A 72,089-nucleotide genomic window follows, 5' to 3' on the forward strand; every position below is an offset into this window, starting at 1 on the left:
ACCTCGTCTTTCAGTAGATAGCATAAAGACTTGTCTTGCTGTTAGATCCATTCAGTGCTATACCACACCAACGTCATCATATTTCAATAACGCTTAGAAATAATCGGACTGACATTGCAACCTTTCACGATAGGTAGTCTAGGCCTATCTAGGTTGAGCGCAGCCCACAACCGGTCTACTAAAACAAAGACTTAGACTTTGTTATGTTCACTTATACATTTAAATATGCAATAAACATCTATTAAATGTAAAACATAACAACATTACGACAAAAATAATCTGTTGCATTTATTGGAAAATAATAATTAGAGTTTTACAGTATTCAATCACTCGAAAGGTGATTTCTAGATACAAACCCTAACACTCTTGGTTCTTGCTTTGTGATACTTCCGCTCTATGTGTTTGCTTGCTTTGTGAGCTCTTGGTTCTTTCGAATTTGCCACAGCACCAGAATTGTCACAATAAACGGTGATGCTCTTGGGCAGATTCGTAACCATACCTAAATCCATAAGGAAGTTCTTGAACCATACTACCTCTTTTGCAGCCTCCGAAGCGACCACATACTCGGCTTCCATGGTCTAGTCCGCGATGCATCTCTGCTTCACACTCTTCCAAATTACGGCTCCACCTCCTAAAGTGAACACATATCCTGAAGTAGATTTTCTCGAGTCCTGACCTGCTTGAAAGTCTGAGTCAGTATATCCCAAAGGACAGAGCTCGACTGCATTGTAAACTAGAGCATAGTCCTTAGTCCGTTTAAGGTACTTGAGTATGTTCTTTACGGCAGTCCAATATCCTTGGGCCGGATTCGACTGATATCTTGCCACCATGCCAACATCAAAGCAAATATAAGGCCTCGTACAAAGCATAGCATACATGAGACTTCCAACTGCCGAAGCATATGGAATCCTTCTCATTACTTGTATCTCAGACGGCATTTTTGGGCACATCTCTTGAGATAGATGGATGCCATTTCTAAAAGGTAAGAAACCTTTCTTGTCGTCCTGTATGCTAAAACGACTAAGTACTGTGTTGATGTAAGGTTCTTGAGATAAGTACAACATCTTATTTTCTCGATTCCGAAGAACCTTGATCCCGAGGATGTGTCCAGCGTCTCCCATATCCTTCATCTCGAACTGGTTTGACAACCAAGTTCGCACTAATGGCAACATCTTTTTATTGTTTCCAATTAGAAGAATGTCATCTACATACAAAACTAAGAACACTACATTCCCCTTCTCAACTTTCTTATATACGCAGCTTTCATTTGGGCACTTTTCGGATCCAAACTTGCGAACAGTTTGATCGAAACACTGGTTCCACGATCTAGATGCTTGCTTAAGGCCATAAATGACCTTCTTAAGCTTCCAAACCATGTGTTCTTTGCCTTTTATGGCATATCCTTCGGGTTGTTCCATGTAGATGGTCTCCTCAAGACCGCCGTTTAGAAACGCAGTCTTGACGTCCATCTTCCATACATCCCAATCCATATAAGCTGCTATAGACAACAATATCCGGATCGATTTGAGCATGGCCACTGGGGAGAAAGTCTCGTCGTAATCGACACCTTCCTTTCGGGTATACCCTTTAGCCACTAGTCTTGCCTTGAAGACTTTAGCTCGTCCATCGGGTCCACGTTTACGTTTATATATCCACTTTCTCCCAATGGCAGTACAGCCTCCGGGTAAGACGGACAAATCGTAGACGTACTTGTCTATCATAGATTGTAGTTCCGAATCCATTGCTTTCACCCATTCGCAATGATCGACATCTGCCAGTGCTTCCGCAAAGTTCTAGAGATCTAATACATTGCTGTCCGAGGAGTGATCCATGGATTCCCCCAAACCAATTTATCTGTCGGGCTCATGCGAGACCCTCCCACTGCGGCGCGGCTCTACAATGCTTGGTGTAGAAGTTGAAGTTTCGGGAATTGTTTGTACACTTGGTACTTGTTCTTGGTTAATGGAACTTGTGACAGGAGTTAGCTCTTCAAGAGCCACTTCACTGCTGGGTTTATGATTCATTACATAGTCTTCCTCTAAGAATGTGGCGTGAGTGCTCACAACAACTTTCTTATCTCGGACACTAAAGAATTCATAACCTTTCGTCCCTTTGGGGTACCCTATAAACATACATACCTCCGTCCTAGATCCTAGCTTAGTTGGATCCTTTTCCAATACATGAGCCGGGCAACCCCAAATCTTGAGATGTGCTAGATTGGGCTTGTGCCCCGTCCACAACTCATAAGGAGTAGTAGGTACGGATTTTGACGGTAAATTGTCTAATATATAGCTTGCCGACAGCAAGGCATATCCCCAAAATGAAGTAGGTAGCCGTGCATAACTCATCATCGATCGGACCATGTTTAATAAGGTCCTGTTCCTTCTTTCAGCCACGCCATTCTGCTGGGGCGTGCCCGGTGCAGTCAGTTGGGATTAAATTCCCGACTCCGATAAGTAGTTCAAAAACTCAGCACTGAGGTATTCGCATCCACGATCAGATCGCAGGCATTTGATACTCTTGCCATGATACTTCTCCACTTGAGCCTTAAAGTCCTTGAACTTGTCAAAAGACTCTGACTTGTGGGTCATCAAATAGACGTATCCAATTTTCGAGAAGTCATCAATGAAAGTGATGAAGTATCGAAAACCACCTCTTGCTACAGTAGACATTGGTTCACATACATCGGAATGAACAAGCTCAAGTACTTCCTTGGCCATATTGCCCTTAGCCTGAAAAGGCCTCTTGGTCATCTTGCCTTCTAAGCATGACTCACACTTATGAAAAGGTTCCTCCTCTAGACCTTTAATAAGATCTTGTTGAACAAGAGAATGGATCCTCCTTTCATTGGCATGACCAAGTCTAAGGTGCCATAAATACGTTTCGTTCATTGAACTTGAAGTTTATTTTCGTTTCTTTGAATTTTCGATGTTGTATTGAGTTCTGATTTGCGATTATTAAACTGTGTAGATGTGATTGTGTACATATCGTTTTCTATGATACCACGACAGATATAAGAGCCATCTTTCTTAATAACGCAGTTGTCATTAAAAGAAATCGAATATCCATCAAAAACTAATTTAGAAACTGAAATTAAATTTCTTCTAAAAGAAGGTATCAACAAAACATTCTTCAAAATCAAAAATCTATCACTACTAAAACGCAAATAAACGTCTCCCACTGCAACGGCCGCCACTTTTGTAGCATCGCCCAGCTGGACTTCGATCTCATGATCACGCAGCCGTCTTGTCACATGCATTAAGTCAGGATCAAAACAAATATGATCAGTAGCTCCTGTGTCAATAACCCAAGTGCAAGTAGACTTCAAAGCCAAACATGACTCGACTACTAAAGCTTGGTGCATACCTGTAGCCTGGCCCTTTTTAGGGCAGTCTGGCTTCCAATGCCCCTTTTCACCACACTTGAAACACTTCCCCATGGGCTTCTTGTTTGCCCTCTTCTTCTTCTTTCCCTTAGCCACTTTGCCCGATTCTGAGTTCGGTGCCTGCCTTTTTCCTTTGCTAGGCTTAAAGCCAGAGGAACGAGGCGCCGAAGTCATCATGGCCGCCTTAGCCTGGACCATAAGGTCCTCTGCCGACTGAAGTTCAGTCAACAGCTCTGCCAAGGTGTAGTTCCTTTTGTTAATCTCGAAGTTGAGCTTGAACTGTTGGAAGCTAGGGGGAAGACTCTGAAGGATAATAGTCACCTGGGACTCGGGATCGATCGTCCTTCCCAAGACCTCAATTTGGTTGAGGTGGCCCATCATCTCGAGGACATGGTCCCTCACAGACGAGCCCTACTTCATTGTCTTCAACATGATACTCCGAAAGGCTTGAGACTTAGCTGTTCGATTCTGAGTACTAAAAAGATTCTTGAGATTCTGCATGATCTCAGCGGCAGTTTCCATGGCTGAATGCTGATGCTTGAGCACTGATGACATAGATACCAACATATAGCACTTAGCCATCTCATTCGCCTTATGCCACCGTCTGTGTGCATCTCTGACTCCTGCCGCTGCATTGTCCGGCGGCACTGGAGGTCGCGGGGTTGTGAGTACGAAATTGTACTCTTCTGCTGTAAGAACGATGTCCAAGTTTTGCTTCCATTCTATGTAATTTTGGCCCTCAAGTTTGTTTTCTTTAAGAATTGCAGAAAGAGGATTGAATGACATATTGACGATTTAATTTGTACTGCAAAACAGAGTATTTACCATTTGTCATAAACTTATGTAAGAAGTTTGATTAGATTAACCATAAAACTTTTCAAAATGTTACAACTGCAAAATTAAAATTTTGTATCCTCCAAAGGAGGTCAATACGCATTAAAATATTACAATTTTACTGGTCACAATCATCAACGAATAGTCCAGAGACCACAAAGTGGCATGGCCGCCTAATGTTGCCTAAGCAAGACCACCAAATTTAGCATTACAGAGTCTCATTCCTACAACACACTCCCATAACAATGCTCATGTGCTACTAACAAGATCAAGCTATCTCATAAATCCTGTGTGAACTTCTGAATCTCGTAGTTTCTTAGGATTATTGTCCCCACAGAGCAGGTGGCGATAATATTGGAAACCACATTCTAGTTCATACTATTTATATTTGAGAAGTCCGCCCTTACGAACTCGCTATTTCTTAGGATTATTGTCCCCACAGAGCAGGTGGCGATAATATTAGAAAAAAGCTTCATAAATTAAAGACCAATCGATGGAGACTGTATACAAATGTTGAGTTCGTAATTACATCTTAGATAGTTTGTGTTATGGTTTTTATTTAATTATCCTTAGCCTTGAGGCAGATTAAGGCTTGATTAAATTCTGTTGGTATTTAATATGCTGGATAATTAAATCTTTTGTTCATAATTTGGGTCTTCCTTTAGGAAAATAATGTTCTAGTATTTAATTCTTATTCATGTCTACTATAAGATATATCTAAAATAATTAAGTTATTTAATTCTTGTAACGCCCGTACTTTTTAAGTACTAATTTAATATATGTCATGAAATAATTAATAAAATTATTTCGGATGATATGCTTCTCGTTAATTTTTCTTTGGAATGGAGTGTAGTATTTATGTGTTCATGTGGAATGAGATGTCCCTTTTTATTTAATTGTGGAGTTTTTAGGAGACGTGTTTGAAAGTCTCGTTGAAGTAATGATGTTGATATTGCTATACTTGGCATGATTGAATGAGATGGTGGAGATGGATTTTATAGTACTTGGCGCGTTTAAGTCAAGGATCGGTTGAGGAATTTGTATTTGGAACAACACCAAATATTAATTGTTGCGTCAGGCGATTTTAATCTCCGTTGGAAACAAGATGAAGAAATTAATTAAAGTTTCCGTGAATTTTAATTAATAGAAAGGAATGCGAGAATGTAAAGTATATACACTTGGGCTTCTCAAATAAAATTGGAGTCCAAATGTTTATATAAAAGAGATTTGGGCCTTTTGTTTTTTTAGTCTTGGGCTTATGCTTTTTAAAGAAATTGGGCCTTATATTTTAATTGGAGGTTTTATTTAAAGTTTGGGCCCTCTTTTGATTTATTTGGGGCTTCTTAATTAAGTGGAGATATAAGGTGGGGAAAAACTAAATATTGGGCCAATAATTTAATCGTAAGGAATTATTTATTTAATTCTCGGAATAATCTGAAGTACAAAATAAGTATATTTGCGAAGAGAAATAGTTGCAATAATTTAATTATGCGCTTAAATAATTTTTTTGGAAATTTATTCCGACGTCATGGAAAATACGAGGAGCCACGGAGGAAAGTATTGGCGTAAGCGGCCGACCGGCGTCGCACGTGACGCCTTGGGCGCCGCCGAATAATCGAAAATGCACGAAAACCGAGAAATGAGATAAAAGACTTTAATTAGAGTGCATGCATTCTAAATGTTTTCTATCTTGAGATTGATGTGTACTTTAATTATTTTTCGAGAAGGTGGTTCGCACGCTCGTTAAAGACGGAACGAGAAGTTGTTTAAGGAAATTACTAAGCTTTTAAGGTGGGCTTTATTGCTTAAACTCTTTATTTGCAAATGATATGTTTATGGTGAGATAAGGGTGGTTTAAATATTATGTCATGCCGTACTTTATGTTTTGAATTGCCTATCTGATTGTCTACTAGAATAATGTTCTACTAGACTTTGATGGTTAACGAATTCGGGTCTAACTAGGGTCTAAGCCCTATTTAGGCTAGTGCACTAATGGGGATCGTGAGCCATCCCTTGGGTCGGCCGGTCTAGTGATCGAGTTTGTGGCCACATTCTCGTTTCACATGATGGTTCAGATATGGTATATGATGGAGGATGACGATGACATTGTCCGCGCGGACACTATTTTATTAAGGAATGATTTTAGTGTTTCTCGACCCTTTTAAAGTAAAACCCGAGTTTCACTCAATGATGGCTAACATAACTTTATTGATGAAATGTATTTTGGGCATGAGTTCACTGAGTGCATCAAGTACTCAGCCCCTGCATGTGTTTTCCCTATGTGCAGGTTGAGCGTGGACGGGAGACGGAGGATGTTGAGCATTGGACTGAGACCATATTCAATAAACGTTCTGGTTGCTATTGTGTCTTCATACATAGTAGTAGCTAACTCTCAATTGCTTCCGCTACTCTAAGTCATAGAAATTCTTATGTTTTTCTTTAATCCGTTGGACTATTTTTATTCAAACTATGTTTCTTCGTGATATGAGACTATGATTTGATAATGAAGTTTCGTCTTTTGATCTACATGTCGTACCCCGTTGATTGTTTCCCCCTTCTTCACCGCTTCTTAATTCCCCACTAGTCATGACCCACCGTGCTTTCTATCCTGAGGAAGTGCGGTCGTGACAATTCTTAATAAGACATGAAAAGTTAAATTTGAATTATTTCCATGTTCAAGATTAGGAAGATTAGATTTATTATTTAATGTATTCTTACATATCTATCCTAATGAGGATTCTAGATATATAAATATTAGGAAACTATTAAATTATTCTCATCTATATCATCTAGGAATAAAATAATATTATTTATTTCCATAGATATAGATAATAATAAAAATATTCCTAAAATCTAGGTAAATCTTCCAAAAAGATTTTATTTTCATTAAATATTAATATTTTAATGATATCTTTCAATTAAAAATTAAATAATCATTAAAATAATCTTTCATCGATATCCCATCGCCCGAGGTTCGCACGAACGATGACCGACGAAGATCCGACGAGTTCGTCATCAGATCACTACGCGCACGGTGTCTCGGCCAGCAGCGCACGTCGCGCGCCAGCGTCTCGGCCGACTGGCTCGTCAGGCTTCGCGAGTGTCTCGGCCAGGAGTTCATGCGGTGGCGCGACTCCTCTCGGTCGCCTGGCTCGTCAGGTGTCGCGGTCTCTCGACCAGGAGCATGAGCGGTGGCGCAGCTCCTCTCGGCCAGCTGCGATGGCTTGTCTCAACCCATCTGAGACTCCTTGCTCCCACTGCTCCGGCACACGTCGCGCAACGTGGTGCGCACGTCTCGGTAAGAAGCTTGGAGCTTCGTCTCGGTCCTTCCTCCTAGGGTTTGGGCTATCGGCGTCTTGGTATCTCGGTGAGTTCTCGGTCTAACCGCCGCACCGCGCCAGCCACCGTGTCGACCTTGGTGCGGGCGCCGCCTAGGGTTAGGTCTCGGTCGGCGGCACGCATGAGCCCATGCTCGTCTGCGCATCGCCCCGTGACCCTCGATCCCTTGGCTCCCACTGATTCGACCACCCTGCCTTGATCGCGCGTGGTGCGATCCGTCTCAGCGCGTGCACCGACGGATCGCACGTCTTGTACAATCGAAAAATTCAAGTTCTTTGATTCGATTGTTCTTGAGTTCAACATGCATAAAATTAAACAAAAACCAACAAGAACATGCTTCGAAATCAAATAACACATGCATACATGAATTTCGTGAAATTTAAATCCAAATAATCAGAGCCAAAGACTGGCTCTGATACCAATTGAAGGGGTTAGCAGTGGAAGCGTGCATAAAAAAACCGATCACATGAATTTGATCTATTTAGCTGATTATTTAGACAAATTCTATTCGCGTAATTTTCTCACGTATCATGCTCATAACTTGTATTATAATCATGCTTTAGATCAAACAATCCCTAAAATATGCATACTACGGAGTTAGCCAATTTACTTCGTTGATTCACTTAAGAATCGAAGATGGCTTGCGTCTTCTCCACCTGAAGATCTTCAGAACTCGACCTCAGATCTTCTGACTGGTGTCCCAGACTGTAGACTGATATTTGTATGGGAAAATCTCACCAGTGTACTAGGACTTAAATAACGAAGACAAAAATATGCTCACGAAAGGAGAAGAATTTCGATCCTCTCTCAAATCTGAGGTGGACGAAATTTTGCTATAGAAAAATATGTATTTTCTGTCTCCTTTATTCTCTTATTTATATTAAGTCACATATAGGGCCCAGTCAGGGATCTAAGGAAGAATTTGGATATGGCCTCACCCAATTAGTTTTTTTTACTAATTAAATTGAACCCACAATTTAATACAAGCTCATATTGGAATATTACAAGCAGCCACTACAGAAGTAATATTGCACTGCCTTTCCAAATCCGAAATTACAAGTATTCCGGGTTTCCTTTTATTTGTTTAATTCATTTCCCGCGCTTAAGATAGAAACATCAATTAATTAATTAATGTCTGTTATATACTTAATTAATTGACATATTTTAATTAACAAGAGTGGACTTAGCAAGAAACTATTATTTATTATTCATAGAGTAATCAAACTCCAACTAGCTAGGTTCCGAATAATAAAACCTTGTTTCAAGCTCCTCTTGTGGATGTTATCAAACGAGACTCTCCTCGAGCACGATTCAATATAATAGCAATCCTAGCACCGCCAGATAATGATCACCACTACCCAATATACCTGGATCGTTGGGTGACGAAAAACCCGCACCTTTGGTAAGTCAAAGTAGTAGATACTCGATATCGTATGCTCAATGCTAACGTACATTGATTAAGAAATTAATTATCAAGACATCGTCTTTCAGTAGATAGCATAAAGACTTGTCTTGCTGTTAGATCCATTCAGTGCTATACCACACCAACGTCATCATATTTCAATAACGCTTAGAAATAATCGGACTGACATTGCAACCTTTCACGATAGGTAGTCTAGGCCTATCTAGGTTGTGAAATTCTTATTTTTCTTTGTTCAGGACTGACTGCGTACCTTAAATTGAGCGCAACCCACAACCGGTCTACTAAAACAAAGACTTAGACTTTGTTATGTTCACTTATACATTTAAATATGCAATAAACATCCATTAAATGTAAAACATAACAACATTACGATAAAAATAATCTGATCCATTTATTGGAAAATAATAATTAGAGTTTTACAGTATTCAATCACTCAAAAGGTGATTTCTAGTATACAAACCCTAACACTCTTGTGGAACGAATCTATGTAATGAAACTTCAATCTTCCAATCTAGAGTCTTCAATCTTCAATTCTCTCTTAAAGGTGTTCTTGGGGTGTGTGTAGAGTGTGGTAGGCAGTATGTGTAGAATGAATCTTAACCCTAGCCTTTTTCTCCTTCAAAAATCGTGTTTCAGCAAAATTAATTCGTCAAAACAGAGTACCCGGCCGGGTGCATTGATACACTGTAAATTCACCCGGCCGGGTGGTCATTTTCGACCCCTTTCTGACTCTCCAGTGCTGAATTTGAGACACCCGGCCGGGTGAATTTCCTGGACAGCGCTATATTTGTAAAACGACCATAACTTCTTCTACGGGACTGATACCCACGCGAAGCTCTTTCGAAGAAGAAGAGAATGATATGCATTGGGGGCTGATTGGACTTCAAAATCTCCAGTAAAACTGTCTCAAACTAAGGCTGCTGCACATCAACATATTTTGTACCTTTTTTACACATTCTTAACAAAATGATCAACATACCAACATAATAGAAAAATAGATATAAACACGCCTAATAATAGATGAAATATGATCAAATTCATACAAAACCACTCTCTAAAACCATGTAAATCCTAGTATGTCAACTCCCCCAAACTTACATAATTGCTAGTCCTCGAGCAAAGAGAAAAAGAACTAAAAGAAGACTTGGATTTAAAGGGGTCTAGACATCATCATCGTTTCAAAGGGTATGAAATTAAAGAGCATATCAAAATACAAATTCTATAAAGTCAAGCTGTCGAGTGCACTTCTGCTACTAACTCGTATATCACCTTGGATTCATGCTCTCTCAAGATACGTGTATGTGTATCTCACTCTCAAAAGTGTATGTGTATGAAAATAATACTCTCAAATCAAACAAAAGTGAATAGTTTACCATATGCTTGCTCAACGTCTCACCTCTCCTCTACTATGTTATGTTGTGACAATAAATCAAGGATCCGAAAGGTCTTTTTCTTATGGTTGTAATGTGGCTCTTTGGACGGTAGGGAATATTAAGGCTAAAGTGGCTGAAAAGTATAAGAAGCACAAGTACCCACATATTAGAATTCCAACAAAAGATCATTTCCCAAATCAAATCTCAGATAAGTAAGACTTTGTCGAACTTCTTCCTCCCATCCGATCCCCACTTATTTAGAAACCAACCAATAACTTTTCTAGACTTCGGCTAGCTTATACCTCCAAAAATTTTCTTGTTTTTTTTCTCTAGACTTCGTCTAGCTTATACCTCCATTTTTTTAACAATCTCACCACATCTTAAAGATATCTTTTCTTACTATATTCTTCCAGCTCTCATTTTTTCATAATTTATTACATGTAGAGTCTAGGATTCCCAACCCAATTGATTAGCTTGTCAAATATAAAGACTTAAGGCTAAAAATTGGCTAACAAAAGGTTATGAGTATGGTTAGTGTTTGGATAAAGATATGGCTAACAAAAATGGCCTAACGTCATCTCCTCTTCCTAAAATCACTTGTAGACTTAAGAAGACCAAGAGCAAGTTCTAGAAACATATAGCACGATTGATAATACATCACACATGAAAAGATTAAGGCATAATTCTCACTCGGGTAATAGCATGAATCAAGGCAAACAAGAAATTCCTTACTTATGCACCTATCACTCGGGTGGTCATTTTCGACCCCTTTCTGACTCTCCGAAGCTGAATTTGAGACACACGGCCAGGCGAATTTACAGGGTAATAATTCACCCAGTCGCTTGAGATTTCTGGACAGTGTAGTGTTCATAAAACTGCTATAACTTCTTCTACGGAACTCCGATTGGAGCGTTTAAGATACCCACGTGAAGCTCTTTCGAAGACGAAGAGAATGATATGAATTGGGGGTTGATTGGACATCAAAATCACCAGTAAAATTGTCTCAAAATAGTCAACATACCAACATAATAGAGAAGTAGATATAAACACGCCTAATAATAGATGAAATATGATCAAATTCATACAAAACCACCCTCTAAAACCATGTAAAATCCAAGTATGTCAGCTCACAACAACACCTTCAGAACAACATGCAAACGAATAACGACGTGGTGCATAAGCTACAGGACGCCTAACAGGGACAAAAGGCGGCCATGGATATGTTTGTAAAACAACTTTCTTAGATAGCTACTTCCTTAAGTGAGATGCGTGGGAACGAAGGAAGAATCCCAGCTACAGTCAAGCCACCGAACAGGACAAACATCAACCAAATCACCTTGAGATTAGGACGAGAGTACAAGGGACCGACAATGAAAATTAATGAAGGAGTACCTACTGTGGTAAGCGAGGAATGAGATAACCCAGTCTAGCAGAATGAAGATACTGAAACAGGGGAAGCGGAAACAGGAGATGGCATCTAGATCGATGACTTGAGGAAGCCACTACCCCAGATGGCTGAACCGTTCCCCCTAAGTCCATGAACTGAAGTGGAGAGTGAAAAAATAAGGATGGAAATTGAAGAGTATTCCAAGGGAAATTCCAGCAACACGGTCAAGCAAGTTAAACCATTCCCTTATCGAGGGGAGGTCACGAAGAAGAAAAAAGATACTGTGGATTTCATGGAAATTTTTGATAAACTGGAGATCAAGCCACCATTCCTACAAGCTCTGAAATTACCTCTTTTCAGCAAGTTCATCAAGGAATTTTTGCTGGGAAGACCAAATCCGATGGGAAGATAGTTATCAGAGAAAGCGTTTTAGCGGTAATCCAAAAGAGGAGGATGCCATCAAAGCGGACCGACCCAGACATGTTTACCTTGCCTATTTCAATTGGAGATGTGAAAGTCGAGCATGCATGTGTGATCTAGGTACGTCTATCAATGTGTTGCCGCTTTCAATTTACCTTGCTCTGGCCGCCGTTCTCAAACCAGCAACACTCATCCATCTTCTCCCTCTCTCTCGACCAATTCCTTCCATCTGTTTTGTGCCCATCACCCGTAGCAAAATGTCTAGGTTAGGAAGTCTAGAATTTTGTTCATCTGTTGAATTTCCTTTGTATTTAAAGTTGGTTACTTTTCTTTAATTTGTTGTGTTAATTAATTGATTTTCAGAGAAAAACTATGAAGTTATTTTTTCCATGGTATATTTTTTTTAAAAAATAAACTTCTATAGAAAGGAGGAAATTATTACAAATAAACTCCTCTAGAAAGGAGGAAATTAGCTTATGTCAAGAGGGCTCGAACTCGGCACCTCATACAATAATGTCTAAGCTCCTTGCCGCTAGGACAAAGGCTCTGGACCCATGGTATATCATGGTGATATAATTGCTAAAGAGATTTGTCCGATGTAAATTAGGACATATTGAATGCTTGAGGATCTAGGATATGAATTTCGTGGGATCAAATATAACAAAGTATTAATAATATATATAATATTGTATTTTTAAAACTATTAAAATAATAAAATTTAACTAGTTCTATTTTTTATGGTACATTTCTAAGAGTTTTCATATCTAAAATTTACTCCTATAAAATTATTGAAGTAAAATCATGGTTTCAATAATTTAAATATTTATTTATAAATTTAAATTTAAATAATAATTTCTTTGTTATTCATCAATAATATGAATAAAATAGAATTTAAGTAAAATTATGTGTTTTAAAATATTTTTTATAAATTTATATTTAGATATTTTTAAATAATATTTTCTTGGTTATTGTCAATAATTTGAATGAAATAGAATTACAATGGATTGGCCAATAAAAAAATTGAAAATTACGTATAGAATTACAATGGATTGGCCAATAAATAACAATAACAGTCAAACCAATTTACTTATTCAATTAAATCAGTCATTACTTTTTAAGTGAGCCCTCGATTTGAAAAATAAGGGAAGAAACGGTTGTCTTCCTCGACTCATTTAGTGAGCCCTCGATTTGAAAAAAAGGAAGAACTCTGAACTTTTCTGCCTCCGGACTTCCCCATATTCCTCCTCTAGTCTTCACAACAAGTTTTCTTATTCCCCTCTTGTTTACCTTCAAATACTGAAGGATTCGGAGGAGGTGGACCTTCCGTGGGGTCGGAGGTCAAAGGTCGATTATTCAAGTTTTCCGGCAATGCTCGGTGGCTGGCGGTGGGGTCGGCCGACCCCACCTGGGTCCGTCAGTGATTATAGTCCGAGTAGAATGGAGAGTCAAGCCGCACCGAGAAGCCTCTCGCTAAACCTCCGCCGCCGTTCCTCTCAACAGCCACCGCGTCTTCAGGTAATCAGTTTGTATTTTCTTTTTTTTTCTTTGTATAGTTTAGATCAATTTGTTCATCATTTTGGGGTTTGTGTTTTAAAAGGATTGATTATGTTTTTGCTTAGATTACATGGTTGAGGTCAGTGTGCTGAGGGCTGCTGAATCCATAGTAGCATCACCTAATTTAGTATTGTTACATTGTGCATTTAGAGTTGATTTTGAGAAGAAGAAAGGTTGAGTTTGACCAATGAACATAACAAGATCCCCTCTTCTACTTGAAATTACTAAAATAAGGGGAGCATCTTTATCTAGATGAGTAGGGCTGTACCTAGTAGTGTTGCCTTGAGCATTTTCTCTGTGTTGGATAAAGTCCGTCCAATTTTGAGAAGTAAATGATTTTGTGCACTAATTTGTTAATCCTTGTTCGAATGAGTGTGGCTACTGGCTAAATTTTCCTAGTTTCTTTCTCAGCTCTCAGAGTGTGATCTGTTCGATTAGAAAATGGTTAGAAAATGGTATGTGCTTCTCCTTGGTGAAATCTGATTTTTTTCACCATCTTTCTGCATCGATAGACGTTTAGGCCAATCTGATCAAATTCTGGAATGCTTAATTGCATAGCTAGTGAAATAACCACACCAGCCGGTGAATATGGATTACAAGACCTATTAATACACCAGTCAGTGAAAAGGTTGGGAAAATGAATTTATGCTGCTTCTAAACAAGACCAAGTGCATTTCTTATATTTCCGTCTTTTACTCTCTCTTTGATCTGTTTCTGGAAGAAAAGTTAATTAAGGCTTTCTTGTGACTTTTGTTTCACTGGTCGGTTTCATGATTTAGTTTAAATAAATTTGGAAGCCTTTATCAAGATTAAAGAAATACATAGGCCATGCATGTTTCCGTGTCATGTAATCATTGATTTATATCATGTCTGAAAAACATACGCACTTTTAACCAACTGGATGATGAAGTTCCTTCCAGTGTATACTAAGTAGGTCCTAAATGGTAAGGCCACATGATTTACCGTGTGGAGAGTTACAATGGTCTCTTGATATTTTCTCTGTGCTAAATGTGGATTTTGTTGATGTTTTTTCGGTTGAGTGGGATTTACTTATTAGAGCAATAATACTAGCAAATAACTGATAAAAATTTGTTCAAAGTGTTGTGTTAATTTAGTCCATTGTGTATGGGTTTGGAATTCATATTGTTTGGATTTTGTCCTTGTTGCATTGTAACTTTGTTTACATGCAGTCCAAACGATTGATGGGGAAATAGATAAACAAATTTCTGTTTGGGGAAAGCACAGAGCAGTGTTGTGCCACTTTTTCTTATGCTAGCCTTTATGCGCAAGGTCAAATGAGCTCTTTGTGCTAAGCCAGGCCACTTATCACATTCACAACGAGTTTATGAGGTGATTCTTTGACAAATTCTAGGACATCTAGTTGATTCAAGTGGCCAGATATATAGTCTCTAGTTCATCTTTGTTATCTTTATTTGTATCTCATTTAATTTTGTCATTTTATTTGCAATATTTTCTGTTTTCTAGGCCAGAATCGGTCCACCCACCCAGAGCTCAAATGCATTTCCACTTCTTCCCCCGCTTAGTTAGGAGGTGGATTTTCCATGATATTTGCATCTCTACTTCTGACCAAATAAGTGGTAGCCTATGGTAGCATTTACTCATCTGGCCTTGTTAGCATTGGAATTGGTGCTATGCCCCAGACACTGGAAATTGGCTCTGACGATATAGAACCTGTTGGATCCCAGATTCCCATACAAGGTTTGTTTAGTTTATGGTTTCTTTTGATTTTCATATCAATTATTAATTATTAGTTGTTGTTTTCCTATGAGTAAACCCTGCGAGCAACAAAAACAAAAAGTAATCAAATTAGTAAAATTATGGTAGTCATTTTCAGTTCCTTCATCTCACATTTCAATTGGTGATGGTCCACAAACTCCGAAAACGACATCATTCCTTCAGTCTCTCATGCTTTGGCCAGCTACTGATGGAACCTTCCAGTTACGCAAAAGTGAGTACATTCTGTTACATATCAGCCATTATTTGCTTGTGCACTTTTTTACCTGTGCATTTTATTCATGTAGGAACCTGGAAATGCTGCACATCCTACTAATGCAGCTCAGTCTTCCAAGCATCCTGGGACAAAAACCACTTATAACCTTTGGTGATGCATTAGATATGTGCCGTACCATCTCAGAGAAGGTATATACACTACGTGCCATAACTCTTTAAATGTCAGTTTCTTAAATCTAGTGCCCAAAAAATTGCCTCACTTATGGTGGGACGGAGGGAGTACAAAATTACAAACTATAGTTATAGGTTTATTTTGCTATTATCTAAGTTGGCATCCTCCAATATGTTGATGTCAACTTATTACGTGGTATTTTTTTTTTCTAAAATGACATGGTGGAATGAGCCTAAAACTTTTAGAATGCTCACTCTTCCAACTCTTGATATGATCATGCGTTTTACCTAGACTTCAATTGAAGAATACACATCAACATGGTATGAATGTTAGATAATGAGCTAATTACTTGTCTAAAGCTGCATTAGTTTGCATCATGGGCATTAGATTCCTATGTAGGTGAATTACTACTTATATAACTGGTTGCAAAGAACTGAGCTTAAGCAGATTGTTCTTGCTTTGCTGAAAGTACGCACTAATTCTCCAATGATGCATTGTATAATTTCATATGCCGGCCTTGGTTTAGATGTGGGAATGATGTCAATCCTACATTGTATGTAAAATTAATGTTCAAAATGTATTTATTATTTTGTTAAGATTTATATGTTTTTCCTTGTTATTAGAATGAGTTGTTTGGATGATAAAACCTCATTTTCATATATTTCTACATATGTGTGCCTGTATTAGATAATGAAGCACTAGTATGAATAGCAGCTTCCGAAAAGGTTACAAATTCTGTTGGATTCTTTATCTAGAACTTGCTGTCCAACATATTAGGTTGTGTTTAAGTTGATACTTTTGAATATGCACTTACTTGTTACTTATGTTGTACTTCATTTCTTTATTTTTATTTATCAGCTTATTTATATAATTGAATTTGTTTGTTTTGTATTTGTTGTGTAGGAGTTGAGGAGGAGCTAACTTCTAAAAGGGTTATTAGTGTAGACTTCATTTTTCTCAAGGGTTGATCTGCAAACTTAGTTGTTGCTTACTAACTTCTGGAGTCCTAGGTTTCCCATGCTTCAAATAAGTGATAACAGTGTTCTTTGTTGTCCGATTTCTTGAGCTAAGGAGAGAGAACTATTCCGGTTTTGAAAAAGTAATTGAAAAAGTCATAGGGCCGATCGACTGAATGAGAGCTTTATGAGTTGCAATCTTGTTGATATTGGTGCATAAAAATGATTTAGGCAATAGGAATAAAAGCCTCGTATCCAAATTATCACATGCCTGACCCTGCATAAACCCCTAGTGAGCCAGTTTGAGCCCAAAAGCCTAATTTCTTTGTTGAAAATTTTGAAGTCACTATATCAGCTTACCTATTATATCCATTTGTTGGCCTATATTTTCTTCCCTAGTCACCAAAATTAAAGTGCTAGCACATCCTTGGGAGGGTATTATGGTGGCAAGATAAAGATGGAAGTTTTGGACCATTCATTAGGTGGTATTCATTTGTACTGAGATACAAAGTGAGTGAAAAGCTGTCACTTCAAACGAAAATAGAATAAAAAGGCAGCCTCTCGTGTGTAAAAAAAGGCCAAGGCTAGGAAAAAAAAGAAAAAAGGCAGCCTTTCATGAGTAAAAAAACAGCCAAGGCTAGAAAAAAAATATATAAAAAGGCAGCCTTTCATGTGTAAAAAAAAGCCAAGGCTAGAAAAAAAATAAATAAAAAGGCAGCCTTTCTTGAGTAAAAAAGCCAAGGCTAGAAAAAAAATAAATAAATAAAAGGCAGCCTTCTTGAGTAAAAAAAAGCCAAGGCTAGAAAAAAAATAAATAAAAAGGCAGCCTTCTTGAGTAAAAAAAAAGCCAAGGCTCGAAAAAAATATCGAGCGAAAAATAGAAATGATAAAAGAATGCTCAAAAGAATAAGTTGACTTGGTTAGATGGTCGAAAAATCTCATGTTTGGGTGTTGAGCTGTGAGAAATTTGTACGCATTGACTGAGATGTGAAAGATGTGATGGATGTGCTAGTATTTTAAGAATGGTGGTAAGCTACTTAACCATATATTATCCCACCTTTACCAAAAGCCCCGTTACATCCCAATGAATAAGACCTTTTCATTTATGCATCATATTGACTTGTGAGCGATGAATTTTGCTTGAATTTGGGAGAAAGATCTTATGTGCTTAAAATAAAGAATAGCCAGAAGAACTTCTCTTTAGGAATTAGTAACGATGGTTTGAGACTCCCAAGACACAACTCGAACTTATATTGAAGCATGGGATGCCTAGGTCTTAAGGAATTAGTTCGTGCACAATTCTTGTTCAAAAGTTTTACCCGCGAGTGAATTCACGGTCGACCTAATTTCCCTACTGATTCGTTGGCGTGACTTGAAGGAGAGGATTATCTAATATCTTCTGACTGTGCTTTATTGTCTAACTTGCTCGAGGGCTAGCGAGACTTAAGTTATGGGGGTGTTTGATGTGGGTGGGTAATTGTCTAACTTGTTCCTCGGAGTATACAATGGAATGGAGGGTAGCGTATTACTGCTCCAAGTCAGTTTTGACCACTTCGATATTAAGTTGGTCTTGCTGTGTCCAAAATCTGAAGATCACGATACCAGGATGTGTGGTTAGTCATTCTCTTCGTTGTACATACATTTAGATATAATTTTTTGTTTAGTTGTAGGAAGTGGAATGCATACAACAATTTATTATTTTTATTCTTTCTATATGTTCTACTAAACCTGTAACCCTTTTCTTGTCTGTATGTAGGAAAGAATTTCTATTTGAGTCAGATTAAAGAGCTGTGTGCCAATCCTATTGTATTTGAGGCGACTGAGATAATTTCTAGAGCAGTCATTTCAGCTGGTAACTAATGATAATATCCTTTGCATCAATGTCTTGATTTCCATAATAACTATTAAAACAAAAGAAGTGAGGCGATAAAGGCTTGTTTGCATCGAAATTAATTGGTTTTAATTAGAAATAAGATGTGACCTTGCAGGAATCACAAACAGAGTTGACACCGATGAATGGAATCCTTCCACTGATACACATCTTCCTCGATTGATAACCTCTCTGGAAATGTTGTGATACACCCAAAATTTTAATTATTATTCCAGCAGTTGTGTTTGTCTACGACAGTTTGATCAACTAGCACGGGACCAAGTTTTCTATAGATTGCAAACTTGAGTTTGCTCGTACTGCTTGCTCATCTAAATTCTGCTGCTGGGCTGCGCTGCAAGCAAAACTCGTTCCTTTGTTGAGAGCTCTACTTTACTGTTGATCAAGTTCCAGAGATGTCCACTGTTCTTCAATAACCATGTTCGAGCCTTGTTTCCATTCAATATACATCCAAAACATGTTATCCCAGCTAGCCATATTCTTTCCAAGTCTCTTTTCTCAGCCCTCTTACAATCACTGCTCTTGAGGTAGCACTACAACTCCATCGTTTTGTAATCACAGTTTTCTTAGTGTGAAAAGCAATGGCTCGTTGAACACGATAATCCCTAATTTGAATAATTTTTATGTTTAGGGCATAAAATCAAACACAGGGGAGAAAGCACTGGTTCTGCTTTCGGATAGAAGTGTTAGTTCATCCGATTTTCCTCCTCTTCACATCTTTTGTAGCATTCTACAAGAACTTTGCACTTACTGTAAATTATCATTACAGGTAGTGACAGTTCCCACAGAAGACCTTCTACCAACTAATCCTCGGATACTTAACTAAGTTGATGATCATCCACAACTAAGTTATTTGAGCGTTTAGTTCTTCACAATCTTCAATATAGATATTTACAAGATAATTTAAATGTAATTCTCTATTTTTTAGATCCTTTTCATTTTGTTTGTTTTTACTGATTGCCTCTAATCTTAAATCATTTTCTTGTATTTGCTTTGGATAGAGAATGGCAGGCTCTGGATTTTTGTCCGTCAATCCATTTAAAAATGTCTAGCTATATGGGGATGATAAAGAAAGAAGCTTTTGGACACTCCTCATGCTTATGCTGTAGCTGATGCGACATACAATGCAATGATAGCAGGTGCTATATAATACCTTAATTACCCGGAGAAATGATTGCCTTGTTAGCATATTGGTTAGCAAGTTGCTAATTTTCACTTTTCGTTTTGCTATTTTTTATATTGCAGATGAAGTAAGCCTGGCTATAATTATCAGGTTAGCTGCAGTTTTTGTTATGATATTCTTCCTTACAGCATGCTGTAGTTTTCTTTGTAATAAATAGTGTTTGCGTGATTAACTTTATTTACCACTATTTGTTTGGTACCTGGTTTGAAGTTTAAGCTGAAAGGTTAAGAGAGTGGACGGAAGGGGCACAAAATGAGGAAATTGACTGATAAGAAAGGAGGGAGGTGCAAAAACAAAGAAAAAAAAGAAAGAAAAACAGAAAAAAAGAAAGGAGGTGCAAAAAAGAAAAAGAAAAAAAAGTAAGATGGAGATGCATGCAAAAATATAAGATAAAGCGTTGTTGGTGGAGATGGAATCAAGAACTGTTACAAGGGAGAAAAGGAGTTGATATAGGTGAGGAATGAGGCTGACATAGGGGGGAACAAGATGAGGAAGTTGCCTGATAAGAAAGAAGGAGATGCAAAAAATAAGAAAGAAAGAAAGAAAGAAGGAGATGCACACAAAGAAAGAAGATAAAGATCTGTTGGAGAGATGAAATCAACAACCTCATGAACTATTACAAGGGAGAAAAGGAGTTGAAGTAGGAGAGGAATAGGATGACAAAGTTCTGAACATGCAAGGGAAGAAGAGAAAACTGCCAAGTCTAGGACATGCTCCAGATCCCATGACGTGCAGAAGCTGACCAACACAAGGTGACCCCCTTTCTTTTCTTTTATTCTTCTTTTTATTGGTTGGTCAGTGTTTTTAGTCTTCTTCCACACTAAGCCCAACTTGCAAGTACGTCCTTAGTGGGAGGAGGTGTTCATTATTGTCTTGCTTTTGTTTGTATTTTTGTGTACATGTTTTAGTAGCAAGTCGGACCTAGTGTACCTTCAAAATGATTAATTCGTGCTTTTGTTTGATGAGTTCAGTTTTTAACTACATGACTCCAGTGGAGTGATTTAAGAATGATGGAATATTGAGTTTAAGTTGGATGAAAGCTACATTACGTGAAATTTGAGTCTTGATGTAAAACACTCTCTACTTTATTCTGAATGACTTTATTTTGCATGTATTCTTCATGAGGTATGGTCAATATGCAATAGGCATCGAGGGAAACTAGGATCCCAGCTAGCCATATTCTTGCCAAGTCTCTTTTCTCAGCCCTCTTACAATCACTGCTCTTGAGGTAGCACTACAACTCCATCGTTTTGTAATCATAGTTTTCTTAGTGTGAAAAGCAATGGCTCGTTGAACACGATAATCCCTAATTTGAATATTTTTTATGTTTAGGGCAAATAAAATCAAACTCAGGGGAGAAAGCTTTGGTTCTAGTTTCGGATAGAAGTGTTAGTTCATCTGATTTTCCACCTCTTCACATCTTTTGTTGCATTCTACAATAACTTTGCACTTACTGCATTATCATTACAGGTAGTGACAGTTCCCACACAAGACCTTCTACCAACCAATCCTCGGATACTTTACTAAGTTGATGATCTTCCACAACTAAGTTATTTGAGCGAGCCTTTAGTTCTTCACAATCTTCAGTATAGATATTTACAAGATAATTTAAATGTAATTCTCTATTCGAGAACCTTTTCATTTTGTTTGTTTATACTGATTGCCTCTAATCTTAAACAATTTTCTTGTCTTTGCTTTGCAGAGAATGGCATGCCCTATATTATTGTCAGTCAATCCATTTAAAATATCCAGCTATATGGGGATGATATAGCAAGTAGCTTGCTGATGCAACATGCAATGCAACGATAGCAGGTACTATATAATACCTTAAATACCTGGAGAAATGCTTGTCTTTTTAACATATTGGTTCGGCAACTTCCTAATTTTCTCATTCCATTTTGCTAACTTTTGATATTTACAGATGAAGTAAGCCAAGCTATAATTATCAGGTTAGCTGCAGTTTTTGTAATTATATTCTTCCTTTTTCTTTGTTGTAGCTTTGTTTATAATAAATAGTGTTTGTGTGATTAGATTTATTTGCTACCACTTGGTTTGGTACTCTGTTTAAGTTAAAGGTGAAATGGAAAGAGAGTGAATGGAGGGACAAAATGAGGATGTTGGATGATAGAAAAGAAAGAGATGCAAGCAAAGAAAGAAGAAAAAGAGCTGTTGGAGAAGATGAAATCAGTAACCTCAAAAACCGTTACAGAGGATAAAAGGGTTGAAATAGGAGAGGAATGAGGCTGACACAGTTTTGGAGATTCAAGGGAAGACGAGAAATCAAGACATGCAAATGAGAATGCATACTTGACAAGGGAAAACTAGTGCCAGCATTGTGGAGTACCACTAGCTGACATCACATGATCTCTCATCTACTTATGAGGGCTTGCGATAGAGAATGCAGCTTGATTTTTTGGTATGATTGCTTTCATTTCATTATTTATTTTGAATTTTGAGCTCAAATGCTAAATGCTTATTGCCCTTTTAAAATAACCACGGGGTGTGGAAAGGTGTTCAGAATTTGTTGTAAGACGACTAAGATGTATGTTTCCCTAAGTTATTGACCTTGCTTCCTCACATGCTAAAATGAGTATATGGGTATGTTATTTGTTATCATGGTAGGTGAATACTAAAATAATAGGGAGATGCAGGCTTGTGTATGAAAAGATATACTCCCTCCATCCCACTCTAAGTGACACTTTTCTTTTGTGGGATGTTCCCACTCTAACTAATACAATTCAAAAAATAGAAACATCACTCTCTACATTTTCCCTCTCTTTCCACTTTACTCAAAAAACAACACTACATGAAATCCCATGCGAATACGAAATGCTCCACTCAGAGTGGGACGGAGGGAGTAATACAATGTCTTTCTGGACCGGTGGGCTAAATAGAAGACCAAATCAAGCATAGTTTCTATAGAATGTTCTAATTTTTTTAGTATATTTCTTATCTGTACACAATTTATTAATTCCTGCATATTTTTGTCTCCTTAGGGAACCTCAGATTCTATCAGAATTTGTAAAGAAGACTAGAAACATGCCTTCGAGAAGCTTGCTGCCGTTTTGTGACTGGGAACATATCATTTCTTGTAATTGATAATCAAAAGCACATCAAGGTTGTTTCTGATGAAGGTATCTGCATGTTCTAATTCATTTTCCCACCTCTTTTATTAGTCATCGTCTTTTCAAAACTTCGGGTTTTGTTATACTTGGAGGGTCCCCAAAGAGTATGAACTTTGGGTTCGGCACGGGTTTTAATGCATTATTGGTAAAGTAAGAGGGAGATAGATAGAGATTTTTTTAAGCACCTCATTAAAGAGATGAAAGTTTCCAAAATTGAAAGTTCATACTCTTTGGAGACGGACGAAAAAGGAAATAGTGCATACTCTTTAGGACGGAGGAAGTATATTTTTTTAGGAAATAAGTAGTTATACTGAAAGGAAGTTCCCATTGGGGATCTACTATGGGAAACTCATAATTGTACTAGAGGATTTGCTTGCATTTTTATTTCCTCTTAAAGTAAAGTGGCAGAACAGAATAGGGCAGAGCGGTTGTGACAGCATCAACATATCAAATTAGGCCAGACAAGCTTTAAAGTATAGAGACAGATAGGAGAACAGAATAAGTTGTATATCCAAAGTAAGAGATATTTCCATATGTGTAGGTAGTAGAAAGCTAGGGTTGCACCTAGATACAAAAGATATTCTACAACATCAAGATTAGTTTTATGCATATCAATTGATTTAACAATATAAATTAATTTCCCTATCCACAGCCATTACAAATGCTGCTGGCTTGATTGGCTCTAGTGAGCAAGACCTGATTCTGACAAGATCAGCCCGGAGGTCACCGAATGTCTGACACATGAACAGGTTCATGATTTCAAAGATCAATAATTACTTACATAATGCATATTTTACAACTTGGTTTGATTGCTAAACCATCACACTTATAAAAGGTTGATTTTCCCTCCTCATATTTAGGCAACCGACACAAGAGATGCATTGGCAATGTTTATTTATGTGAGCATGTTCGACTGGCTTGTGGAGAAGATAAACTTGTCACTTCCTAGGGGAAAGGTGATATGGGGTGTTCAGTAAGGACGCTTGTGGAGAAGATAAACTTGTCACTTTCCTAGGGGAAAGGTGATATGGGGTGTTCAGTAAGGATCCTTGATATGGATTTGAGTAACTTAAGGTATACAATGATTGATATTTTCCACAATGTATACTATGGTGTGTTTTGTCCTAGTTTAAATAATCTTAGTTGGATGGTTGCTTTTTTGCACCTAAAGAATGGGTTTTTAGTATGAACTGTTTTGCATCAATTATGCTGACGAGCGGCTCCAACATCATTTCGATCAACATCTCGTCAAACACGGGCAAGAAGTAAGCATCACAAAAGTTATTACAGTTTATTTCCTTCTGTCTTTCCTTCACAAAATAGAGCGTGCAAGGATTACAATTTGTGAATTCATAAGTAAATCTTTCTGCCTTAATTATCTGAATCATTAATGCATTAATCAACTTAATGTTAATTGTTTTGATTTCAAATTGTGCATTAAATATTTTAGCATAACCCTTATGATATATGAATTTTGTTATTAGTTCTGATGAAACATATTTACAATCAAAAGAGTATGAGTTGGATGAAATTGACTGGAAAAGGATTTTGAAGACAACCAAGATTTTGTAGGTCCTTTTGAGAAGGTAATCAGGGTTCTTATTTTTGTATAGTAGGGTTTTCCTTTATCACGCAGCTTTTGATTGACATAGTTCTATTTATGTCTATGGGTGGGATGGGGAGAAGGCCACTAAAGCCATTTTCTGTTAATCAGTAACACATTATCTACTAATTGTAATTTTATTTTTGTCTGACCTTTACTTGCATTTGTTGAATAGATATGTTTTTAGTATCGAACAAATTATGTCTCTTAACTTATGGTGTGCTTGATCAGACATGTATTGGATTTAATACTTAACATTTACTTGTAAACTTAAACATCACTTCAGTACTAACCGTTGGTTTATGGAACACTTTATCTTGGGTTATTTTTGAGCTTTAATTGTACAATGCCAATTTGGCCCACATCTGTAGAGGAGAGACCATCTACAGAATCAGCCCTACCTCAATTCCTTGGAGAGGAAGTTTTTAATCCCCAAGTATAAAAGCAATGCTCTGCCCTTATTGAAGGGGACGAGCAACCGGTAAGGAAAACAAAAATCCTCCTTTTCCCTTTGAATCTGTGACAGTTACAATTAGTTATATTGAATTCATTTTCCACTTTTAAATGCTTGCTAGCTAGTAGACAACAGAACAAAGCTTTGTCGATGTTAGCTTTTCTTTTCTCTACCAAAGAATGGTTGAGTTCTTTTGTCGCCATGTTGCTAAGATTCTGTTGTGATTGCTCCAATTTGTTAGTTTAGAATTTCTGTAAGTTTTTTGAGAAGATCTATTGAATTTCCATGTTTCTGTATATTTTTACCAGCCTACCTATGATCTACTTGCATTACTCTCTATTTTAAGCACATTAGTTTAGAATTTTGCTAAGTTTCCTCTGCATTTTTTTACCCCTTTATATAATGTTTACTACATGAGTTCTTTTGGAAGTTAGAGTTTGTATGCTCTTAGATTAAGTTGACTGATCTCCATTTTCTAGCCATGTTTGTGAAGTTTCCAGCCCATTGTCTTTCATGCTTCAACTTTTGTTTAATGTCCACAGTTTCCTAAAACATGATTTCTACTCTCTTTTGAATCCAAGTTTATTTAATTTAGGTTATATTCTGTCTTTCAGTGTTCTCTTTCAAGCTTTCCTAAAGTAGGATGGAAGTCTCGATTTCCCACACTTAGTTAGATTCAGTTTACGCTCTTATTCCTAGTTCTCATATTTAAAATTATAGTTTCCCGCATTAGTGTTTAGGTCCACTTTAATCCTTAAGGAAGTGGTGGCTTACACCAAACCTCATATAAGCAACTTCATTGTTGTTGGGAATATGTAAGGTGCTAAAATATAGACCTGTAAGCATTCTTTTTAATGGTCAAGTTGAACCTTGAAAAGATATTATTTTTGTCTATTCTTAGTCATATTTTTCTGACATGGCTTTGCTATTTTGCGCACATCCAATGTTAAATTCTTCAATTATGAGCAATCCTTGAAAAGGTGAGTATGCATTTCAATATCAGTGAGTTTGTTCCCTAGTCTGCATATTTATGATTAACTGGAATTGACATTATTCCATATTTGACCGGTAAAGAATTGTTCAGTTGTTCCAAGGAGAGTGGCACTACCACATTTTCTATAAGCTCTGCTGTGTTGTCCCTTCTGGTCCCCAAGGTTTGTACTCAGCTTTTCCCCAATTATTTAGTTTTCGACCTGTATCCAAGGAGAGTGGTCCCTATCACATTTTCTGTAAGCGAATAAATTGCATATCCAAAGTAAGAGCGATCCCCATATGTGTAGGAAGTAGAAAGTTAGGGTTGCACCTGGATACGAAAGGTATTATACTACATCAAGATTATGTTTATGCTTACCTTTTTATTTAACAATCTAAGTTAATTTCCCTATCTACTGGTGTTACAAATGCTACTTGCTTGACAGCCTTATAGTGAGCAAGACCTGATGCTTACAATGTCAGCGCAGAAGGTACGAGCGGGAAATGATGAGGTCACCAAATCTCTGACACTTGAACAAGTTCATAATTTCAAAGATCAATATTACTTGCATAATGCTTATTTTCAGGATGTTTTGATTGCTAAACCGTCACACTTATGGTATGTTGATTTTCCCTCATATTTAGGTAATTGACATAAGATATGCTCCACCATTGTTTATTTGTGTGAGCTTGTCCTACTGGCTTGTGGTGCAGATCAACATGTCAATTCCACGGGGAAAGATAACATGGAGTTAAGGTATACAATGATTAATATTTTCCTCAATATATATATATAGTATGGTGTGATTTATCCCATTGTAAATAGTCTTTCTTTACCAATCCACTTTAATCAATCTTACTTGTAGTCTTTGATTGCTTTTTACCACCAGAAGAACAGCATTTTTTACATCTGTTACGCTGACGAGCGGCTCCAGAACCATTTCAATCAACATCTCATGAAAACTTGAGCAAGAACCAAGCATCACACATAAAAGCCTTTACAATTTATTTCCTTCTGTCTTCCTTCTCAAAATAGCGCCTGCAAAGATTACAATTTGTGAATTCATAAGTAAATTCTTCTGCCTTTATTATCTATATGATTAATAAACTTAATGCTTACTTCTTTTCTTGCAAATTGTGCATCAAATATTTTAGCATAAACTTTCTAATATAGGAATTTTGCTATTGGTGCTGGCGAAACATATTTACAATCACAAGAGTATAAGTTATATATAATAGACTGGAAAAGGGTAGATTTTGAAAACAACCAAGATTGTGTGGGATCTGTGTTCTTATTATGGTATAGTAGGGTTGTCCTTTTCCGAGCAGCATTTTGACTGGCATAGTTCTATTTATGTCTATGTGTGCGATGGGGAGACGGGGCACTAATGTTATTTTCTGTTAATCAATAACCCATTATATCTGACTTTTACCTTAATTTGTTGAATAGATATATTTTAGTATTGAACAAATTGTGTTTCCTTACTCTTATGTTTACAATGGTTTTCTTGATCAGACACCTATTGGATTCATATCTATATTGCCAAAGCTACATATTTAACATATGCTGCTAAACTTCAGCATCACTTCAGTACTAACCGTTGATTTAATGGAGAAACAGGTGGAACATTCAGCATTAAACATCATGCCGGGATGGTTAGTGTACTTGTCATTGTACTTTGTGGAATATTTGTACACAACCAATAATTTAGCTAAAGCAAGGGAACCTCTAGTAGGTTTGGCATTTTTCAGTTTACAAATAGAATTTTGCTCTCAGCAACTCATTGTTAGTGTTGACATATGGTTTTAGAGTGGGCGCTCTAGGAATCTGAACAAATAAAATCAAACTCAGGGGGAGAAAGCTTTGGTTCTGTTTTTGGACAGAAGTGTTAGTTCATTTATTTTTTTCATCACTTCACTGGTTTTGTTGTATTCTACAAGAATTTTGCACTTACTGCATTATCACTATTGGTTGTGACAGTTCCCACAGAAGACCTTCTACCAGCCATTGAGAAGATACTTGACGAAGTTGATGATCATGCACAAGCTAAGTTATTTGAACAAGCCTTCAGTTCTTCACAGTCTTCAGCATAGATGTTTACAATTACTTGCATATACCTTAGTTTGTTCTCTTTGTTTGAGGGAAAGCATACATCCAGTGTGAGAAGGTTTGGTGAGCCTTATTTGTGACACTTTATCTTGGGTTATTTTGAGCTTTAATTGTACAAATACCAACATAATTCTCTGAAACTTGTGTAGCAAATGGAGGAAAATGAATTCACTGGAAAATGGAGTTTGGAAATAACAGAAAAATGCTGCAAAAATGAGCTAAAAGGGAAAAAATGGGAGTGCTAATAGAAGAATGGTTGAATTCTATCGTTGCTTGTTGCTAAGATTCTGTTGTGATTGCTCCAATTAGTTAGTTTAGAATTTCTGAAAGTTTGTTGAGAAGCTCTATTGAATTCCACGTTACTGTATATTTTTCTAGCCTACCTATGATCTACTTGCATTGCTCTCTGTTTTAACCACATTAGTTTATAATTTGCTAAGTTTCCTGTGAATGTATTTACCCCTTCATATGATGTTTATTACATACTTCTTTTCGAAGTTGTTAAAATCAATTTCTATGCTCTTAGATTAAGTTGACTGGTCTCTATTTTCTAGCAACTTCATTGCTGCTGGGAATATGTGTGGTGCTAAAATATAGACATGTAAGCATTCTTTTAATGGTCAAATTGAACCTTGAAAATATATTATTTTTGTCTATTCTTAGTTATATTTTTTTGACATGGCTTTGCCATTTTGCACACATCCAATGTCAAATTCATCAATTATGAGCAGTCCTTCAAAAGGTCAGTATGCTTATCAAAATCAGTGAGTTTGTTCCCTAGTCTGTATATTTATGATTGACTGGAATTGACATTATTTCATATTTGACCTGTAAAGAATTGTACAGGTTGTTCATGAAGAGTGGTCCTATCACATTTTCTATAAGCTCTACTTTGTGTCCCTTCCGGTCTCCAAGGTTTGTACTAAGCTTTTCCCCAATTATTTAGTTTTCGACATGCAAATGTACCTGTTTTTCCTACATAAATAAAGATTATGGGAATAGTTCAAATACTTTTGGACCTGGTGATTACTCTGATATACTTTTTTCTATTATTATATACGTGGCATACAAAAATCTTTTTTATCAGCTTGTATCATTTTTACTTAATAGCTGTTGGTGTTTCATTGTTAAGAACCTATTTTCTTTAAAACATACCAAAGCATGAATGTAACATATAGTGTTGATGATGCATAAGTCATTGCACTTTTCTCTTAATAAAAAAATCATTTATTGCCTAAAACACATGTATAGCTTTTCTGGAAAATATTATAACCGGAAGCCCATGATTATATTTTTCAGGTAGGCTGAGTTTAAGAAGTGCTTCTGAACGCAACTATCTCAGTCCGAGTAAATGTTTTCTGATCCAAAACATTGATAATGAACAAAACCTTCATAATCTTATGGTCAATGACAGGTCTTGAATATGCACTGTATGGTTAGCTACACCCATTTGTTTTTGTCGTACTCAGTCATTATTCAAGCACCCAACCACTTTTGTGTCTGGAGAGGTTTTCTTTAGTGAAGAAACTGATCTTTTTACTGAGCTTTCTAATCTTTTTTAGCATATTTATTAATTATAGCATATGTTTCCACCCCATAAGTAGTAGCCTTAGATTCTATAAAGATGACCAGGAACGCCTCAAAATGCTTGCTACAGTTTTGTGGCTGGGAAACAAAAGCACATCGAGGTTTTTCCTGATGAAGGTAAATGCAATTCTTTTTCCCAATCCTTTGTAATTAGTCCTCATCTTTTCAAAACTTCAGTTTTTGTTGTGTATTATATGGGAGATAATTAGTTACATTGAAGGGAAATTCTCATTGGGGGTCTACTATGGGAAGTTGTAATTGTACTAGAGGATTTGCTAGCATTTCTAATTTTTCTTTTATATAAAGTCGCGTAACAGAATAAGGCAGTGCAGCTGCGACAGCTGCAACATATCAGATTAGGTTAGATAGCGTATTAGGGCAGCGGTGGTGCGACAACGACATAGCAAATTCAAATTAGGAGAAGCGAATAAATTGCATAACCAAAGTAAGACAGATTCCCATATGTGTAGGGGGAGTAGAAACCTAGGGCAACACTTAGATACAAAAGATATTCTACAACATTAAGATTATGTTTATGCTTACCTTTTTTATTTAACAATCTAAATTAATTATGTGTTACAAATGTAGCTTGCTTGACGGGCTGTAATGAGCAAGATCTAGTGCTTACAATGTGAAAGTACGAACGGGATCCGTGCCATTTGAACAAGTTCTTAATTTTTTGTGTGTGCGCGCAGTGTAAATTTTGTGTATGAGTATTTAGTGTGTGTATTTCGTGTGTATAGCTCGTGTATATTGTGTATAGTGTGTGTGTATATGTGTATTTTGTGTATAGTGTGGCTAGTACAGTGTTTGTATTTTGTGTATATGTCACTGCAGCATGTGTATTTTGTTTGTGTGTTGTATGTTTATAAGGTGCGTAGTATATTGTGTGTGTGTGTTTATAAGGTGTGGAATATGTATGTTCTGTATGTGTATTTTGTGTATAGTGTGTCTTTTTTATTATGTTTATAGTGCGTGTAGTACATAGTGGATGTATGTGTGTTTTATGTGTAATGTGTTCGGGGTGTGTTTAAATTGTGTATATTTTATGTATAGTGTAGTGTATGTATAATGTGAAATGTGTGAATTTGTTGTGTGTGTATAAAGTGTGTGTGTGTGAAAAATGTGTTTATTTTTTTTATTAGTGTTTATTTTATGTATGGTGTGTATTGTGTATTGTGTATGGTGTATTTTGCATTTTGAATTTTGTATTTTGTATTTTGTGTAGTGCAAGTGTATCTCTTTTTATAGTCCGTGTATTATGCGGATTTTATTTAGTGTTCTATAGTGCGTGTGCATTGTGTATTTTATATAGTATGTATCTTGTGTATTGTGTTTAATGCATTGTGTAGTGTGTAAATGTCTTTGAAGTGCATGTATATTCTTTATCGTGTGTTTTGTATATAGAGTGTGTAGTGAGTGTTTTGTGCGTATAGTGTTGTGTAATGTATAGTTTGTGCACTCTGTACGTGTATTTTGTATAGTGGGTATTTTTTGTGTGCAATGCATGAATATTATCCATAGTGCGTGTGCAATGCGTGTATTTTGTGCGTAATTCGTCTTGTATGTTTATATTTTGTGTGTATACTTTTTTGTATTTATGTATTTTTGTGTATAGTGTGTGAAGTGTAAGTATTTTGTGTATAGTGTGGGTTTAAAGTGTGTGCATTTTGTGTAGTGTGCAAATTATGTATTTTTGTGTATGTGTAAAGTACGGGTATAATGTGTGTAGTACGTTTGTTTGGTGTATAGTATGTGCAGTGTGGGTATTGTTTGAGACTAGCACACTGTTTGTATATTATTTATATACTGAGTGCAGTGCAATTTTGTATATGTATGTAGTTTGTATGTTTATAAGGTGTTCAGTGTGTGTATTTTCAATATGTGTATGTATTTTGTGTATAGTTTGTCTATTTTGTATATGTATGTAGCGTATATTCTTTATGTAGCGTAGTGTCTCACCATATTATGTTTATAGTGTGCGTAGCGCATTTTTGTATTGTGTGTAGTGCGTGGCAATGCTTGTATTTTGTGTTTATAGTATATCAATCAATGTGTGTAATGTGTGCCATGTCTAATGTGTATTTGTTGTGCAGTGTGTGTATATAGTGTACATAGTGTGTATATTATATTAATTGTGTTCGCAATAGGTGTATTTTGTTCATAGTGTGTCTAGTGTGTTTATAGTGTGTATATTTTTTGGACTTGTGTATTTTGTGTATAATTTGAAAAGCGTGTGTTTTGTGTAGTGTAAGTATTTCGTGTATAGTGTGTGAAGTTTGTAAAGTGTCCAGCGTAGTTGTTTTGGGTGACAAATTTTGTGGGATATAAGAAAATGGAAAAATGTGGCAAATTATCTCAGACGGAGGGAGTATTTAATTAAGTCTTTTCCATTTGAAATGCTTAGATTCTTCTTATTTCTAAAGGTTTTTATAGTTGAAAAACGGTATTATTGAATAAATACCTTTGAATGGTAACAATTTACATAGATTGTTAAAACGTCTAGTGGTTTAATATGTGCATAAATGTATAATCATAATTAATATGGATGAGAAAAATGCACGATCTATTTGTTGGAATTCTTGAAAATTGGTTAAGCCATGAGTTATATTTAAATATGAAACGGTGGATGAAACGTTGATACACAATAATAATAATTGGAGTTTATTTTTATTATGTCATTAAATGTATTTAAGATTGATTAAATAATATAAGTGGCTTTTAAGATATACTAATTCCTACTATAACTAATGATTCAAAAGTTGTAACTATATTTGTGAGGAAAAACATTTTTGGTAAGTTTGGCACGCCTCGTGCACTTTAGCGATGAAGGTTCTCACTTCAACTCATTTTCTCAATCATTTGATTTTCTTTCTTTTCTACACAAATTTTTTGTCTTTTTACCAATTAGTTTTTGGAAAGTCATGTCATTTTCCTTTAGAGTTGGAATTTGGCCGAAGTACATGTTGTGAAATAGAAGAAATTCGAAGTGTGTTTGATCTAGAAAGGATGCTTATACAAAAGACAAAAAAAGTGTAAAGGAAAGGAATGTTGTGTAGAAAAGAAAGAAAATCAAAGGTTAGAGAAAGTGAGTTGAAGTTAGACAAAATGTCTAGAATAAATGTGAAAAGTGTCTTGGGTTCGAAGGAAAAAGTGAGGTCTATTTTACTCTACTTGGAATTTTTATTTTTTTGTCACTTTTTAGCCAAATATTCACCATTTTTTTAGAGGAGGGAACAAGTCTGTAGTAAACTTTGCATGATGTATAATTTGAGTGGTCATATATTTTTCCTCATACATTTTGAGTTTGAAGATTGGATTCGAGAGAAGATCAAGACTAAAGATTCATCCTTTGTGTTTTATCTGCATAGTTTTTATGTTTTCTATGTTTTCCCTACAAACTATGGGTTTAGTTTATTTATCTATGAGTAGCTAAATTTTTTGAATTCTGGTTTATATAGTTCCTATTTATTTAATATTCATGTTGTTCATTGCTAGCTTTATTCTAAGTAGTGGAAAATATTTCATTTTTGAATGGCACATTCTATGATGAATTCTTGGCTTGCAAAGTAATCGAGAGAGGATTTGCACGTTAGAAGCACTTAGCTAACACTACAATTAATTCCCTTTAAAACGATACATTTAATTGAGAGAGAGAACAACTTGAGAGTATAGTCGAGCTTTTTGGAGTTGCTGTAATGACCGCCCTTTTGGCATCCGAAAGACGACGATAAAGTCAAACAAATAAATTATAATACCTAATTTTGGACTTCGGAATGGAAGTACTTATTTTCTTTTTGTAAACGAGTAGTGTTGTTAATTCACAAAAGAAAGAAAATCTAAAGTAACACACGAGCAAACTAAAACGAATTCGCGTCTTTTTATTTCTCCAATTGAACAATACACACTCATACAAGAAAAATACTAAGAACTTGATTTTTTCTAAAAGAATCTATTACATATACTTAAACATTTGTGCCTACAAAAGGAAGGTATACACATGGGAAAGACAAAGGGGGACTCGCTCTCCCTTCGAGCCAGGTCACGCACCACGTCGAGGCCGGAGCGACCTTTGGACCGAGAGATTTTAAACCACGAGATAGGCTATTGCCTCCAAAACCTACAATATGGAAATCTGAGTTAAAGCAAGACCAATAGGACAACTAGCAGACTAAGTTAAAAGGGAAAAACCTGCTGCATAACAGAAGGAAACAAATGAAAATGGAAAGCGAGACCTTTTCAGAGAGAGTAGGAGGGACTCACCCAAATGGGGCAGCCGCAGTAGTGCAGCAACCTGCATCCCAACCTTTGTCCAGCCGACCTTTCCCTGCCGAGAATATCAACTACAAATCCCTGCCATTCTTAAGCACTTGCCACAAGGAACAAACTCCATAAATAAACCGGAGTACTAAGCACCCACAAGGTTCCGAAAGCGGTTAAAGTTGCAGCACGATAAGAGCAAAGATACAACAGCCATGTTAAGAGCACCAAGTACATCAAGACTTGTCTATAAAAACCCTTCACATTCATGGGATTTTCCTCCCACTCAGCTTGACATTTCAGCCACATAACCAACTCAAAGTGTAGGAGTCGAGTGAGTGAAGGAGAGTGTCCAGCAAGAGTATTCTTGCACCGAGGCAGCCACATAGGGAGGAAACAACAAACAAGCGAAAGGGGCTGCGAGCCTAGGGTCAGAGGGATTTTTCACCAACCGTTTCAAGAGGTAATACACCTCCATGTCTCTACCAAGTTGATCTCATATCATCATATATGGGCCCTAGAACTAGAAACAATAAACCACTGCCTTTACATCAAGATCATCATCTTAGGTAGTTGATAAGGCTAATTTCATGCATAGGTCTAGGGGGTGAATTCATACAATTATAAGGTCTAACACATGTTTTAAGCCAGGTGTGTAGAAGAATTCACCAGGTCGAGGAACAAAGAAGGTGGATTCCAAGGACCATGCAATTATGGTGAATAAGTGAGCAAATTTGGAGGAAACAACTAGACGGAGGGATCGTGAAGCTGAAGGGCAGAATGGAGATTTATGCGAAGGTTTCTAGAAGATCCTACCGCATCTATATAAGGAAGGAATCATGCAATCTGGAGGGATCATCTCGGGGGGGACCTCAGTAACATATTTAGTTTGCAGCTCACTTCATTTCTACACACTTTTGGGTTTTGATGGGGAAATTGTAGGGTAGTTCTGGGTTACTGGTTGCTAGTTAGTCGTCGGAGTAACACCGTCCTCGTGGAGGGTGAAGAAACAATTTAAATCGCTTTCATTTTAGTTTTCTGTCGTGAATTTCACCGAGCTTCGCCATTCGGAGCTCGGCCCTGTTTTCTGTCGAATTGCTTTAAGTTTATGAAATTTCTGTTTTCCGCCATTAACGAGTTCTGTTGATTTCGATTATGGATGTTCATTATTTGCGTTTGTTGTAGTTGCTAAGTTGGATGTTTGAGTTTTGTGTTGGTTGATGAATTTGGTGAAATTACTGGAATCTAGTGTTGATTGAAGTAGATCTGGGTGAATCGGGAACTATGGAGTTGATTTTGGTTGCTGTTGGGTTCGGACTGCTTGGATCCGGAGTGGATTGAGCTTCTGACGTTGGATCTGAAGAGTGATTGAGATTTATGCCTAGCTTTCGTGTTTTCATTTCATTCCGCCTAGTATACATAGATCTGTTTTATTTCAGGTTGTTTGCAAGTTTCCGACGTCCAAATTTTTACATTTTGTTTAAATCTCGGTATATGCTCTGTTTTCTCCATCTTCGTGTTTGATTTAGTTGATGTGATGCATGTCGTTGTCAGTTAGATGCTTTGTTAGTAAGTTGCAGCTTTAATTCAGTATTTGATATTTCTAGAAGTTGGTCCCCAATTTTTAGTTGTGCTCTGTTTACTATAGTTGGTAATCGTTTGCTCTATCTAGGAAGTAAGTTTAAAATTCCGTAGTTCTAAGGATGTTAAAGCACTGCATGTTGTTTACAGTTTACTAGGTCTAGTGTCTAATTTTGTGCCTAGGTCTAGAAGTAGAATACCTCAACCAAAGTTTGCGTGGCAGCAACCGTTTTCTAACCAAAAATCTCTAGATGCTTTCTTGCGCGTCCATCTTCGTGGGATCGACCCCTTGCTTCTCTATACTAGTCTATAGTATAACGGGTTGAGGGATCTTTGAAACGCAAGAGTTTGTGTGTCCATAGCCAGAGTCTTCCTTGTCGCCTTGAGTTCCTAGACCTAGTGTTTAGTGGATTCAGTGGACTTGGTAGCTCGATCTAGGAATTTATTATACACACACTCACACGACAGACAACGTTTCAAATGGCGCCGTTGCCGGGGATGGAAGGCGTAACTTGTAATTGTGTTTAGAGAATTTTGGCGTACATAGTTCTTAATTTTTCCTTTCTTTATTTTTAGTTTATGAGTAGAGGCTCGCGGTTTGGATACTATGGAGGCTCATCTGAGTGAAGGAACGATCAGTTTCCTTGGCAAGTCAAGGACTCAGCATCTACGGTCACCACCAGATCGGGATTATCTACGGGAAATCCATTTCCGTTTGGTTCAGAAAGTGAAGAGGATTGGAACTAGTCAGGAAGGGAGGATCCTAAATCGTCTTCGGAAACAAGTACAGAGGAGGAAGAAACAGGGGTCATGGCGAACATAATCGATCCAGATCCGGAAATCGGCTCACTCACTGCTCTTCTAGACTGAGAGTCGGCTCAAGCTATAGTTATGAATCCGTGACAGAGGTCCATTGAGATCAAGACGAACGTGCTCGGCATCCTACCAACGTTCTCTAGGCATAGGAATGAGTGCCCGTACGAGTTCTTAAATGAATTCAACAAATTGTGTAGCATTCAGAAGAGGCCAAATGACGCAACAGAGGAGGACTATCGCTTGCGCGCAGTTCCTTTTGCCTTGAAGGGGGAAGCCAACACTTGGTTATTAAGGTTACCCCCGGATTCTATCCGTACATGGAGGGACTTTATATTGGAATTCCTAGATTACTTCTTTCCGTCGAACAAAACGAACGCTCTCAAGAAGGAGATCGTGGAGTGCAAGCAGGAGTATGATGAGTCTCTGAGTCAATATTGGTCACGATTTAAGGGGTTGCTAGATGCCTGCCCGAACCATAGGATGATTGAGGCAGCTGTTTTATGAAGGAGCAAACCCTGAGTCAAAGGATTTGATGAACTCCTTGAGTGGGGGAAATTTTACAAAGAAGAAAGGAAGTGAAGCAAGAGAAATTCTGGGAAAGCTGATTGAGGCGAAGAAGGCATACGATAGCCCAAGGAATTTTGTGAAGAAAGGCTCAGCGAATGCAGTGAGGGAGCAGGATGAAGAGAGGGTAGAGGCAAAAATCGACAGGCTTGAGAAAGCACTGTTGAACGCCATCGAGAAGACCAAACCACCAACCTCACAAGAGAAGGAGAAACCTACGGGTCTAGGAGATAGTCAGTTTCAGCGATATTATGGACCCCAGGAAGGAGAGTACCCGGCTCAAGTTAATGCAATGGGGAGTTGGAATCCCCATGGAAGTTGGAATCCAGGGAGACAGAGAGATGCACCCTGGAGGAACCATCCCAATTTTAGATGGTCGGACAATGACCAGAGCCAGCCAGCACCACAACAGAACATTCAGTTTGTACCTCAACCAGAGAGGCAGAGTAACTGGTCTGGGAGAAATCAAGAGGGGCTGGGCAACTGGAATAGTCGGAACCAGGGAGATCATCCGAATTGGGGGAACAAGAACCAAAACCATCAAGGGAATTCTTATGTACCATCACACCAGAGGAACTTCCAAACCACCTATCAAGGGCTAGGAAACCAGTTCAACAATAGTTCGGGAGGTCAAGGGAACATTCGCCAGAATCAAGCAAGTGGTTCGAATGCACGCCCAGGGTCCAGTCAGTCCAATTCTAAAACACCGAGGAATCTGGATGAGATGGTGTATGATCTCGTAAGTTCTTAGCAGCTTATGCAGAACAACTTGCAGTCGAACAATGACGTAGTCCACAAGATGCTCAGCAGGAGCAAAAGGCGGCAATGGATATGCTGGCAAAACAGATGTCACAGATAGCTATTTCCTTGAGCGAGATGCGAGGGAATGAAGGCAAGATTCCTGCCTCACTAAGGATGCCTGATAGAGCTAACATCAGTCTGATCACTTTAAGATCCAGAAAGGGGTATGAAGGTCCAGAGATAAGGACGAATGTGGAGACAAACCCCACAAGAAACAAGGGAAAAAGGGGTATAACCTCTAGACCCGAGAACTTTAAGGGAAGCAGTCCCGAGAGAATAGATGACCTTAGGGCAGGAGATTTGGAGAAACCATTGCCTAAAGAAGCTGAACCATTTTTCATATATCCAGAGCCGGAGTTTGAAAGGGAGAAGGTAAGAAAAGGAACTGATGAGCCCTCAGCTGGATGTTCTACTGGAGCAGGGAAATTACTGAAGCCATTCCCAAGTCGAGGGGAAGCTAAGAAAAAGAAAGAAGAACCGGTAGACTTCATGGACATTTTTGGAAAGCTGGAGATTAATTTGCCGTTCTTACAAGCCATGAAGTTGCCGTGTTTAGCAAGTTCATTAAGGAATTTATAGCTGGAAAGGCTAAACCCAGTGGGAAGATTGTAATTGGAGAGAATGTGTCAGTAGTGATGCAGAAGCGGAGAATGCCCTCCAAATGCACTGACCCAGGTATGTTTACCTTACCTATTTCAATCGGTGATGTAAAAATTGAGCATGCCATGTGTGATTTAGGGGCTTCGATAAATGTTTTACTGCTTTCCATTTACAAGAAACTGGTAGGAGTAAGTATGGTAGATACGAAAGTGGTGATTCAGCTAGCGGATAGGTCGTGCATTTGCCCTAAAGGAGTGCTTGAGAATGTGATAGTCAGAGTGCATGATATCTTGTACCCAGCTGATTTTCATGTGATAAAGATGAGTGACAATGATTCTGCTGAGTCTAGTGGCGTACTTCTAGGAAGACCTTTTCTTCGTACAACCAAGACCATAATTAATGTTTTTGATGGGACTATATGCCTTGACTACAATGGGGAAAAATACACCTTTAGCATCGATGAAGCAATGAAGAAACCTCTTGATGTAGAAAATTTGCATGCTATTGATGTTATTAACCCCTTTAATCCAGGAATATCTTGAGACAGAATTAATGCAGGAACAAATTGAAAATTCAGAGACGAGTTATTCTATCGACAGAGAAGTGGCTGGATGGTGTGAAACAATGAACACAAATGAATTATCAGATGAAGAGCTAGCTGAGGCAATCTTGGAATTCTGTAAAAATCCAGGAGTAGCTATGTCAAGGAAGATACCCCATGTGGCGAGCATGGAGGCTTGTTCTAGGTCGAGGAAAGACATAATATCTGATGGAACAGAGAAAAATCCCTTGCCCCAGGAGGCAAGTACTTTGAAGAAAGAACTGAAAGTGCTCCCACCAGGCCTCAAGTATGCTTATCTAGAGGAGAATGAGACTTTTCCCGTCATCATCAACAACAACCTGACCAAGGAACAGGAGGAGGAGTTGCTGAACGTGATCAGAAAGAACAAAAAAGCCATAGGATGGACTCTCTCCGATCTGGTAGGAATAAGTCCAGATCTTTGCATGCACCATATTCGGTTGGAAGAGGGAGCGAAGGCTTGCAGGGACCCACAGCGTAAGCTTAATCCGAATATGAGAGGAAGTTTTGAAAGAAGTCTTGAAGTTACTCTCCCTGGGAATTATCTACTCTATTCCGGACAGTGAGTGGGTCAGCCCAGTTCACATGGTACCCAAAAAATCAGGGATTCAGGTAGTCAAGAATGATAAGAATGAATTGGTTCCCACTCGACTTGTTACTGGGTGGAGGATGTGTATTGATTATAGGAAGCTGAACGAAGCGACCAGGAAAGATCATTTTCCACTCCCGTTCATTGATCAAATGCTGGAGAGGCTGGTAGGAAAACAATATTTCTGTTTCCTAGACGGATACAGTGGATACTTCCAGATCTATGTAGATCCAGAAGATCAGGAGAAGACTACATTTACGTGTCCTTTTGGCACGTATGGTTACAGAAGGATGCCGTTTGGTTTATGCAATGCGCCAGGCACTTTCCAACGGTGCATGATGAGTATCTTCTCGGATTTATTAGAGGATTGCATCGAGATTTTCATGGATGATTTCACTGTGTACGGGAATTCTTTTGACTCTTGTCTAGAAAGTTTGGACATTGTGTTGAGGAGGTGCCAAGAAAAGCATTTGGTTTTAAACTTCGAAAAATGCCACTTTATGGTCCCTGACGGAATTGTCTTAGGGCATGTAGTTTCAGAGAGGGGTATACAGGTAGACCAAGCAAAGGTTGATGTGATCTCAAAATTGCCTTACCCTACGAATCAGAAAGAAGTTAGAGGATTCCTAGGGCATGCGGGGTTCTATAGAAGATTCATTAAGGATTTTGCGAGGATCGCTCAACCACTCACCCATCAGTTGCATAATGAAGTTGATTTCGTTTTCGATGAGGGGTGCAAGGAAGCTTTTCAGTTACTGAAGGATAAACTAGTCTCTGCCCCTATTATCAGAGCGCCTGACTGGAGTTTACCGTTTGAGATAATGTGCGATGCGAGTGACTACGCAGTAGGGGCGGTGCTAGGTCAAAGAATTAAGGGGAAAAGCTATGTGATTTTTTATGCATCGAAAATGCTCAATCAAGCCCAGAATAACTATGACACCACTGAAAAAGAAATGCTGGCGGTGGTATACTCGTTTGAGAAGTTTCGCCTGTATTTGCTGGGGTCAAGGGTGATAGTCTTCACCGATCAAGCAGCTATTAAGTACCTGCTGGCAAAGAAGGAGTCCAAACCCAGATTAATCAGTTGGGTGTTACTTTTGCAGGAATTTGATTGGGAGGTTCGAGACAAAAAGGGGACAGAAAACAAAGTGGCTGATCACTTGAGCAAGATTTTCCAAGGAAAAACTGATAAAGTTATACCTGATGCATTCCCAGAGGAGCATCTGTACTATTTAGGGGAATTTCCAAGACCTATCAGTTGAGAAGAGATAATGGCGTTAACAGGTCAAAGAGATTCTGAGAAAAGGAAATGTCAGCTGAACGCTGAGCCATGGTTCGCAGACCTGGCAAATTATTTGGTCACTGGAGAGGTACCAAGTTCTCAATCAATCACCAGGGCCTAGAAAATGAAACTGAAAAGCGAAGCCAAGTATTATTTTTGGGACGACCCGTATTTATGGAAAATGGGAGCTGACCAGGTGATTAGGAGGTGTATTCCGGAATGGGAACAGAGGGATGTGCTGAATCATTGCCATGTTTTAACTTGTGGAGGTCACTTTGGATCCAGGAAGACGGCGAGGAAGGTGTTAGATAGTGGGTTTTACTGGCCTACATTGCATAAGGATGCTTTTGAGTTTTGTCAGAACTGTGAGAGATGCCAGCAGACAGGGGGAATTTCTAAGAGGGATAAAATGCCACAGGTCCCAGTAATCGTTTGTGAAATCTTCGACGTTTGGGGGATGGACTTCATGGGTCCATTTCCATCTTCGTATGGGAACACATATATCCTTGTGGAAGTAGATTATGTGTCGAAATGGATAGAAGCCAAGGCTACCACGTCCTGTGAAGCTAAAGAAGTGGCAAAATTTCTTAAGTCTAACATTTTTGGCAGGTATGGTGTGCCTAGGGCTGTTATTTCGGATCAGGGGACGCACTTTCGAAATCGGATGATAGAAGCTCTAATGAAAAAAATGGAGTGCATCACAGGCTGTCTACACATTATCATCCTCAGTCAAGTGGGCAGGCAGAAATATCAAATAGAGAGATCAAGGCAATACTAGAGAAGACGGTGAATCCGTCAAGGAAAGACTAGAGTAAGAGGCTTGACGACGCACTATGGGCCTACAGGACAGCCTATAAAACGCCTATTGGAATGTCACCCTACACGCTAGTGTTCGGTAAGATGTGCCATTTACCTGTGGGTGTGGAACACAAGGCCTATTGGGCGGTCAAGGAAATTAACATAAACCCTCAGGCGTGTGAAGATGAGAGGAAACTGCAGCTTCAAGAACTGGAGGAATTAAGGCTTGAGTCTTATGAGTCCGCAATGTGGTATAAGGAGAAGACTAAGCTTTAGCATGACAAAAATCTCCAGGTCAAGGAACTACAAGTAGGACAGAAGGTTCTCTTATTCCAGTCCAGACTCAAGCTGCTACCGGGAAAGCTAAAATCCAAATGGGTTGGGCCTTACACTATCATAAGTCTTTGCGTAAATGGAGCAGTGGAGATCCAGGGAAGTGCCGCAAACTCTACTCCCTTTCTTGTGAATGGTCATAGGGTGAAAGTTTTTAGGGATAATTCTGAGTTGTGTGTAGTGGAGGAAGTACCGCTACGCGCACTCTCTATTATCACTTAAATGGTCTGTGGGGGAAAACTCTCGACGAATTCCTGGGTCAGGTAAATTGGAATGTTTCTTTTCATATCTATTCACTGAACCAGGGAATCTAGAGAGTGTCTAATTGAAAGTGTAAATATTTAGCTGGTTTTTATAAAAGAAAAAAATACCAAACAAAGAGAAAAATTAATTTTCAAAAAAAAATATTTTCGAAACATCAGACTTTTCAGGGAAAATGTTTTGTCACTTTTTGAGTCCTTGACCTGGACGTCTAGCATTTCATTTTCTTTTGTTTTTGCCTAAGTGTGGTATCGAGGGAGTAGCATTTACATGGGGCAGAGAAACTTAGTTTGGGAGGGAAGTGGAATAGTTTTGAAATTCAAATACTACTTTATGGGAAGACGAACGGTTGCTTATGTCACGCCTGCAACCACCTGCACATCCGTACGTGCCCTTACCCATTTTTACCATTTTCGCTCCTTATACTCTATTTTCTCAATCTAAACTTTCTCTTGCTCTAAAAATCCTCAATTCTCTCTCGCAATACCCAGCTTTTCACTAATCCTAACCGTAATTTCTTTCAAAGTCTTTGAGAAATTTTCAGATTCGAGCAATAGAGAACACATCAACTGCAGGAAGCACCGCCGGATCTGCCGATTACAACACGACGAATTTCATGGCAGAATTGATGTAGAAATTTGGAGGATCGGAAGAGGCGATGAAAGTTTTTGCCCTACTCACAACAATGATTGGGAAGGCCGCGCCTGCCGCATCGACAACCACCGCACCACCACCGCCACAAGTCTCAGAGGAAACGATTTCCCAACCGTCTACCGTTCATGCAGAAGCCGAACAGGAACAAAATATAGATCTGGTTGCGGAGATGGAGCAGATTATGTTAGTTGAGGGGGAGACCCCTAATATTTCTGCTAGTGTTGGTGTTGTTGAGGGGGAGACCCCTAATATTTCTGCTAGTGTTGGTGTTGTTGAGGGGGAGACCCCTAATATTTCTGCTAGTGTTGGTGTTGTTGAGGGGGAAACCCCTGTTATCGCTAATGTTGATGTAGTCGAGGGGGAAACCCCTGTGGTATTTGAAGAAGTCGGAAAGGGGGAAACCCCCAGTTGTTGGTGAGTTGGAGGGGGCAACCCCTGGTATTTCTGACGAATGTGTTGGGGAAGAGACCCCAGAAAGGATGGCGTGCGGAGATGCCCTAATTTCTGGGAAAATGGTTGCCGAGGGGGAAACCCCTATCTACATAGGGGGGGCAACCCCGATTTTGTCTGAGGAGGGAGAAGCCCTCATTACTGACTACGGATCGGAGCCCAAGGAGAGCGGGCTGGAATTGGTAATAGAACTGGACGATCAGCCGGTGGTTACAGAAGTACCGATGAAAGAACGGGAAGCTAAAAGACGGGCCAGACTGAATTTGAGAGAGGAGATCGAGGATCTCACTGTGCCCGCAGGAGAGAAAGTCCACGTCTTAGGAACGGAGGGTGAGCTAGAGAAAGAAACCCCTAGATCTGGCGGGGAAGTAGACGAAGAGGAGGAGCTCCGCCTGTTGGCCGAATGGAAAAGGAAGGGAAAGCAAACTGCTGCTTCCCGGGTCAAGAAGGCTAAGACGACCGCAGGAAGCAAATCTGAGGAAGCTTCGCTCTCTGCCCCAACAAAGGTTCCCTTCGCCAAGGAACCTGCCGGCCCTCCTTCGTCTAGCGAGTCTGATGAGGAAGAAATCGAAGAGCCCGAGGAGGTATTGAACTTTGAGCCAGAAGAAGTCTGGCTAACCAAACAACTACCGGAAGCAATGAAGAAGTTTGAGGACCCCAAAAGAACTGCTACGTACAAAGAGAGATGTAGTTCTGGTAAGTTTGCAAAATTGGGAAAGAGGTATGTGCGGAAGGAGTTGAAAGAAATAGCCTTTGACGACGAGTTCCGGCAGTATATAGATGCGATCGGGTTTGATTAGCTCCTGAAACACAGTGAAACAGAGGTGTCGACAGCTTTGGCACGAGAATTCTTTTCTACTTTCCGTTTGAAACAAACCACTGACTTGGATGTCGATTCCATCACTTTCCGCCTATTCACCGTGGAGTATGAAATGAGTATACGAGAATGGTCCCTCCGAATGAGACTGTTTACGCGTACTGAGGATGATGAAGGGCTATGGAATGATCGGGTGGTTGGAGCGCCGAAGTTTACACCCGGTTTCAAACCACAACCAGCTTGGGAATTCATCACCCACCCAAAGGTGGGACAGTTTAAAACAAGTGTTTCAAAGGGGTTTCATATAGAGAATCGCATACTCCGATTTGCTCAGACCTTCATCAGTTACAATCTCATGGGGACTGCGAACTCGGCTTTGACAACGACGGATTTATACTTTACTTGGTGCATGGCCACGGGAGTAAGAGTGCATTTAGGCTACTGGTTAGCCCAGGCATGCCACCAAATGAATGCCAATCCTTCTCGACACATGTACACATGTCACCTTTTAGGGGCTTATCTTCAGAGAAACATAATACTGAAGATCGCCAGGTCGGCCCCTGAGGTGGTTATGTGTGAGCCCCCAGAAGCCTTTAACGTTGACTACTTTTTCAACAAGGGGTTGTTGTACATGCATGGGAAGGAGGTGTGTTTCTACGAAGTCGGCCGAGTGGAACCCCAAGTCAAGCGAGAACCAGAAGTTGTCGAGTCTACAGCCAAGATTGAAGTTGAGGAGATGAGAAAGGAGGTGGGATGGATGAGATCAGAAATCAGGATGGTCAGAGAAGGGATGGTGGCCCTACGGGGTAGTATAAAGGAGTTGGTGGGGATATCGTGGACCCACAGTGGTCAGATGAAGAAGGTTGTCCAATTGATGATGATGATGACCAAATGGATGAAGGAGAATTGCTCCGCGCCCCAGGCGAAATTGACTACTGGACCCAACAAGGTGTCCACCCAGTCAAGGCCAGGAAGTTCATCTCCACAGCGTCCCCCACCCGCGTCTAAACCCTTTCTAGCCCCGTCGGCATCAAAGTCCCTGACTGTGAAGAAGACATTGACCAAGCAACCGAGTGAGACAGAGAAGGAGAAGCCGGATTCGCCGCCCCAGTCTGGCTCATGCGGTGGCCATTCCCTGAATTAAATCCCCCATGAACAAGTAACTTTTACTTTTCTGTTTTTCTTTTCTTTTTTCTTTTCGTTTTATCTATGTTCTTTGCCTAGCATGCTTTATTCTGCATATATGTGTTGTGCCTTCACACACTTAGCCCAATGTTTGATCTAAGTGTGAGAAGAAGTTGTTCTTGTTTGCATGTTTTGGCTTTTGTCTGTTACACTTATCCCACTTAGCCCGATGTTCGGTCTAAGTGTGAGAAGTTTGTGTTGTTTGTGCCTGTTTTGTATTGTTTTTTTTATGTTTGTTTTGTACTGGTTCTTACTTCCCTGTTTCCCCCCTTCACTAGGAGAGCTTGGGGACAAGCTGGAGTGAAGTGGGAGGGGGAGGGAGTGAGTGCAGTATTTGTTTTCGTGATTAGGAGTCTTTAGGTCTAGTATAGGTTTATTGTTTTTGTGTGTCGCATGAGATAATGATATAATAAGGTAAGATTCCCTTAGTAAGAGCGATTGAAGATATGATGCATGTCAACTTTGAGGCCTTTTAAATTAATAAGTTGAATGCGGTTTGAATGAAGTAAGAACGATAGAAAGTGCCTTAGATAACTCAGTTGTGAAGACCTACATTAAGAGTGAGTTATAAGCCTATATATTGAGAGCTAACTTGTGAAAAATGGGCTGCCGCTTGATGCTTAGGGAGAAGAGATAGAAGGAGAAAAATGGGTTATGGAGGTATAAGCTGGACGAAGTCCAGGAATGGAGGTACAAGCTGGAAGGGGAGGTGATAAGTCGTATTCTAGGCCTTTGTTACGGGTCAGTATGATGTGCAAAATTGATTATATCTGCAAAACAGTTGCTCAAAGTGTGCAGGTTAAGTGTTCTAGCCAGTAGGGAAGTTTCGGAATGTTCAGGTGAAAAAGGGCGCTAGCATGATCTCATACTGATCAGTATTCGTGCTGAAACGGCTTGAGATGGAGAAGAAGGATAGCTGGGACGGATTACCCACAATTAAGGGCAAAGAAGTCAACTTGCAATGAGGATTCACCCTAAAATCAAGGGTAAGCCTCCCTATAAAAGGAAGCCAAGAAGGAGAGAAAAAAAATATCCACATTCACTCATTCACCACCATCTTTAGGTAGAGAGTTCTCTCGGTAATACCAGTCTTTCAGCCGTGTCCCGCTTCTTGCCTTGCCGCACCCATGATCACCTGACGCCCAGATGTTCCCAGAGTTCCAGTCATCGTCCGTTCCAGCCAGCAAGACTGTAGCTTAGAGATTCCATCGCTCGGAGTGGCAAAAACACTTTTATTTACCTTCGCAGTTTAATTTTCCTTGCTTTCCTTACGTTGGATCTTTGTTGCTTTTGGATATTTTCTGCTTTTGAAGTACTTGTTGAAGATCCGAACGTGTTTATGCTATGAAGTTGATTTCCGTTTCATTTATTGTGTTGTTTTCTTTTCCTTCCTTGCCTAGTTAGCTTAGATCTAAAGTTTCTTGGTGTTTTAAGTGCTGAATCTATCATTTCTGTTTTACGTAGCAAGTTTCTCTAGGATAGTATAAGCTGGTACTGTTTGATTGGGAAGTGGATCGTTGCATGCAAAGCTTAGTTTTAATTTCCGAATCGTTCTTCCATGTTGACCAGTATGCAGAAGTCCAGTTCCAGTGTTTGATTTCAGATTTGATTTCGTAGTTTTAGATCTGTGTTCGCGAGTTGATAATCTGTGTTTTCCGTGTTGAATCTGGAATTGTTATCTGAATTTTGGATGTGTTTGTTGAAGAAGATGGTGTCTATTTCAATTGGAGGGGACCACTTACTTTTTAGATGCTTTTTGCTTTTGTCCTTCACTTTTAGTTAAGCCCTGTCAGCCTAGTCACCAAACTTCCACTACCCTCTGAATATTCCGTTTAGCCCAAAATAGAAACCCGTACCTTCTAAATATTTTATGTTACAAAAATGTCTCCCCATTTCACGTACACAGTTACATTCCAGATGTCTTTCATACCGTCTGACCAGTAAAACACCACCTTTAAGTTCTTGCCTAGGTAGAGACTCAACCCAAGCGTGGTAGCTAACCAACCTTTCCAAATATCACCGCGGTAGTTTAAACGCACCATCTCTGTGGGATTCGACCCTTATCACCACTATACTGATCAGTAGGAATGGGTTGAGGAATCTTTGAAACCAGGGTCTAGGCTTAGTTAGGATCTCTATCCTGACCAGTAGGATATATCCCTGGCAACGGCGCCATTTGAATCCACAGGAGGCCTGGGCTGAATTAACCCACCCCGGCGCTAGAGAATTCGCGTCCACTATCTCCCGTTCCATCCATTTCAATGATCCAGTTCTGCGACTAGTACAGCTCCACCTGGACGCCAATCTGCTGGGCCAATCCAATTCGGCCGTTCGCACCTCGATGACGGAGTTGTATCTTCTTTGGTGCGCGAGACGAGGACGCAAGCTGCATCTTGGATTTTAGACGGCGTATCAGTGTCACTTGATTGCTACGCATCCTGCTAGAAACCTCACCCTTTGCCACATATTGGGGGCTTTCGTCGGCAACAACCTTACCATCACGGATGCCGAAGACCTATCCCCACTGCCCATGGTACGTCCACCGGGGTTGTTCGACATACCCTACTTTGTCAGGACGAACGCGGTATATATGAGGGTAGGAAGACCACAATTCTATGCAATGGGAGAGGAAGCCACGGCATGAGGAAGAGTTGCATTGTTTGAAAGAACGGTTACTGAGATGGCAGAGGAGAACAGACAGATGAGGGCAGAAATGATCCGTTTGGCGTCCGCAATGGAACGGATATTGAAGGAGACTGCGGGACAGAGTATGCTGACTCAGAGGCAAGCTGCTATGGAGACGATAATGACTGATTTAGGAGAGGAGAACCAGCGATTGATAACGGAGATGGGCAGAATGGCATCTGTGATAGATGAGTTATTGGAGGAAGTGACCAACCAGAGGAAAGAACAAGCTACAGGAGCCAGGGGCCGTGAAGCCCAGCATGACGCACCGAGTAACCGTGGAGGCCAGGATGATGGACTGCAAGAGCCAGAGACAGAGGAAGCCGAGGTGCCGGCAGAGGCCGAGGAGCCGGCGAAGGATGATGCGGACCGAGCTGAGACGGAGAAGGACCAGTCGAAGGAACAACCTGCACCACCTGCACCGCGAAGGAGCAGGCGACACCGATAAGACCACCCCCCACGACCAGTTAGTTTTCTTTTTAATTTTTCAGTTTTTTTTAGCTTTCCGTATTTTTTTTTTGTGTGTCTTGGTTTTTGTTTAGGTGGTATAATCTGTGTTTGTTCGCAAACCCCCATTCATAACACTTAGCCTATTTAATAGTCTAAGTGTGAGAAGTATAGGGTTTGTTTCTTTAGAGCATAATTTCTGTGTTCTCTTGTTTTTGTTTTTCGTACGCATGTTGACTCACACTTAGTCCATTGTATGGCCTAAGTGTGAGGAGTTTTTATTCGTGTTTGTGTTCGTTGGTTTTTGTTTAGGTGTTTAGTTTGTTGTTTCTAGTTGCTAATTTGTTGTCTGTGTGCCCGCCTTACTGGCCATTACCTTTTCCACTTCACAGCCTTATCTGAGGGCAGACACTTGTGAAGTGGGAGGGGGGACACAATGGCCAGTAGGATGTATGTATATATGTGTAGTCTTTGTGTTTGTGTTTTTGTTTTGTTAGGTCTAGTTTTTTATGTTGTGTGTTGATTGGGCTTAAAACTCAACCGTCTTGAGCTGACGGTGAGGGGAATTGAGGGAGATAGGACATGCTGGAAAACCGAAACCATCCCTATTAGTACCTCCTAGTCAGGATAGATGATGTGAGTATGAGAGAAAAGCCCATACTTAGAGCCGAACACGTAAGCCCTCTAAAATGTGAGTTATAAGCCTTAAAGTGGAACCACTTTCCACATATATAGAAAAGAAAGAGAGGCTGCCACAATTTGCCTAGGGTGAAGTGACCATGGGTAGCAAATACTGAAGGCAGTAGGAAACCCCCCCTAAAAAAAAAAACCCATCTTTAGAACTTTTTTTTTCTTAACCTTTTATACCCAGATAAACACCCCTAGCCCCTGGGACTGTGTGAAGGGCAATGAAACAAATGGAGCTTACTGGCCAGGAAGAGGTGCGAAAAAGCAGAGACCAGCTGGACTAGAAAGTTAGAAGAAAATCGACCAGGGAGTCATCCCCAGTCCAAGAAAAAAAAAAGAAGAAGAAGGAATAAGAGTGGCGAAGCCACGAAAAAAAAAGGGGGGAGAAAATGAAGAAAATGGTCAGAAAGATTTGACCACAAAAAAATGAATGAAGGAATAAGGGTGGCGAAGCCACAAAGATGCTACTGACCAGTTGGAGACCAAAGCCAGAAGCGCCAACTAAGAAAAGCAACTGATCAGAAGCCTGATACACACAGTCCCCTCCGCATCAATAAAATAGAAATTTTGAACTTTAGAGCCTTAGGAACATCCACCCAAAACATTACAAGCCAAAAGCCCCGTTACAAGCCTATAAGTCCTTCAGTAGCTGCTCGTGAGATCTAAGTCTGAAGCAACTGTGTTTGAGCATAATAAGAGAATGCAGTCCTAACATTCCTGGTGAGGTATGAGTGACTGAGTGAACCTACAGTTGGGCCGAGAGTGTGGGCGATCTTGACAAACAGATATACTGATTGGGAGAGAGAGGGGGGGTGACAGAAGTTCAAGGCTGTCTAAGGCCGGATTGCACCAGATCCAGAGGGGAGGGATGGTTGAAAATATAGCCCGCTCTTTGTGTTTTCAGTTTTTTTGTGTGTTTGTTTAAGTGTTTCTTTTGCATCATAGTTTAGAGTCTAGGTTAGGTAGAGTCAGTCAAGGGAGTAACCAGGCTAGAATTCGACTTATGTCTTTTGGTTGTTCTTCACGCTTGAGGACAAGCATGTGGTAAGTGTGAGCAGTTTGATAAGTCGTATTCTAGGCATTTGTTACGGGTCAGTATGATGTGCAAAATTGATTATATCTGCAAAACAGTTGCTCAAAGTGTGCAGGTTAAGTGTTTTAGCCAGTAGGGAAGTTTCGGAATGTTCAGGTGAAAAAGGGCGCCAGCATGATCTCATACTGATCAGTATTCGTGCTGAAACGGCTTGAGATGGAGAAGACGGATAGCTGGGACGGATTACCCACAATTAAGGGCAAAGAAGTCAACTTGCAATGAGGATTTACCCTAAAATCAAGGGTAAGTCTCCCTATAAAAGGAAGCCAAGAAGGAGAGAAAAAAAAAATCCACATTCACTCATTCACCACCATCTTTAGGTAGAGAGTTCTCTCGGTAATACCAGTCTTTCAGCCGTGTCCCGCTTCTTGCCTCGCCGCAGCCATGATCACCTGACGCCCAGATGTTCCCAGAGTTCCAGTCATCGTCCGTTCTAGCCAGCAAGACCGTAGCTTAGAGATTCCATCGCCCGGAGTGGCAAAAACACTTTTATTTACCTTCGCAGTTTAATTTTCCTTGCTTTCCTTACGTTGGATCTTTGTTGCTTTTGGATATTTTCTGCTTTTGAAGTACTTGTTGAAGATCCGAACGTGTTTATGCTATGAATGTGATTTCCGTTTCGTTTATTGTGTTGTTTTCTTTTCCTTCCTTGCCTAGTTAGCTTAGATCTAAAGTTTCTTGGTGTTTTAAGTGCTGAATCTCTCATTTCTGTTTTACGTAGCAAGTTTCTCTAGGATAGTATAAGCTGGTACTGTTTGATTGGGAAGTGGATCGTTGCATGCAAAGCTTAGTTTTAATTTCCGAATCGTTCTTCCATGTTGACCAGTATGCAGAAGTCCAGTTCCAGTGTTTGATTTCAGATTTGATTTCGTAGTTTTAGATCTGTGTTCGCGAGTTGATAATCTGTGTTTTCCGTGTTGAATCTGGAATTGTTATCTGAATTTTGGATGTGTTTGTTGAAGAAGATGGTGTCTATTTCAATTGGAGGGGACCACTTACTTTTTAGATGCTTTTTGCTTTTGTCCTTCACTTTTAGTTAAGCCATGTCAGCCTAGTCACCAAACTTCCACTACCCTCTGAATATTCCGTTTAGCCCAAAATAGAAACCCGTACCTTCTAAATATTTTCTGTTACAAAAATGTCTCCCCATTTCACGTACACAGTTACATTCCAGATGTCTTTCATACCGTCTGACCAGTAAAACACCACCTTTAAGTTCTTGCCTAGGTAGAGACTCAACCCAAGCGTGGTAGCTAACCAACCTTTCCAAATATCACCGCGGTAGTTTAAACGCACCATCTCTGTGGGATTCGACCCTTATCACCACTATACTGATCAGTAGGAGTGGGTTGAGGAATCTTTGAAACCAGGGTCTAGGCTTAGTTAGGATATCTATCCTGACCAGTAGGATATATCCTTGCTTGAACGACACCTACGCACCCCTGGTCCTTTCAGGAGGCATAAAAGGAGAAAAAATATATATATTCGGAGGCATAAGTTGGACGAAGTCCAAGGGAAAAAATATATATATAAGAGGGGGAACATAGAAAGAAGGGGGAATCTAAAGGCAGGAAGCAATAAGTAACCTGACCCAGAAAAAAGTAGGAAAGGAGAAGACGGTAGAATGGAGAAACTCTCATAACCCGATGCATCAGTGGTATAACATTAATTTAAGAGTGATTCGATCCTAACATCCCTGGTGAGGAATGAGTGATCGAGTGAATCCAACAATTGGGAAGTCAATAGGCTATCTTGACGAACTGACAGACCGTATAGGTGAAAGAAGGGAGGAGGAGGATTTGAAGACTGTAGACAATCGGATAGAACTTAAGCTTGTGGGGACGATCGCCTAAAAATTGTAGTTGGTGTTTTGTTCGTGTCTTGTTTGTAGAGTCGTTCATGGGAACTGTGCACTAAAATTCGCCTTATTTCTTTTTCTTGTCTTTCATGCTTGAGGACAAGCAAGGTTTAAGTGTGAGCAGTTTGATAAGGCTAATTTCATGCATAGGTCTAGGGGGTGAATTCATACAATTATAAGGTCTAACACATGTTTTAAGCTAGGTGTGTAGAAGAATTCACCAGGTCGAGGAACAAAGAAGGTGGATTCCAAGGACCATGCAATTATGATGAATAAGTGAGCAAATTCGGAGGAAACAACTAGACGGAGGGATCGTGAAGCTGAAGGGCAGAATGGAGATTTCTGCAAAGGTTTCTAGAAGATCCTACCGCACCTATATAAGGAAGGAAACATGCAATCTGGAGGGATCCTCTCGGGGGGGACCTCAGTAACAGATTTAGTTTGCAGCTCACTTGACTTCTACACACTTTTGGGTTTTGATGGGGAAATTGTAGGGTAATTCTGGGTTACTGTTTGCTAGTTAGTTGTCGGAGTAACACCGTCCTCGTGGAGGGCGAAGAAACAATTTAAATCGCTTTTATTTTAGTTTTCTGTTGTGAATTTCACCGAGCTTCGCCGTTCAGAGCTCGGCCCTGTTTTCTGTCTAATTGCTTTAAGTTTATGAAATTTCTGTTTTCCGCCATTAACGAGTTCTGTTGATTTTGATTATGGGTGTTCATTATTTACATTTGTTGTAGTTGCTGAGTTGGATGTTTGAGTTTTGTGTTGGTTGATGAGTTTGGTGAAATTGCTGGAATCTGGTGTTGATCGAAGTAGATCTGGGTGAATCGGGAACTATGGAGTTGATTTTGGTTGCTATTGGGTTCGGACTGCTTGGATCCGGAGTGGATTGAGCTTCCGACGTTGGATCTGAAGAGTGATTGAGATTTATTCCTAGCTTTCGTGTTTTCATTTCATTCCGCCTAGTATACGTAGATCTGTTTTATTTCTGGTTGTTTGCAAGTTTCCGACGTCCGAATTTTTACATTTTGTTTGAATCTCGGTATATGCTCTGTTTTCTCCATCTTCGTGTTTGATTTAGTTGATGTGATATGTCGTTGTCAGTTAGATGCTTTGTTAGTTAGTTCCAGCTTTAATTCCGTATTTGATATTTCTGGAAGTTGGTCCCCAATTTTTAGTTGTGCTCTGTTTAGCTATAGTTGGTAATCGTTTGCTCTATCTAGGAAGTAAGTTTAAAATTCCGTAGTTCTAAGGATGTTAAAGCACTGCAAGTTGTTTACAGTTTACTAGGTCTAGTGTCTAATTTTATGCCTAGGTCTAGAAGTAGAATACCTCAACCAAAGTTTGCATGGCAGCAACCATTTTCTAACCAAAAATCTCTAGATGCTTTCTTGCTCGTCCATTTTCGTGGGATCGACCCCTTGCTTCTCTATACTAGTCTATAGTATAACGGGTTGAGGGATCTTTGAAACGCAAGAGTTTGTGTGTCCATAGCCAGAGTCTTTCGTGTCGCCTTGAGTTCCTAGACCTAGTGTTTAGTGGATTCAGTGGACTTGGTAGCTCGATCTAGGAATTTATTATACACACACTCACACGACAGACAACGTTTCAGTAGTACTCACAGTATAAGAATGCTCAAATTTATACAAGTTCCATTTTAATGACCAAAACCCCAAACATGCTGCCTCGAAAACTCAAGTAGAGTATTAGCCAAATTCAGACCACTCTCCAAGATAGCATAACTAGTCGGGCTTGCTACCAAATCTGAGAATGAATGGAACTTTAGATTCAAGTCACATACAAGCTGAGCATAGTACTCTAACATCATAAAATAACTATTCAGCAAAAACGGCCTAAAATCGAACAAGACCCATTTAACTACTCCAAGTTAACCCCGGTGCTCAAGCAAGTAAGACGAGAGGGAAATGATGGAGACTTAGCTCTGGCCGACGAAGGTGACAACGAGCCAGACGTTGGCGGGCTGAGGCGGCACTGAGTACCGAAAAGGGGGGAATGACTTGGGTCGGCATCGACCGAACTAGGGCTGGGAAAATATACCGAAATACCAAAATACCGAAATACCGCACTTACCGTACCGAAAAAATACCGAAATTACTGAATTTTCAGTATACCGTATTTTTCGGTACGGTATCATACCGTACCGACATTTTTAGGTACGGTAAAGGTATGCATTTTGTATATACCGCGGTATACCGCAAATACGGTATATACCGCAATTGCGGTATATACCGGAAATCACAGTATACCACATATTGCGGTATACCAAAATCACGGTACGGTAAACCGACAAAAACGTTACGGTAACGATATCTAAATTTTGGTATACCTACTTTTCGGTATACCACAATTGCGGTATACCGACAAATGCGGTACGGTAAAGGTATGGTTTTTGGTCATATCGCACGGTATGGTACGGTATGCGGTATGGCCATTTCGGCGCGGTATACCGTACCGTTCCAACCCTAGACCGAACGCCGTAAATCATTACCGAACGGACGATGCGGCTGCAGAGCCGGCAACAGAGGACGACGCGGTGGAAGAGACTACCGTAGGCGACGTCTCAGCCCATCGTTGACTCTGCCGCGAGGCAACAGGGGAGCACAGCCTTTCTGTCCCGAAGAGGAGAGGGCGAGAGATCGATGCACGTTTGGCATCGATTTGTCAGAGACGGTGGGATGCCTCCGTGAGACGTAACGATGATGGCTGCCCGAGGTGTCGACGGGAGGAAAGGGATAAAAGTAGGAGAGTTAGGGTTTGAGCTTGATTTTGGGGATTTTTGGGAATGGTAGGGAGATAGAGACCGAGGGACTTGGGGAGTATTTTGGGCCAGTGCAATTTTAATTGGGCCACTACAAGTAAATTTCTTTTGGGCCATGAATTAAATTTAGTTTCGGGCATGCTTTTAATTCATCGAGCCGCCGAATTAAATGTTATTGGGCCGTAGTCTCTCTTATTTGGATTGGGCCGTGATAAATAAAGAAAAAAAAAGTTAGTCACGTTAACACCATGTCCAATAAATGATTAATTTGGACTTATATTAATTTTTAAGCAAAGTAAGTAATTTTAAGTTAATTAAGTATTTAAATCCAAGAGGATTTAAATTTGAAAATGGACTTATGATAATCATGAGCCTCTAATTAAAACATAAAATTTGATTTATAGACCCTCCTAATGTCTTGCCAAAATTAAATAATGGATAGCCGCTATTTAATTTCGCAGAAATAAGGTTAAGATGTTTAGAATTTAACCAGTGCACGAATAATCCGGCGAATGCCCAAATAATTAAATCATTTGATTTAATTAATGATTAAAGATTTTATAGATTTAGGAAGAAAGGAAATAAAGATGATCACATGCTTAGGAATGCATTCATGCTTGAAATAATTACTTAGGTCTAATTTAAGTATTATTTGTTTATAAAGGGGAGTCGTCGCAAGACAAGTAAAAGCAAGTCGAGGAACGCTCGTTTGAGAATTTAAGCAAACAAGGTGGGATTTTCTTTCAAAATGTGATTTATGTGCAAACGTGAATATATTTTTTTTGAATGAGTGTCATGCCACGTTTGTTTTATGATTACCTATCTGTTGGCTATGACAAACATGTTAAATCGAATTCGGGTCCCAGTAGAGCCGCAAACCCTACTCGTACTAGTGTACACGCATGGGACTGTGTGCTAGCTTTCGAGTTGGTCGGTCCGGTGACCATCGTGGAATGTGGCCACATTCCCGGTTCACATAAGATCAAATATGGTATGTTATGTTATGTGACTGTGCAGTCAAGTTTATGAAATGATAAAGGATTTGGTGACCCTGGGAATTATTTCAAATAAAATCCCCTCGCTCACTTAACTATGGCTGACAACTAAATGAGAACTGTTTTAGGCACTAAGTCCACTGGGTATATCAAATACTCAGCCCGACTTATTTTTCCAACGTGCAGGTTGATCATGATCGAAGCGAGAAGGTGTTGGGAGAGACTTATAAATAAGTAGCAAGGTAGCTGATTTAATATGTCTCCATATATATTACTTCGTCTTGAAACCTTCCGCTGCATATGAATGTTGTTTAAGGGAAACTATGTACCCATTGTGATACTCTGATTTTGACATAGCCTCATACCCTCTTGCCTTCGGGATTAGATATTTCTTTTTATGAAGGTTTTATGATTATTCAAGTTATTATAGTGTTGAATATAACTACGCTCACTAGCACTAGGGAGTTGTTGCCGTGATAGAGTGGTATCAGAGCACTGTTCTTCCGCTCTGGACCTAAGTACCTTCCTTCAAGCCTTAGTCGAGAATAATAGCACTAAGTTAGGAAAGAGGAATAAAATGTTAAGTTACAAGGATCCCAACACCTCAACTCGACAAGTTCAACCGCAGCAAAAAGGAGATCGATGCCCACTTTTCAAGAAAATTTTTAAGGAAAATGATTCTTCCTTTATGAAAGGAAAGATGTATTTTATGAAACGTGTTCTTCATGGTCCTGTATGGGGATTTAAAATGTGTTGTGAATTTTATGTGATGCGACATGATATTTGATACTATGTACAGTATATGATCACTTATGTGACTTTCGAAAATTTTGAAAGGAAATGTATGAATGATATGTGGGACTATGTATGCGAACATAGAATTCCTAAGGAGTATGTTAGGCTGAACGTCCTTGAACAGTATTGTAAGTTGATGACTTTCTTACCGCTTTTCTAAGCGATCAAACGAACAAGTATATGCAAGTTAGGGCAAACCCCTAACCCTGTTCTAAACAAAATGGAGAAAATAGATGAATAAGTTTGAAAGCGGACCCCACATCTTTTCCTCTGTCCTATGTCTGGACGTAACCACGATATGTGATATTGTGTTTAGAACAATATCAAATGTACAAGACTGAGCCGTATGAATGAGCTCATCTAATCTTAAATTATGACGATCACACGAGAGTCAAGAAAACTACCTACGACGTATGGACGTCTCTTGGGAGTTTAAATAATGAAGTTCCCAATGTCTTGATGAAAACTAGGTCATAACCGAATGAGTGTACCCTCAATCCTATTAGGGAGATGTATCCCTACACGAAAAGAGATCGTACCTATGATCTAATTAAGTGATCTAATGTTGCGTAACATGCCAAAAATGAATACGCGACCCAGAAGCAATCCTTATAGCACGCTGTGAAGCACGATGGAGAATGCAGTGTTTTACGAGAATCAACGTTCTAAATTATCGAGAACAATATGAAAGTATGACCTTCAACTACGGTTATTAGTTTCAACAGCACGAGGAATCCCATCTTGGAATGTATGATTTCTTAGAACGCATTCATCATGTCCAAGCTCCACAAGGACAAACAAGGGAGTGTCACATAACTAGAACTGATGATCATGATCAACAGTACTTACTTGGATTCCCATAAATTTCTTTTTAAGAACCCTCCTAAACGACAGTACCCCTTGTCCATTTCAGACTCTGGATTGACTCGCAATTTTGCAAGTTACACGTTAGTATTTCTTTTTCCATACAAGTTATAACTCACTTACAGTTTATTGCCTGCAGTCCTCTAACTCATCGTTCATAAAGAGTAAAGTTTTGACCTTGAAAGCTCCGGTCATAAACTGTCAAATTCTAAAGTCGCTTATATTTATGACCTTCAGGATAATCTCATTCCTCGTACATTTACTGAACCTCCTCAACAATAGTACCCTGTCTTTTATTAAGACTTTTGTTTGACTCACGTTTTACAATTAATACGCCACTTTCATTTTTTCTTTTTCCCACGAAAGTGGTGACTCAGTTTCAGTTCCCAAAATTGGAATACTCCTATAATTCAAGCATCGTTATTTGTTGTCGTCTCCTTTGAACCACAATATATAAGATCTATACCCCAATTTCTTGGACTCATACGATGAAATTTCGTTCTTATGATGCTTACATTGGTGACCTCCAAAATAATCACGCTATTTAAACATTTTCCTCGGAGAATTTCATATTATGTTGGAACTTTTGTTCACCTCTCTATTTGTAAACGTGTTGTAGCAATATCATTAGTACAAAGGTGAAATTATTTTATCTCAGTTCTAGTACATGTATTATTCCTAGTCTCAGAATTTTTCTTTCTGCAACTTGAAGTTAAGGCAAGCATACTGCACTTTTCCCTAACGGGTTTGATATAGCTGATTTTTCCAAATAGTTCACTTCAGTGTAGTTCCTTGATGAACCTGTGAAATCATTGATATAATTTTTAGTCCATATCAGGATGTCTTTGAACCATGACCAATATTTCTCCATTGCAATCACCTATATTTCTAAAAATTTTCACGGCTAATCATCGTAGGTAGTGACATGTTTGAACCACTACCCTTAATGTCTAGATCCCTTTGATTTAATTGGACAATTGTGCTGTCTTATTTGGCAGCCTACTATGAAAACTTACAGTTAATTCATTTCCATCTAGTTTTCATGACCTATCTCATATTCTTTCGAGTTCCCATCAGGAGTGAGCCTCAAGTTCTATGGGTCTATCTGAAACCAGTTGAGCCACGTAGTTCTTTGAATGGACATGATAAGCTCAATTGAACTTAGTACTTGCCTTCAAAGTCAATTATTACAATTTGATGATGAAAATTTGTTATTCTTGTTTCCATTGGGTATTCTGGAGCCCTTCAAATTTTCAGTCATACTCCTTCTGTGTGATATCAATTCCTATCCAAGTTACGACTGTTATATTAATCATCGAGTTCTTGACACAAGACTATCGGGAAAGGCATAGCCTTAATTCCTTTCAGATACATATGATAAACAAGTCTCTATTGACAGACGTGTAGGAAATGATACACCAACTAGAAGCGTCGCACAACCAACAACACGAAACGTTAAGTATTTCATATCTACGCACCGCTTATAACAAGCGGGTAAAAGATCGATTATTATGCTATGTAGACAGGTAACTAGCCCTAAGAAGAGAAATGTTAAGGAATGTACGTGGATCGAATGATGTACAAGACTCTAGATAAAAAAATGTTTGATCGATCGAAATGCTTATTAAGAGTAGTAAACCACAAGAAATGAAGACTCAACAAGGTTATGAAAAGCATGGAGAAAGTCCGAGTACATTCGTAGTTTATGCCTGACTAAACAAATTCCATCAACAAAAGAGATTCGTCTAAAGGTGGCAAGCAAAAGCCAAAGTTGGAGAGACTTTCGGGAGAGAGGACGCATGACAGTATTGCTACCCTCACCATCCCTGCTATGGAAGGGGAAAATCGATTTTTAAAAGAGTTATCGCAAGAGAACAAATATGGGGTCCTATAATATGGAGTAAGAACGAATGTTAGCAACAAAATGCGAAAGAAATATGGAATTAGCAATGTCTGGCGAAGGAGCCCACGCCTCCCCATACCCTATTTCAGTGGTCAAAGATAAACATGAGTAAAACAAAGCCGGTGCCGAATCACGACAAGAAGGATCGCAGTAAGCACGAAAGTATCTTGAAGACTGTGAAAGTTGACTACCCTAGCTAAACGGGATGTTCCGAGGTCAATCCGCTAGCTCAATTGCTACAAATACAATCGATGCAAGCATTAGAGAACTCGACAATGAAATCTAAGATGAGAAATGGCTTCACCAGTCAGCTGAAATAAATGAATTAATTAATGGCTTGAATCAACCATATTATCTCAGTCACCATGCAGAATGGCGCTGAAGGAGTAAGAAGCATTTAAGATCCAGTTACAAGAACTACTAGGCCTGGGTTTTTATTAAACTTAGTGTGTGACCACAGGGTACACCAACATTCTTCGTAAAAAAGGACAGAACATTGAGGATGTGTATCGACTACCGAGAAATAAACAAGTTGACCCTCACGAACAAGTACCCTTTACCGAGGATTGATGACCTCTTTGACCAGCTCCAAAGATCCGGTGTATTCTCGAAAATGGACTTGAGATCGGGATATCGTCATCTGAAAGTTTGACAAGACGATATACCCAAGACTGTCTTTCGCACCAGATATGGCCATTACGAGTTACTATAATGTCTTATGGGCTTACAAATGCCCCAACTGTGTTCATGGACCTTATGAACCGCGTGTTCCACCCATACTTGGACAAGTTCGTCCTAGTCTTTATAGATGATGTGCTCATTTACTCGAAGAACGAGGAGGAACACGAGGAACATCTGAGGACCACTTTGGAGACATTAAGAGCCGAGAAACTCTATGCTAAGCTTAGCAAGTGTTAGTTCTGGCTTAACGAAGTAAATTTCCTTGGACACATAGTGACAACAGAAGGGATTCGAGTAGATCCTGCCAGGGTGGAAGATGTACAACGTTGGCAGTCACCAACGACACCCAGTGAAATTCGGAGTTTCTTAGGGTCGGCTGAATATTACAGAAGAATTATTGCAGGATTTTTGCAAAATAGTAAGGTCAATGACTCAACAACTCAAGAAGGAACTAAGGTCAATTGGACGCCAGAATGTGAAGCAAGCTTTCAACTGTTGAAGAAAAAGTTGACCATGACACCAGTTCTAGTCATGCCAGAACCAGGAACAGGTTATGTGGTGTATACAGATGCATCAAAGGTCGGACTCGGATGCGTGCTAATGCAGAATGGTAAGGTGATCGCATATGCGTCACGCCAGTGATGGCCGCACGAGTCGAACTACCTGACACACAACTTGGAATTGCGGCAGTGATATATGCTTTGAAGATTTGGAGACATTATCTCTATGGAGTTCGATGTGAGATCTTCACGGACCACAAGAGCCCCAAGTACTTCTTCGAGCGGAAAGATTTGAACATACGGCAACGAAGATGGCTAGAATTAGTCAAGGATTATGACTATGGTATAAATTATCATCCAGGCAAGGCGAACGTGGTAGCAGATGCCTTGAGCAAAAAGACTACGCCTCAATTGGCCACTTTTCTCACATAGAATGATGAACTCATCTGCGAGTTCGCTAAGATGCGATTGAAAGTAGTAAGAGCACCGGAGAAGGTGAAGAGTAGAATTGCCACCTTGGTAATAGAACCAGATTTAAGGGCCAGGATCATCTATGCTCAAAGACGTGATGAGGCATTAGAGAAAGTTCGTCTGAAAGTGAGGACAAGCAAGGAGAAAGTTACCGCGAAGAATCAGATAACGCTCTCACTTTCGAATGAAGGCTATGTGTACCAAATGACGAGGCGCTCAGAAATGAGATCATGAGTGAAGCTCATGGGACACCATACACTGCCCATCCTAGGAGTACAAAAATGTACCAGGACATGAAGAAACAATTCTGGTGGGATGGCATTAAAAGGGGCATAGCGTCGTTTGTGGAAAGGTGCTTGGCATGTCAGCAAGTGAAGGCTTTACATCAATGACCCTATGAGAAATTACAACCCCTTAAGATTCCAGAATGGAAATGGGAGCACATTGCAATGGACTTTGTGACGGGACTGCCAAAGTCCCAATGAGGAAATACTGCCATCTTGGTGACTGTAGATCGCCTCACCAAGAGTGCTCATTTTATACCAATTCGTATCACATATGGATCAGAAAAGTTGGCTCAGATCTATGTGCAAGAGATCATACGCTTACATGGTGTACAAGTAACGATCACCTCAGATCGAGATTTAAAATTTATTTCTAGATTTTGGATAAGCATGCAGCGAGAGCTAGACACCCGATTGAACTTCAGTACCGCATTCCATCCACAGACAGACGGACAGTCCTAAAGGACAATCCAGACCTTGGAGAATATGTTGAGAGCCGTAGTGCTCGACCGTGGAGGAAACTGGGAGCCAGTACTGCCACTTATAGAGTTTGCTTACAACAATAGTTACCAGACAACTATAAACATGGCCCCATATGAAGCGCTTTATGGAAAGATATGTAGATCACCGCTCTACTGGGACGAGGTCGGTGAGAAAAGAATTCTCGGACCAGACTCTGTGGAAGAGATGATAGAAATTGTCCGACAAATCCGAGAAAGGATCAAAGAAGCTCAGGATAGGCAAAAAACTTACTCCGACGCTCGCAGAACCGATCTACAGTTTTTCTGAAAGTATCCCCGTCGAAAGGGATAATGAGATTTAGCATCAAGGGCAAGCTAAGACCGCGTTTCATCGAACCCCATGAAATCCTAGAAACAGTCGGCCATGTGCCGTACAGATTAGCACTTCCGGCGAGCTTCGGAAATGTGCACAATGTTTTTCATGTGTCACAATTGAGGAAATATGTGTTCGACCCCAAACATATAGTTCACAAAGAAGAACTGGTGTTAGAACCGTATTTGAGCTATGAAAAAAGACCAGAAGCAATATTGGATCGAAAAGTGAAAGAGTTGAGAAATAAAGCTATTACGACAGTGAAAGTTCTATGGAAGCATCACGGCCACGAGGAAGCGACGTGGGAATTTGAAGACTGATAAGGATAATTTCATGCATAGATATAGAGGTGAAACTCATTCATTTGCGGGGTCTAACACATGTTTTAAGCCAGGTATGTAGAAGGTTTTCGCCAGATCCAGGAATAGAGAAGGACAATTGCATGGTCCAAGGAAACTGGCGAATAAGTGAGCAATTTGAAGAAAAATTACAAGACGGAGGAAATCAAGGGGCTGAAGGGTAGAATGAAGATTTCTACAAAGGCTTCTAGAAGATTATGTCCGCACCTATATAAAGAAGAAAGCATGCAATCAGAGGGGACCTTCTCGGTGGAGGCCTGATGACCAGATTGTTGCTCTAGCTCACTCTCTTCTACATACTTTTGGGTTTTATCGGGAAATTGTAGGGGTCTGGGTTTTACTTTGCTAGTCTGATGACCAGATTGTTGCTCTAGCTCACTCTCTTCTACATACTTTTGGGTTTTATTGGGAAATTGTAGGGGTCTGGGTTTTACTTTGCTAGTCCGTAGTTGGGCAACACCGTCCTCGCGGAGGGCGAAGATACACTTTAATCGCTTTCATTTTACTTTACCGTCGCGAATTTCACCGAGCTTCGCCGTTCGAAGCTCGGCACTATTTGCTGTTGAATTTTCATCGTTTATGCAATTTCTATTTTCTGTGTTTGAGCTGCTGTTGATTTCGATTATGGAAGTTTATCATTTTGAGTTTGTTGCGATCGCTGAGTTGGATGTCTGAATTTCATGTTGGTTGCTGAGTTTGAGTAAGATTGTTGGAATCTAGCGTTGACCAGAGCAGATTTGTTGAATTTGAGACTATGGAGTTGAATCGGGTTGTTGTTGGGTTCGGATTGCTTGGATCCGGAGTGGGTTAAGCATCCGACGTATGGATCTGAAATAGAGTGATCGAGATTTATGCCTAGCTTTCGTGTTTTCTTTTCATTCCGTCCAATATATGTAGATCTGTTTTATTTCCGGCTGTTTGCAAGTTTCCAACGTCCGAATTTCTATATTCTGTTCGAATCTAGATACATGCTATGTTTTCTTCATGTTCATGTTTAATTCAGTTGTTGAGATGCGTGTTGTTGTTAGTAAAATCCTTAGTTAGTTAGTTAGTTGCAGCTTTCCTTCCGTACTTGATATTTCTGGAAGTTGGTCCCCAAATTTATTTGTGTTCTGTTTAGTTGAATTAGGAAGTTGGTTGCTAAGTCTAGAAAGGTAGTTGGTTATGTCTTAGTCATGAGAATGTTCGATGTCAGCATGATGTTTACAGTTTCCTAGGTCTAGTGTTTGATTTTGTGCCTAGGTCTAATAGTAGTTAACCTCAACCCAATTTGCGTGGCAACAACCGCTTTTTAAACCAAGGTCTCTAGATGCTTTCTTACGCGTCCATCTTCGAGGGATCGACCCCTGCTTCTTTATACTAATCTATAGTATAACATGTTGAGGGATCTTTGAAACACGAGCTTGTGTGTCCAACGACTAAGCCTTATATATTCCCTTGAGTTCCTAGACCTAGTGATCTAGTGGATTCATTGGACTTAGTAGCTCGACCTAGAACAATAGAACACACCGTACACACTCTAGCTCCAAGTGGCTTTTCAAATGGCGCCGTTGTCGGGGATGGCGTAATTTGTGATTGTGTTTAGAGGATTTTGGCGTACATAGTTTTAATTTCTCTTTTCTTTTTCTTTATTTTCAGTTTATGAGCAGAGGCTCACGGTTTGGAATTCGTCAGGAAGGGAGGATCCTAAATCATCTTCAGAGACAGATATAGAGGAAACAGAAATCGGAGACATGGCGCACGTAGTCGATCCAGATCCGGAGATTGGTTCGCTCACTGCCCATCTCGATGGTGAGCCAACCCAAGCTATAGTGATGAATCCGCGCTAGAGGGCCATTGAGATCAAGATGAATGTGCTCGGCATCCTACCAACATTCTCTGGGCGTAGGAATGAGTGCCCGTATGAGTTCTTAAATGAATTCAGCAAATTGTGTAGCATTCAGAAGAGACCGAATGATGCAACGGAGGAGGACTATCGCCTGCGCGCGATTCCTTTTGCCTTGAAGGGGGAGGCCAACACGTGGTTATTAAGGTTACCCCCAGATTCTATCCGCACATGGAAGGACATTAAATTGGAGTTCCTAGATTACTTTTTCCCTTCCAACAAGACAAATGCTCTGAAGAAGGAGATAGTGGAGTGCAAACAGGACTAACGAGTCGTCGAGCCAATATTGGTCACGATTCAAGGGGTTGCTGGACGCCTGCCCGAATCACAGAATGATCGAGGCAGAGATTTATTATTTGTTTTATGAAGGAGCAAACCCCGAGTCGAAGGATTTGATGAACTCCTCGAGTGGGGGAAACTTTATGAAGAAGAGGGGTAGCGAGGCAAGAGAGATTCTGGGAAAATTGATAGAGGCTAAAAAGGCATATTACAACCTGAGGAATTCTATGAGGAGGGGAACAGCAAATTCCCTGAGGGAGCAGGATGACGTGAGAGTAGAGGCGAGAATAGATAGGCTCGAGAAAACATTGTTGAATGCAACAGAGAAAACCACTCCGCCAGCTACACAAGTGAAAGATAAATCTTCACGTCTAGGAGATATCCAGCTTCAGCAATGTTACGGTCCCCAAGAGGGAGAGTACCAGGCCTAGGTTAATGCGATGGGAAGTTGGAATCCCGATGGGAGTTGGAACACAGGAAGACAGAGAGACGCACCCTGGAGGAACCATCCCAATTTTAGATGGTCTGACAACGATCCGAACCAGCCCCCTCCACAACAGAACACTCAGTTGACACATCGACCAGAAAGACAGACTAACTGGTCTGGAAGGAATTATGAAGGGCAGGGCAACTGGAACAATCGGAACAAGAGAGATCACTCTAATTGGGGGAACAAGAATCAGAATCAGGGGAACTAATATGTGCCACCACATCAAAGGAACTACACCGGAAATTATCAGAATCCCCAACCTACTTACCAGGGAAATCAAGGGCAGGGAAATCAGGATAACAACAGTTCAGGAGGTCAAGGAAACATCCGCCAGAATCAAGGAAGTGGTCCGCATCTAGGTCCTGGACCAAGTTCTGGCCAGTCTAATTCTAAACCACCAAGGAATCTAGATGATCTTGTACATGACCTAGTCAGTTCTCAACAGCATATACAAAACAATATGCAGTCCAATAATGAAGTGGTGCATAAGCTCCAAGATGCTCAATTGGAACAAAAGGCAGCAATGGATATGTTGGCAAAACAAATGTCCCAGATCGCTACATCCTTGAGCGAGATGCGAGGAAACGAAGGGAAGATTCCTGCCTCAGTAAGGCCGCCAGACAGAGCTAACATCAGTCAAATCACTTTGCGATCTGGGCGAGGTTATGAAGGTCCAGCGATGAGGAAGGAGGAAGAAACGCCTTCCGTAAAGGGCAATGTGAGGAAGGATCTAATTTCTGAGTCCGAGGATGTGGAAGCAGGGGGATCTAGGAATATAGATGACCTTCAGGAAGGTGATTTGGAGAAACCTTTACCAAGTGTGGCTGAACCATTTTTTCTAGACCCAGAGCCAGAAGTGGAGAATGAGGTAGCAAGAAAAGGAACTGATGAGTTTTCGGCTGGAGGTTCTACAGGTGCAGAGAAACAAGTGAAACCGTTCCCACACCGAGAAGAAGCTAAGAAGAAGAAGGATGAACTGGTGGATTTTATGGGTATCTTTGGAAGGTTGAAGATTAACTTACCATTCTTGCTGGCTCTGAAATTGCCGGTATTCAATAAGTTCATTAAGGAGTTCATAGCTGGGAAGACCAGACCCAGTGGGAAGATTCTAATTGGAGAAAATGTGTCAGCAGTAATTCAGAAGCGAAGGATGCTGAAGTGTGTGAGGAGAATAGCAAAAGTGCTCGTGCGTGCTTCTGGTGTTATGCTAGGTCGAGATGCCAAGTCCTATGAATCCACTAGATCACTTGGTCTAGGAACTCAAGAGAACACGGAATGCTCTGTCGTTGGGCACACTAAACTCCCCTTCAAAGATCCCTCGACCCTAATACTATGGACTAGTATAGAGAAGCAGGGGTCGATCCCACGAAGATGGACACGTAAGAAAGCATTTAGAAACTTTGGACAAGGGCGGCTGCTGCCACGCAAACTGGGTTGAGGTTTAACTACGACTAGACCTAGGCAAGAAATGTAAACACTAGACCTAGGAAACTGTAAACATGCTGAGATCAAACATCATCAAGACTACGGGATATTAAATTCCCTTCCTAGACCGTGTAAACGGCTACCTAATAGAACCAGACAGGAAGCATATAACAGTGGGGACCATAATTCCAGAATTGGCAAGTACGGCAGAAAGGCTGCAAATAACAAACTAAAACTCTAACTAACAATGACATGCATTTTTTTAACTGAATAAAAAACGCAGATGAAGAAAACAGAGCACGTACCTAGACTCGAACCGAATATAAAAGTTGGGTTGTCGGAAAGTTACATCAAATTGAAAATAACACAGATCTACATATACTAGACGGAATGAAATGAAAACATGAAGGATAGGCATAAATTTAAACCAACTCTGCTCAGATTCACGTCGGATGCTTAATCCACTCCGGATCCAAGCGATCCGAACCAAACAACAACCTCAATCAAGTCTATATCTTCCGATCTAACAGATCTACTCCGATCAACACCGAATTCAAACGATTCCAATCAACTCAGCTACAGCACCGAATTCAAACCTCCGATTCAACCACCAACAAACTTTGATCAACCCGATCCAGCCATTACTCTACACACATTCAGTGAGCAATTGCGAAACGCATCCAACACAAGTAAATTAACTCAAACTCTAGAAAATCACATGAGTGAAATCAGAAATCAACATCAACGACATAACAGAAAATTAAACTTGCATTAAACGCAAAAATATTCGGTAAAAATAGAGAGCCGAGCTCCGAACAGCGAAGCTCGGTGAAATCCACAAAATACGAGAAATAAACTTGAAATTGTTTCTTCACCCTCGATAGGACGGTGTTACACCCAAATGGAACCCGAATTTCCCAAAGAGAACCCAAGTGTGTAAGAGAAAAGTGAGCTCCTAGCTACAATCCATAACGAGGCTGATAAGTCGTATTCTAGGCCTTGGTTACTGGTCAGTATGATGTGCGTAGTTGATTATATCTATAAAACAGTTGCTCAAAGTGTGCAGGTTGAGTGTTCTAGCCAGTAGGCAAAGCTTCAAATACTTCAGGTGAAAAGGGCGTCAGGACGATTACGTACTGACCAGTATACATGCGAAAATGGCTCGAGATGGAGAAGAAGGATAGCTGGGACTGATCAACCACAATTAAGGGCAAAGAAGTCATCTCACCACAAGGTTTTACCCTAAAATCAAGGGTAAGCCTCCCTATAAAACGAAGCCACATGGAGAGAGAACGAAGATTCATCATCATCACTCTTAGGTAGAATTCTCTCGGTAGTTCAGTCCTTCAGCCCAATCCAGAGTCTCGTTCCTCGCCACTGCCATGGTCACTTGAAGGTCGTCAAGAAGTTCCCGGAGTTCCAGATGTTCTCATCTAGTCAGCAAGATCGTAGTTAGAAGTTCCATCGCCCGGCGTGGCAAAACACTTTTATTTCACTTTCGTAGTTAAATTGCTTGTTTTTCCTTACGCTGGATCTTTGTTTGCTTTTGAATTTCACTACCTAGAAGTACTTTGTTTGAAGATCCGAACATGTTTATGCTATGAAGTTGTTTTCTGTTCAGTTTACTACACCAATCTCCTTTCTTTCTGCCTAGTTAGCTTGGATCTAGAGTTTCTGGTCGTTTTGAGTATCGAATCGTGTGTTTCCAATTCGTAGTTTATTTCTTCAAGTTAGCATAATCTGTTTACTTTTATTTCATAGAGTTTTGTTTCATGTAAGGTGCATTTATGTGTTTCCTGTTTTCTTCCATGTTGATCAGTAGGCGGAATTTCAGTTTCGATGTTTGATTTTCGATTTGGAATTTTGATTGTAGATCTGTGTTCGTGAGTTAACAATCTGTGTTTTAATGGTGCTGAATCTGGTTTGTTTTCTGATTTTAGTTTGTGTTTGTTGAAGAAGATGATGTCCAGATCCAATGTTGGGGGCCACTTTGCTTTTTAGATGTTTTTTGCTTTTTGTCCTTCACTTTTAGTACACCCTGCATATCCGACAGTCTAGTCACCACAACTACCACTTATTCCCTGCTTTTCTGTTTAGCCTTTTATAGAAACCTAGTACTTTCCGCATATTTTCTGTTACACCGCATTCACCATAATTCCACGTACAACACTACATGTCGACCTCCATTCACCCTTCCTAGTCAGTAGGACACCATCTTAATTTCCCGTCTAGGTAGAGACTCAACCCAAGAGTGGTAGCTAACCAAACCTTTCCAGAATATCACCACAATTCCAAATAGGCATTCATCTCTGTGGGATTCGACCCCTACCTTCACTATACTACCCAGTAGAAGAGGGTTGAGGATTTATTGATACCAGGTTTTAGGCTTAGCAGGGGATTGTTTCATCCTGATCAGTAGGATACATCCTTGCTTGAACGACACCTACGCAAACCTGCTCTTTCAAATGGCGCCGTTGCCGGGGATGGATGGCGTTATTAGCTGTTATTGAGAGTGATATTTTGGCGTATATACTGTTCATAATTTTTCTCTTTTCTTTTCATTTCAGTTTATGAGCAGCAGCTCGGCTCCTGACCAGTGGAGGCCGAAGATACTTCAGCGAGGATCTATACTCGTAACCACTCGATCCGGTTTGTCGACGGCTTTGTCTGATTTAGGTTTGAGTAGTGACGAGGATCAATACACCATAGAAAGACCAATACCGGAAGAGATACCAAGGATAGAGGGAAACCCGAGAAGGATGACCGCTCAAGGAGAAGAAGATCCTGAGATCGGGACGCTGAACGCACATACCGAAGGAGAACCACCTCAAGCCATAGTTGTGACCCCAGAACAAACTGCCTGTGATGTGAAGCCTCATGTGATCGCAATTCTGCCTACATACTGCGGGAAGAGTTACGAAGGGCCTTACGAGTTCCTTCATGAGTTTTGTAAGATTTGTAGGGCGCAGAGGAGGCCAGCAGGGGCGACCGAGGATGATTACAGATTGAAGGCTTTGCCGTTCATTTTGAAAGAGGAGGCAAACACCTGGTGCATGCGCCTGCCCCCCGACTCCATTGAGAGTTGGCCAATTCATCGTCGGGAGGAAGCTTCACACAGCTACGGGTCAGCGAAGCAAAGAGGGCCCTAAGGAAGCTACTGAGTGCGAAGAAGGAGTATGACCATTCAAGGGATGGATACAACCGAGAAAGGGTTGCAAGTGCCTCGTCTACTGACCAGGAGCAGAAGCTTGAACAGAAGATGGATTTGAAGATGGATGAGCTGAAGAAGTCACTCCTGAGCGCAATCGAGAAGAATACAACGCCGGTTTCCCCAGTTGGGAACGACAAGGGTGCAGAACAGGGAAACCAAGGACCGAGCTATGATCAGCCAAACAACTTGGTCAGTATGGAACAGGCTAATGCTGCCGGGTATTTTAACTCAAATGGGAATTGGATCCATGGGAGACAATGGGACGCACCATGGAGGGATCACCCAAACTTTCGATGGGGAGAAGGGAACCAAAATCAAAACCAAGGTCAAGGTCAGAACCAATATAACCCCCACCAAAACCAAAACCCCAACCGTGGACCAGCGAACCCGGACCACCAGTTCAACTGGTCAGGAAGGAACCAACAATCCCAAAACCAAAATCCTGTTTATGTACCACCCCACCAGAGAAACTTCCAAAATTATCAAAATCAGCCGAATAAAGCACCCCAGCACCATCAGAACCAAAATCAGTTCCAAAACCAAAATCAGAACCAATATCACTAGGACCAGTACAACCCTCCTGGCCAGTATAACCAGTACCCACCTAACCAGACCCAGCAAAACTTCCAAAATTTCCAGCCCAACCAAAGTTCCCAGTACAGCCAGCACCAAGGCCCAAATCAGTCACAATACCCTAACAGGCCAAGGAGATCCATGGAAGACATGATGGGAGAACTGCTCGCGTCGCAGCAAGGTATCAAGGGCGAGTTGCAATCCCACAACGAAGTGGTGCAGGGGATGCAAAATGCCCAGAAGGAACATAAAGAGAACCTGGATATGATGAATAAGCAGTTGTCCAACTGGCCAGTTCTATGGGTGAAATAAGAGGAAATGCAGGGAAACTCCCGTCTACAGTCCAAATACCCGAAAAGGCGAATGTGAGTAAGGTTACATTGAGGTCAGGAACTACTTATGATGGACCTCGACCGAAACAACCAAGTGGAGAGCCGAGTGGAACGAAGATAGGGGGCGACACCATTTCAGTGGAAGAGCTTAAGAGATCCATGCCGTGGAAGCAGGACCCATTTCTCTTGGGGGAGACGCCATGTGGAGGAGGTGAACCCGAGAGCGTACTGGTCAGGAAGGAACCCAATCAAGAGGTAGAATCCAGAACGGAGGCTCAGACCCAGAATTTGCCCAAGGAAGATTCCAAGAAGGTTGCTGAGGGACCGGTAGATGAGAAAAAGGGGGAGAGACCATTCCCTTTCCGCTTTGTTACAAAAAGAAAGAAGGAGAACCCGATGGACTACTTGTCGATTTTTGGGAAATTGGATGTCACCATACCATTAAGGAATTCATAGCCGGGAAAGCCCAAGAGGATGGGAAGATCATGGTAGAAGGGATCGCGTCTGCAATTGTGCAGGAGAAGCTACCGCCCAAGAGGGCCGATCCAGGTATGTTCACTCTACCCATAACTATAGGAGATGTGAAAGTCGAGCATGCATTGTGTGATCTCGAAGCTTCTATTAATGTCATGCCTTTGTCAATATATAACTGATTGAAGGGAGTTAGGTTGTCGAGCACTAGAGTGTTGATCCAACTGGCTGATAGGTCATGCATAAGTCCTGAGGGTGTTCTAGAAAATGTGTTGGTTAGAGTGCATGATTTTACCTGCCCTGTGGACTTTTACGTGATCAAAATGAGTGAGTCCGAGGCTAGGGAATCTAGTGGTATATTGTTAGGAAGACCATTTTTTAGAACGGCCAAGACAATAGTAGACATGGCCGAGGGGACAATTTGCATTGATTTCCATGGAGAGAAATTTACTTTTGATATCAATGAGGCCATGAAGAAACCTATTGATTCTGAAAACTTGTGCTATGTTGATGTGATTGACCCCCTAGTCCAAGATTTTCTTGAGACCGAACTATTGCAGGAGAAGCTCCAAGCTTTAGATGTTTATGAGCAGGCAGACATAGAAGCTGCTGCATGGTGTGATCTGATCAGTAGCCAAGGGTTAACCGATGAAGAGATAGAGGGAGCAATTAAGGACTTCTGCCAGAAATCGGAATTCATTGGAGCCACAGGGGCTAAGCTACCAGTCAGTATAGAGGAATCTTCAGAGGGAGAAATAGAAAAAGAAGGAGAGGCTGAGAAAAACCCTCTACCCGAAGACACGCTTCCACCCCAAGTTGAGCTGAAGAAATTGCCATCGAATTTGAAGTATGCCTTCCTCGGAGAGGAGAACTCATATCCG

General features: G+C 40.1%; 2 long non-coding RNA genes across 2 annotated transcripts; both read left to right on the forward strand.

Annotated features, from left to right (window-relative positions):
* The first annotated feature begins 13,292 nt into the window (after positions 1–13,292).
* On the forward strand, positions 13,293–17,460 carry LOC121747700. The gene is made up of 6 exons (XR_006039306.1): positions 13,293–13,676; positions 14,906–15,065; positions 15,201–15,434; positions 15,571–15,684; positions 15,758–15,875; positions 16,762–17,460. It is a non-coding gene; the product is annotated as an uncharacterized LOC121747700 (long non-coding RNA).
* A 179-nt stretch (positions 17,461–17,639) lies between these two features.
* On the forward strand, positions 17,640–30,280 carry LOC121747697. The gene is made up of 21 exons (XR_006039302.1): positions 17,640–18,427; positions 18,571–18,666; positions 18,803–19,229; positions 19,334–19,387; positions 19,472–19,611; positions 19,704–19,841; positions 19,948–20,637; positions 21,218–21,273; positions 21,356–21,499; positions 21,588–21,697; positions 21,807–21,834; positions 21,917–22,301; positions 22,882–23,019; positions 23,663–23,759; positions 23,871–26,221; positions 26,486–26,658; positions 26,754–28,750; positions 28,881–28,891; positions 28,986–29,064; positions 29,449–29,657; positions 29,757–30,280. It is a non-coding gene; the product is annotated as an uncharacterized LOC121747697 (long non-coding RNA).
* The last annotated feature ends 41,809 nt before the right edge of the window (positions 30,281–72,089 follow it).

The sequence above is a fragment of the Salvia splendens genome, chromosome 9, assembly GCF_004379255.2.
Source record: "Salvia splendens isolate huo1 chromosome 9, SspV2, whole genome shotgun sequence".
Lineage (NCBI taxonomy): Eukaryota > Viridiplantae > Streptophyta > Magnoliopsida > Lamiales > Lamiaceae > Salvia > Salvia splendens.